This window comes from Diadema setosum, chromosome 7 (assembly GCF_964275005.1).
Source record: "Diadema setosum chromosome 7, eeDiaSeto1, whole genome shotgun sequence".
NCBI lineage: Eukaryota > Metazoa > Echinodermata > Echinoidea > Diadematoida > Diadematidae > Diadema > Diadema setosum.
The window spans coordinates 12,570,503-12,632,307 of NC_092691.1; the positions used below are offsets into that span (position 1 = coordinate 12,570,503).

At 37.1% G+C, this 61,805-nt stretch overlaps 1 protein-coding gene across 1 annotated transcript; it reads left to right on the plus strand.

Moving 5' to 3' along the window:
• The first annotated feature begins 9,787 nt into the window (after positions 1-9,787).
• LOC140230903 (sorting nexin-24-like) lies at positions 9,788-48,836 on the plus strand. Its single transcript, XM_072311046.1, has 6 exons — positions 9,788-9,850; positions 14,294-14,377; positions 14,736-14,840; positions 19,666-19,745; positions 22,837-22,869; positions 47,816-48,836. The coding sequence occupies exons 1-6, from the start codon at positions 9,788-9,790 to the stop codon at positions 47,967-47,969; spliced, it is 519 nt and encodes a 172-aa protein (XP_072167147.1). The 3' UTR covers positions 47,970-48,836.
• Positions 48,837-61,805: the final 12,969 nt, after the last annotated feature.

Here is a 61,805-nt window from a genome sequence, read left to right on the forward strand (position 1 = left end):
CTATATGTGCAAGAATTTTCATTTAAGGCATCATTCTCTTATGTAGTTCTATATATTTTAAAGTACGGTATTTCATTGTAATAAGTATTATAATCAGTTATTGTATTCACTAATGACATTGATTGAATAGAAGTCAATGAAAATAAAGTCTGAAAACAAACCCAATGTAGTATGTCACATTTATTTCTGTCCCCAGTGATTCAGTGATTGTAGACATGAACACTTTTAAAACAATCAATTCACGTTGACATGCCCATTTGAAAACGTGACGTAACTCTGTAGCTCTATATGCATACAAACGTGAGAACGCAAATTTGGTATCGGGAGTGTATCAAAACTGTGAAAAAAAAGGTCAGAAAACGACAGCGGAAACTCATTAATCGATACGAAATAGGCAGTTTATGTCGGGGTAGTCTTTTGGAAGATTAAACGTGTATTTCAACGCTACCATGTTTACCCAAGATTCTCCTCAGATTGACATATTGCATTAATGCTGTTAACAAAACAATGCTGCCATGTAAGCAGAGGCCAATGGCACTGATTCTGTGTTATTATTTTTTATTTATTAATTATCATTTGTTTCTTTTCCTTTCTTTTATTGCCGAGCATTGTTGGTTTCTTGAAACCACGGGCAACACACAAGCGTGTCATTCGACAGACGGTTTTCTGGTCGTTATTTTACGGCAAAAATAGAAGAGACAAATAATTGATTGAAAGTACAATAAGCTCCGATTAATAATGTCTGGATTAGTCTAATAATGTCATATAATGCGGGTCATAGGTCCCACATCTGCATACTATTAAGTCCGGTCAATTGGAATCAGGCACACTAATTTTTATAAGCCTTCAGACTAGAGCTGTTTATCAACAACTAAAACAGAAAGCTAGTAGTTATTTCGAACATTAGATTGTGACGTTATTGTTATAGATCATTATGTTTGAACCGGGTATGATGTAGAAGGTTCTAACATTTGGTAACGGACGACGAGCATGAACATGAAAAAAAAAACACACAAAAAAAAAAACACGGAGAACGTTTTATTTGATTGGCATGAATACAAAATAAATAATAATGTATCACATTAACTCAGTTTTTGGTTTCTGGGGTGGGGTGGCATCATTTTGCACCTCCCAAACCGTTACCTGCATCTCCTGTTCAGTCTCTTGTTTCTTTTTCTCCTGAGCATACTGGTGCTTGTTTCGGCCGTACATGCAGCTTAAAAAATATCTGCCGGTCGTCACAAATGGAACCCCATCGTATGGCACTAATCCGTTGGAGTCTTCCTTAAACCTTATCAGGTACGATGAGAACGCAGTTTCTGAAGCCGTATATGAAATCAAATGGAGAGAATTAAATTTCCAGTCTTCATCTGTATCATAATATTTATCCTTTATTCTAAACGTTAACCTTACAAGAAAATGCGGCCTTGTTTTTGAATAGTGATTGCTAGTAAAATGTCTAAAAAGACGAAAAGCGTGTTGATCGATTCATCACATAAACACAGTTTGTTTGTTTTTTTGTGTTTTTTTTTTTGCATTAATGCTGTTAACAAAACAATGCTGCCATGCAAGCAGAGGTCAACGGCACTGATTCTATGTTATTATTTTTTATCTTTATTCCACTACGTAAATAATGACAACTATCCGATTTGAAGCAGAGAAACCTGATGAGCTTATTTGGGGCATTCAATTCAATTCAATTCAATTCGTTTATTCATCTCATTTTCGGATAAAACAATACAACAGTATCGGATTTTACAATACACAAAAGGATAATCAATCATTTACATATAACAGTGAAAATGAAAAAAGAGAACTTGAGAAAAGCCAAAAGGCCTTGTGAAGTAAGTTCCCTTACGATTATGCACAAAATAATTGATTTTTAAGGTACAAAGTGTAGACATGGACAGAAAACCAACAAATACAACAAAACATAACATAACAAAACATTCAATCTTATTGTCAGATGATAAATTTCATACTCAGTGCGATCAAGTCATGGAAGGTAAACGAATAAATTTCAAATTTTAACTTTAAATTTTAACAATGGGATGATGGGTGAGGATGTGGGAAGAAATGGGCGAAAGTATAAAACAAGGAAAGATGTTTACAACCCAGGAATTAATACATTTATGTTTAATTCTTCTGCTTTGTTCCGTGTGCATGTATTTTTGATTTTTCATTTCAAGACACGATGAATTATAGGGTCCACTCAGTAGTGCATCAAAACAAGACAAAAGACAATTACCTACTTAAACATTCTCCTTTCGATGACACCTCATCACCCATTAAAAAAAAACAAAAAAAAAAACGACAACCCCCAACACACACACACACACACACACACATCACGCATCACATCACACAATGCATCAAAAAGAAAACATGACACAGGATGATCTTATACTTAATCCCTCGAAAAGGAAAGAAGATGTCAATGTAATGATAAATAACAAACAAGAGGTAGGCCCATAGGGTGGTCATTTTATCAGTCAAAATGGAGTCGAAATTGTTTTTCTGGAAGATATCCATCAATCTACCCTATTGTGCATCGTTGTACACTGTCTGATGTGCCCGCACATTGCTGCCATTGTAATGTCATAATACTCGTGAATTTCAAATTTCAGCATGAACAGGAGAGCCTACACGGAGAAATAAGTAATGTTCATCATGGAGCCCAGTCTATTCCACTCTAAGGTAGGAGAAAATATGACACATACGAAGGCCTTCAGTTAACTAATTTCCAGACATCTTTTACAATAAGTCATTTTCTTTGGAACGTAGTTTCTTTCTTTTTTTTTCTCTCTTTTTTTTTTTTTGGGGGGGGGGCCAAATGTGAATGACTGATGATATTTCGTCACCGGCTGTATTCCTCTTGTTGAAATGCCTCCACATATTTTCAAAATGAACGACGCAAATGAGCAATTGACTGGGCCCCGTTTTATCAAAAGATAAAATCGATTTTAAATTTCCTTACCACACAGGCCGCCATAGACTTACAGTTGAAATCAACTATATAATCGATTTTGACTCTTCATAAAACAGGGCCCGGTCGGACTGCTCCGATAGTGAATTCGAATGACTGGATTTCGAATTGGAGTGCTGATTCAGTGCTGCGAGCATTGAATCCGTTATTGAATGCTCGGAATAGGAACGTAAATGACAAGGTTACGAAATTTACCAAGAAAACCTATATTCTGATTAACTGTTGTAACTTAATAAATATGATTCGGTTCTTATGGTTTGGGTTGAATTAACATCTAGAAGTGCACAAAGCTCTTTGTTGGCCTTTTCTCTACAAAGACATTGTGTGCATATACACAAAAGAATATCGAACAGAAGACGGGTGCAAGTTACGAGTTTGAAATCCACGAATGAAACAGCCCATGAGTCACACAGCCTACGAAATGTAGAATCCACCCGTCATATACAGGCACGATTTCGACAATAAGCAAACTATAGGCCATCGACATGCTCGAGACTTACTTTAGCCCCGTGTTATAATTTCGTACTCCTATCTGCCTATGGGCAGTTTTCATCTGTCAGTATCGAACCCATATAAGCTTTAGTGCGCCTGGAGTTTTTTTAAGTAAAGAACTCAGTTGGGAGTATGACTCGTGGATGTCGATCTCTCGGAATGACCCTCGTGAATATAGTACCCAGCTTGACCTGCACTTGTATTAAAAGCAAAAAAAAAAAAAAAACAAAACAAAAAAAAAAAAACAAAAAACGGGGGAAGTGTCCTACACCAGATACAATTATACATGTTTTAGTGTATGGTACGTACAGTTCCACTCATGTACGTGTGTGAGATACACACTGACATTATGAACAATAGAAATTTGAACTGTACTCGAAGAATGACATGATTGTATCGAGTGACCTGTATGTTTAAACCCTATATTTCAAGTAATAATTACCCGACTTTTCATCATTCACATTGCCTGCTGTCACTACAGCTTCAGCAGATGTGTTTTCCAGTTGGCATAGTTGATGGTGTCCAAACCCTTTGGATTTTTGGTCTCCAACAAAAGAAGTGGTCTTGCTGACTTCAAACATTTCTAGAATGCAGTTAGCATCGTCCAGTGTTGATACCCATCCGACATCATGGTTCGTGTTGCTTTGCAGGTGGTGCCACGTTTTCATTTCCTGCCATGGCTGGGCCATGGTGGACTAGTACGTATACTAGTAGTACCTTTCACCGGGACAAGTTGACACTGTGTAAAAGATATAATTATAGTAGTTAAGTTTGTCATCATTAACTATAATTCAAGGCCATTGGAAAGACGTGACCAATGGTGAGTCATAAAGCACGCATACAAAATAGGAAATCATTATTATTATTATCGGGATTGTTTTCGCATTGCCCGTTATGGCTGGATATGGTGTACAATATATACATAGTTTGATAATATATTATATAATGATACTTGTAGTCCGCGTATTGGCAACAGTAAGATGACGAAGTAGAGTCCGATGCATTTCGACAGTCCAACAGTGTTATTTATTTGCACCAAATTTTCGACGATACATTAAATTTTTTTTTTGTCGAAAATTTGGTGCAAATATAGTTATATAAGTTATATATATACATATACATATATATATAAAGGGCGAGAAGATAAGAGCATTCCCGGCCGGAGGTAGCTATAAAAAAGTTCAACCATGGACCTACAGTAGGTCCATGGTTCAACGTTCATGTATAGAGTAAAAGTAATGAAGGAGCTATAGATAGACTGATTCTGTACACGGTCGGGACCCCTTCTCTCTTTCTTTCTCTCTCTCTCTCTCTCTCTGGTATGTTTATATCCGTGCATAATGGGCAATTATGCAGACTGAATGCACATGTATTAGCAGGCATACCAACCTTTTAATACCATTTGCTCACAAAGCTGAAACTGAAAACATGTGTCCCTTCCTGCAATGGACATATATAATTACAATAATAAAATCTGTGTGTGTGTGTGGGGGGGGGGGGGGGGGCTGTAATTGCACCATACCTTGAATGTTTATAACAAACAAGGAAAAATAAGAAGGACAAAATATGTTATACTACCAAAAGAAACAGATGCCGTCTGCATGACATGTATCCTAATCTTACATACAGGACCAGGCAACTGGGAGCAATTTTTTTTTTTTTTTTTCACAGGTGTGCTGAACCCCTGAGCCACCCGTTAGGTTGCCAGACTACATGCAGCAATATACCCTCGGGTGAGAAACTATAATCATAGCAACCTGCTGTGAGATGGCATGTAATGATCATACGTAGTAATTATTCAAGGGGGAGGGGGAGGGGGGGGGGGGGACAGAGGAGGGGACGGGTCATTCAAGTGGGGGGGGGAGGGAGGCTGCCACATGAGGATACTTTTGCAATTTTAGAGAAATTCCACAATATTTTGCAAACTTTTAGTTGAAAAATTGCAATTTCTTGATTCAACACAGTAAAAAAACGTGAATATTCAGGGACAGTGTCAGTGCCAAGGCCGGCGGAACATTAATAGTGAGGGGGCCCACTACCAATATGAATGGGGGATAGGGACGTCAATCCGTTTAAAAAAAAAAAAAAAAAGGAGAAAGGGAGCATGGCCGTATGTGCAGGGCCCTTTTTTTCTAAGGGTGGGCAAGGGAGATTTTGCGTTTTTTAGAAGTGAAATCCAATGATCTAGTCCCCTTTTTGATGATAAGAAAGGAAGTCTTCAAGATAATGTGAATGGTTGATGTTGTAACTGTTACCTCTTTTCCATGCAGTTTGTGTGTTTTCACTATGTGGGCCTATATGGATACTATCACTAGATCAGTCTGTGAAGATTGACCAAAGGGGAGGGTGTATCAGCATCCCACACGAGGAAGATTTTGCAATTTTAGAAGTAAATTCCAGCAACGATCTGGTTCACACGATTTCGTGGAATATTTGGGAGATTGTAAATCAAAAAGTAAGGGGAGTGTTTCCCCCCCCCCCCCTTCAGGTAGGGAACTTTTGAATCTTTTGATTTGAAATATGGTGCAAATCTTAGGTAGCGTATTTGGAATCTTTTAAGCAGGAAAGTATACTCTTAAGAAAAAGATTATTCAAGGAAAAATGAGGGTGGACAATGATAAAAGGAAGGGTGATGTGGAGGAGATATCCACCCCATGCACACACACACACACACACACACACACACACATACATACAAACGAAATCCAGCTGCGATGGATGCATAGCGTATATTTTGTCATATTTGAGGAAAAATCGATAAAAACACATCATTAAGAGAGAAGCAATAAATTTCGCATGCTGTTTGTCACTTCTTTCCCCTGCTATAACCTTAGCACCTTTCAGAACTAAAATCCAGCAATCTCGTGCACTTCCAGTTGCATATTTAGAAACTGTACAACATGAAAAATAATGAAAATGAATATTCTCGGGCAGTAGAGGTGGACCGAAAAGAAGGGCATGAAGGGGGAGGATGTTGAAGGGGTATCGCCCTTCCGACTTGAGAAGAACAATTGCAAATATAGAACTGAAATTCGACAAGCTAGCGGAACTTTAGTTGACATATGTTTTGACCAACTGCTAATCAGTTATTGTTATCGCTAATTTGTTTTTTCCTTTATAGCGTGAGCCCTTCTATTCTTTCATATGTTCTTCTTTAAGGCATGATTTAACCATTTGATGATGAAACATAAACCCAGCATTACTGCTACAAAATAGTTCTAAAATGTGCGTCTGTGATAAAAAAAAAAAAAATCAAAAATTAAAAAGTATAATCTATGTTAAGTAGCCAAATGTGAACAACAGTTATGAAAATGTTTAAGAGTAAGCCGTCTACAGTTAGGGTTTAATGAGAAAAATAATGATATCTCCATAATAGTATTTATTGCAAAACTGATATGGTAGGATGTTTTGAGATAAAAATGACCTACACGTATGCATCAAAAGTGATTTCTTGAACACTTTCAAAATCACTGCTTACCAAAGGTAAACAGGACCTTATTGTGACATTAAATCCACCTTCCGATGTAACATTATATTCTGATATTACTCAGGCCTCACGACGGGGATGGCTGGTCAGTGAAATGCATGTGATGATTCCAGAAAATACTAATAACAAGGTAATAAGGGCTACTTTCGTTTTTATTACCGTCATCAATAGTCTACACATCAGCAGGTCTATAGAATTATAGGACTACCGAGTATACTGTATATACCCTTTATACCTCTAGATACGTTTCCATCTCCATCAACTGACTGAGACCGATGATAAGCCCTTGGTTATAGGCCATATTAGATCATACACAAGAAAAGGATTGCAAAGAAAAATACGACAATCACAAAATTAGTCATATTAGTACAACATCACAGTATAGGTGTATCAGTATGGGACCGAAAGAATGTTGCAATATCAGACAAAGAACCTGTAAATTCACCAAGTAGAAAAAGATAATTTCTTCAACGTTTACACTAAAAAAAAAAAAAAAAAAAAAGATGCCATACATCCCAGATTAGATCGGAAAGAGTTGTTTCAGGGACAATTACCCCGATAATCTCATCAAAGGTCAAAGGGAACTCGCTATCATAGACTAACTATGCTTTTCAAGGGGCCGCCCTCAAACACAAATTACAGGTTATACGATGACGGTCTCCTACATTTTGTATGTATTCATTCCATTGACTTGAACATTTGATTTTCCGTTTGTTTTGCATATTTATAATTCACCTATACAATACGTATTTCACTGTTGGTATATGTCATAAATATCATTTTGTGTTGGATATAAAGTGAATAGTATTGGAAAATTGTTAGGTTGTATGTACCTTGTAAAAATGCAGAAATAAATCAAATCAAATCAAATCATAGCAGTGGGATCACCATAATCATTATAATAGTTACTAATAGTTGGGCACACTAAAAACAATCAAACACACATTAGGGTCAATACAGGGTTCTGGAACATTCATCATACTTTATAGGCCTACTAGTATTTGTTCACAATAACTCTACCATGCGTAGAATCTGCGTACTAAGTTAGAATCTTATATAGTGCCTATATACAGAATAATATTCACCACTGACAACTTACAAGGACATAATCATCGCCGACGGAACGGGGGGGGGGGGGGGGTTGGGGGTGTGCTCTGGGCCGGTCCCCCATTTTTTTCTTTTCTCTCTCTCTCTCTCCCTTTATTTATTTATTTTTTTAAATCCCGTTCACAGGAATACATAGAGTGTCACCACTTTGTGTCCCCTTTTTTATATCCCGAGAGTAGCAGAATAGAAATGGACGAAAATGTAATGAAACCTTTCGAAGCCGGTACGAAATGCCGTGTAGACATTTTTATTACTAATATTATTATAATTATCATTGTTATTATTATTATTATTAGAAGTAGTAGTAGTAGTAGTAGTAGTAAGCTCAAGCAACCCGGAAGTGCCCCCCCCCCCCACTTTTTGCAGACGCGTGCCGCAGGCGGTGATAATCACGTATAGAATCTATACGTATTTTTGTTAAGGCGGGTACAGTACTTTAGGGGTCTTTAGCGGGACAGTCTTGTACGGGAATGGAAAACAGTCGGTTAGTCTACAAAAATATATGTAAAAAGTAAGATTGGTTCTAGTAGTCGGGAATCTTATAGTGTATCGCCTCATTTATGGTTTGAAATGTCGGAAAATTTGTGGCAATGTGTCTTTATTCATGACAAATATTTAAACGAAAGGTGTCCCTATGTAAATCAAGACTACACTCTTTTTTTTTTTTAAACAACAATATCTGAAGGTTTCATAGTTTTACAGTGTTATACTATAGTAGAAAACGTACTCAAAGTGTAGTGTCTATACTGACTATAGGATAAACTCCTAACATTATCTGGCATATTGAAACCCAAGTTTTCAGTTTCCGATCATACTTATCTCGAGAAAGGTCTCAATCACTTAGCACTTGTGCCTATTACGTTACATCTAATTTCTAATTCTGTTAAAATGCACTTCTCCGACGGTTCTATCCCCCTCCGAATCTCCTAACGTTTAGGCCTATAACGTTACTAGTAACACAACAGCTACCGTTGTACTTTGCTAGGACGGACGGGACTCGGCGAGTTGAGGTGGGGAGAGCTCCGGCGGGGACGGGGCAAGCGGGGTAGGCAAGCGATGCGCGTAGCGAGAGAGCGCTCCTTCGAGACCATGATTGACAGTCGAGAGCGCCTAAGCTCCGTGATTGACAGCCGAGAGCGCTTTACTGACACTCCATGATTGACAGCCGAGAGCGCCTGAAAACTCCATGATTGACAGCCAGTAAACTGTATCTTATAACAGCAAATGTGGGTTGTATTTTTAAGCAAAATTTGTAAAAATAAGCAGGTCACTCACGTACGTTTGGCCGGGCTGAATTCGCGTACTGGACGTTATGCGCTCCCGCCCGTAGCATAGCATTAACACACATCTGGTGTACGTGAAAGGCCATGCCTACGGTGTACGTACGTGAAAGGCATATGGCACAGTCATCGCGCATCGTTCATTACGCGTGATCTGTGAGCCCATGCAAACCAGAAATGAATAATTCATAATGACGTCAAATGACGCGGGGTCGCAGCAGCGCCCATACAGTCCTTCCCTCTTCTTTCCTACTGCGGCGCGTTGCAGTTTGCTTCTGCATACACAGTAAAGTGTCCACCCCTTGCCCCAATCTGTGCCGTCTTAAAAAAACAACGCGCGCCGCCCGGCCCCCTCCGTATGTAAACACAATCAGCAGTACCATCACAGTTACCACAGCGCAGTGAAACGACGGGATCGACCACAAGTATACAATCATGATCCATGTGTCAATTCCAACATTCAGACAAATTATCAGTGATGACGAGAGGCCATATACGGTAATCTGACACTGAGTGATCATATTTTATCATGATTTAAGAGGTGGATGGTTCTTGAAGCCTTGTTCGCTCAATGAAGTTCCTGTGATGTGACGTAGTCCCAAAGGTTGCAATCGATGTTTGTTTTGAAGTAGCTTGCAAGTGTAACGTGTTAGGTTGTCGGGGCGGGGCTGGGCACAAAATAAGGAGAATTCTGCTTAGGACATTATAGCAGATGGATGTGTATACATATATATATATATATATATATATATATATATATATATATATATACGAACACGCAGCGGTGGGGACTATATCACGATTATATTTATTGATATCTGCATTTTCACCTTCAGTGGCTTCATGAAATGAATTGCCTGAATCGGGTTTGAACACCGACTTGGCTCGCCTAGACCCCTACCTCCTTTGGGTTTGTCAGCCATGACCATGCATTAAATCGAATTGTAATATCACGTAATGTGAGGACATTTTCCTCCCTCCCCTCTAGGGCATTAGACCATACTAATACTTTTATGGTAGTATAAATAGATAGCTATGTAGTATAGGTTCTACCTGGTCATGGAGAAGGTAAAACTTAAATAAAACACTACTGATACTGTAAAAGTGGGATTTTTTGCGGTGTTGAAATTTTCGCGCATTTCGCGCAACTAGAAACTAGTCTAACTGTTAGTGCGAAAATAAAAGCACACAAATATTTTTGCTTGCCATATATTCCAGTAGTCATGGTAGTTGATGTCTTGATTCTGCGGGGTTAAAAACATGTGAAACTCTTCTTACTGGGCCCAGCGCAAAAAAAAAAAAAAAGAAAAAAAAATTAGTTGCACGAAAATATCCACTTTTAGTATACCAGTTAGTACTAAGTGCCATGCAGGACTTAACCCCCGGGCGCTCCTTCACATGCTTTGCATTTGGGCTGGTCGCAGTTGTGCAGGACCCTGCTTCATGCACATATTGTACAATGTACTGTAAAACATATTCGCGGCATGAATTTTTTGCGAATTGGAGCCGACGGCCTCTTTTGCGGCATGAAATTTTCGCGAATTGCCACTGGCATTCAATGCATATAGCGTAGAACCGAACTTTCGCATGCATTTTAATTTCGCGAATCTCCGCGCTCGCGAAATTCGCAAAATTAAAATACACACGAACATTCCTCATTTTACAGTACCATGACACCATGACCACATCATTTGCTTTGGATTTCGATAAAGAAGCAACTTCATAGATCTAGTAGTGTCTAAGCTAGGTCTAAAAAAAAAAAAAAATTAAATGCCTCAAGTTTTCAGCTCTACTAGTAACTTCTTTTTCAATTAAATTTGAGTTTTGTTTATTTCTTTGTTTTAATTGTTAGTGCACCTGTCTTTATGAAATGTTCTGATCAATTTTAGTTTTGGCAAGCATTTGTGTGGCATATGCTGTGTAGTAGAGTCATACAAGAAAAGACAGACTGACAGGTTGACAAAAAAAAAGTAGCTTAGACACAGAAGAAATAGTTATGCAGCTGTCATCACAAACAAATCAAACAGGAAACAAGAATATTTTGTACAGAAAATTATTAAAAGACCTTTACAGCCTGCAACTTTGAGGACATTAACTGGTTGAACTTGTGTGCTCAAAGCTCAAAGTGAAAGTCAGCACATCCTTGTGATGCGTGTTCAGTTTCATGTTTTTGCTCAACAGATATGTGTGCACATTAGAAATCACACAGCAAGTAATCGATTGACCCAGAAGCATACCTTAACCTGTACCTCCTGCAATTCTCTGAGAGCCTTTAAATGCCCCTAGACGAGATTCTTTTTGCCAGTCGACAGAGAACAGACAGGTTGGTAATCCACCTTTAGGTGCAAAAGCAGTCAAGTGGTACATGCATCCCCTTTCCACGTTCAACTGCATGTGCCATCGAACAATGAAAATATCGATTAGGTGCGCGGTATGAATAGAGCGTGGGCTGATGGGCTCACAGACTCTTTTGTTTTACACAAAATGAACCACCTGAATGGGGTCAGCAAACACAGAAATCTACTGTGCTCAGCCTTGATTGCTGTGTACATGTTCATACGGGTTTTATATAGCAAAACAAGCACAAACTAAATTTGAAAAATGGTAGATAAGACCGTGATAATATGCAGTTTTCCTACAGAAAGAGAACAAATGCTGATAATCTCAACTCTTATCTTTTTATCAAAGTCATTTTCTGGGTAGTTTAACACAAATAAGCATAGATTTAGGCCAAGAATGCAGGTACTCTCGTCTTCATCTTGGGAGCCTGGTATACCCGGTTTCCGTAAGGTATGGGTTAAATGGGCTGGCCATTCATATCAGCGAGGCTAAAAGATTGATCATGTCCCCACATTGTAACTTTACTGAATTTCTTCAAGTGAACCCACTCTTTGACTCCCATTTTATGCCCTACCCATAAGATTTCTCATGGTTTAAAATGATGTTGATTCAGAATTTCGGAATCACCAGTGTAACTGCATACAGTAGTAATCTTTATTCTTTGAAAGCTTTAAATTGTAAGTCATGAGCTACATGTGCACTCCTCATGCGATGTACAGTAGTAACATTGTGTGAATGCTGTACATACAGAACTAAGTCCTCAGATGTTTGTTCTCAGATTTTGAGTAAAGTTCTGTAACATGTTACACTCACATTCTCCATGTTCATTTTCCATTCTGACATCAGATCTTGAAGCGAAATCCTTTTCGATACTATACAGTACATAATGTAGGTCTATGAAACCAGTAAATTACATTTTGATGCAAATTATTTGTAAGCATTTGGGCATGAATTATTGATAAAGCAGATTCTCTAGCTGTATGATATATGTATTTAACTCTTTATGTGCCATGATGGAAACCCCCTGTGTGCCACGTTATTCTGAGACATGAAGGTAGTCATGCTTTGAGAAAGAATTCTGTTTTTCCAATTTGTATAACTTCTACAAATTTCTGTTAGGATGGGCATAATAGTTGGCAAAGTTAAAGAGGAATGCCAAGCTTTGTCTCGATTTAAATTGTATGACGAATCTATTTTCAGTTTTTCTTTTGAATGACCAGTTGCTACATCACTGTAAAGGCATGACTTTTGCACATAAAACCGTGACAGAAACTTAGAATGTACGAGCAAATCTAGTTGGGAACATCGCTTGATAGTCGAACACCACACAGAATGCAAGCCGTATATGAGAGGAACAAAATCACGAGAAACGCTTTCATTGTGCCGCGGGATTAGCAGTAATTAGCGGTTTATAGATCGGTCTTGGCGGCTTTGTTTGTTGAGCAGAATATGCGAAGTTGGCACGCCGTCGACTGAGTCGGACGTGCGAACGTGGCACATTAAGAGTTAAAAGGTTCATAATACACCATCCATTCTACATGTAGATGCTAAAATGCTACATTTGTAATACTGTCTTGTGCATACCATATGATATAAAATTCAGGGAAATAGGTAGAAGTACTGTCAAGGGTTTTTAACCAAAAGTTGTGGCCCAATGTCTGCTCAAGTAGCAATTAAAAAAAAAAAAAAACCCAGACAACTGTGTTACCAGAACAAAAGCTTCAAACATGAAATGTATGGCTCCATGAGTGACACAAGTGATGATGTTCGAGGAAACTTCACTCAAAACAAGAAAAGTTTCAGTTAATGATACTGATGAAATGAGAGCAATGTATGTTGAAAGTTTGAATGGTATCTGACAAGTACTGAGAAAGTCATAATTTGGATATCAGTCATTTGACATTCTTGACTTTCCTAAGATGGGAACCATACAAAATCATTGAGGTCAAATGTTAGTAACATCACTTTCAAAATTCAGCATTTTCTTGTTTTAGACTGAATTGAAGAAAAATGTACATACGTTCATTGTATGTGTATCTTACAATCCTTAAAATGACCCCCCCCCCCAAAAAAAAAAAAAAAAAAAAAATCAGCTCTGCATGATTACTACCTAAAATGGTATTCAAAACATTTGCTCTCATATCAAAAGGGTCTGCAAAGAAAGAGTGATTTGGAAAGAGGATACGGTATTAACCTACAATTTGTACATGATTGCTGGACAATACGAAAATCGATATGAAATGGGATCTCATACATTGTATTATGATCGTATCAATTCGACACAAATTTTATCAAAGAGTTTCGTAAATTGATTATTGCATTAATGTTGATATTGGATGATGTAAGCTTGGGACATGATTCTAAAATCTGTCTTCATTTTGATGTGTAGCAAGAAACTCATGATTGATGGTAATGGCTGCCACAAAAAAAAAAAAAAGCAGCAACAAAATCTGTAATTGAATTTCATCTTTGAATCATATGGGAAATGAATTGTGCATGCCTTTGAATAAACAGTGGTTGAGGAAATTCTTGAGTAGAACTTTCAAACACTGTGATTTTGCTGCCCTTTTTTGCTGCCCCATATCTGTCATTTGTTGCTAGGTCTACCAGATTAATGTCAAGGTAGCTGGTCGGACACATTCTGTGGAAAAGAGGTACAGTGAGTTCCATGCCCTTCACAAACAGGTGAGTATGGATGATGATAATGTGATTTTTATATGAGTACCGGTATATAAAAGCACCGTAATCACCCTGGACTTTGACACATTTAAGTGATGATCAGGGTACATGTATTATGAATCAATTAATAAAGTCAATAGCATAGCATTGCATAGTCCCTTTAAGAATCAGTAGTGTATAGTTAGTATGAAAGTATCTCATAGCCTTTTATCCCTGTGTCATAATCAATAAAATCTAATGTGAGAGCCCCCCCCCCCCCCCCACCCCCACTTTACTATAATAATATGGGTCAGGAACTTTGCTAATGATGCAGAATCTAATTTTACTCCTCATTAAACAATAAGATGGGATTCTTTCCACGTAGGTAAAAAAGAAATTTGAAACGCCCGACTTCCCGCCCAAGAAGGTTCGTCAACTGAATGCCAGGGGAATTGAGCAGAGGAGAAGTGCATTAGAGGCATATATCCAGGTAAGTGTAAAAAGAGAATTTGTGTCTCACTTTTATCTCATTTTCAGCTGTAGTAGCAGAAGGGTGTTATTGCTCTGAAAAAAAAAGGGGAGGGGTACCTATGGATTGGGATCAATGAGGAAGTGATTTGAAACAAAGTCATGGTAAGATAATTCTCAGGTGGATGAAGGTACATGTATATATTTTATTTGTTCTAATAGTGATCTTTTTTTCCCCCTCTCTCAGCTGGTGGAATGACATGCAAATAAGAATGGCTGTGAACACAATCAGCCATGCATTGAATGAGTGAAGTGATTCAACGCAATTAATACTACAGTGTAGTTCAATTAACATAATTTACATGTACATGTACATCCAATCTGAATATGTGTATGGCAAGTCTACACTAGGCGTTTTCACATCAGCCCGATGTTTCGAGATAGCGCACTATCTTCTGACTTGGGAAATTTTCCCGATAGCGAGATAGCGCGCTATTTGATAATGTGAACACAAATTTGCGCGCTAATTGTATCGCTCTGATTGAGAAAATTTCTCGACTCCAACTCAGGAAATTTCTGAAATAGCAGGATAGTAGCGCACTATTGGATAATGTGAAAACGACTCGAGAAATTTGCGCGATGAATTCCATCATTCCTAGCTTGTGTGACCCGATCGACCGAGGCAAACTGCACACAAAGCATGAGGAATTTTTGAGAGGGCACACACATTACTGATGCTGTTTGCACATACTCAGCTGTCGAATTAGCTATTTTAAAATTTTTAACTATTCGGGCTACCCCCTCTTTGGGCTGATGTGAATAAGAAATGAAATAGCGCTCTAATTCGCAATTGCGGAAAATTTTTCGAGCTTGGATGTTTATCGGGCTGATGTGAAAACGCTTAATGAGTTAAGTTTAGAACAAGATACAAATTCTTCAAATTCATGAAATTCTTCCGTCGAGATGTTTTCATTGCAATTGATTGACAAATTGCCCTACATCAACGTAAATAGCACTGAATTGATTAGTGTTTTAGTAGAAGCCATGATAAAAAAATCGTGGGCGTACATACTCGTAAATACATTATTTACGTCCATGTAGGGCAATTTGTCAATCAATTGCAAGATACAAAATCACTGTAGAAGCTTAAACAGTCAAGTGAAGAAACTTGAGTACAAAAGGAAAGGAATGTAACACATACATGTACAGGCCATAAGGTGAAGTTCAGTGAAAAAATACAATAGAGAACTTGTGTGACAGTAGAACATTAAAAAAAAAGCCTGCTAGGTCAGGCAATGATCTTTCATGAGGTGAAGTGGCCCTTGAACAGACACTATTGTATATTGGGCTGACTGTAGTAGCAAAACGAACAAGCCTGTTCGAAATGTATCCTTACAATGCTTTAAACAACTACTATGAGCATAGTCTATACAATAATGTGAATTGTGTAATTCATTCCACCTTTTTGAAGGTAGATTGAAAAGCTCATTTTCACGTACTATGTTGTTCCATACCAGACTTTCTATCATCACAATTTGTGGAGAATGTGTCCCAAGATCTCCAGGAACAGACAACACAATATTTTAGTCTTATGTATTAAATTAAAGTTGCAGAGAATTTCATAATATTTCGTGAAAGATTCCTATCCAGGATTAAACAAGCACAAGCTAATTAAAACAGTGACATGCACAATATGCTATCTGTCAGTCCAAAGGTGCATTGTAGGAGCAGAGGAGGGTTTTTGTTTGTTTGTTTTTTGGTGTGTTTTTTTCTGTCACCAAAATTAGTCTTCCAGTGTAAACAGTCTATGAGATATACACAAGGTGGCATTACCATCCAAAAATAATCCTGCAATGTGCTATGTTGATTGGCAGGTGCCCTGATTATATTGTTTATCTTAGCAAGTAATATGTACAGATAAGTGTACTTTATCCAAACTGAATGAGAGAATTAGTAAAATTGTAAATAAACACTTGAAAAAAGACAAGAATAGAATGAATAGAATGAAAAAAAGACAAGAATAGAATGAAAAAAAAGACAGGAATAGAATGGAAAAAACAAACAAACAATGTTGTATGTGGAGTTGGAGCAAGTGTTTTCCTTCACATTTTTGTTAATTTGTTTGTACAGATGTTGGTACAAACTCAATATTTGATGCATGTGAGGTAAGCCGTAGACAAGTAGAAATCCACAACATTGATGATCAAAGATTACCATCAATTGATACAAAAACTCAAAATAAAGTAAAATTGTGAACATACATTTAAGATTTCTTTTTGTAAGGTATTTATAAATACATGTATAATATACATATCAATAAAAAAAAATGTGCATATTCCAGCTTCTGTTGTCCAATGGAAAATACTCTTCTTATTACCATTGTTAATGTGTGTGTTGGCTAATTTTGTTCTTTTTTTTTTAATTGAGAGAAAACCATGTTCTCATACACTTTACTTACAATGTAATTGGTATCACCTGCCAAGGACTTTGTTTTTGCTTCAGTTGCCTTTTACACAGAAAATGATAGCAAGACATAACCCATTTAAAACTGTTTTAAAATACAAAAAGTGATTTTCTGACATTCATTATGTTATGCACTAAAAATGTACTTTGCTTTGTACAGAAAGTTTGCTGTTGTGAACTTGAGTTTTGTACCTTTCATCACACTGGGCATGTCTTTATCAGACAGAAGTTTCAAAATAATACACTAGTTTGCAGGTAGGAAATTAGCTCGATGTCAAAATAACATGCTATTTGTGCAAAACAGCACGCTATTTGATCGCGAAAGTTTCCTAAAAAATCTTGGTCTAGTTTGTGCAATAGCGCACTAAATTCGTGAATTAGTGCACTATTTGGAATGTGTCTTCATCAGCCCCAAATTTTCTCAATCCTGTGTTTCTGATCCAACCGCGCTCAAGCCCACACAGCTCGGGCGCTGCTGTCTGACTGAACAGAAATCTCTGTAGAGTTCTGTGGCTGAGCGAGTGAGCGGAGTAGTGATGTAAAGTATGCACGTGTCAACTTCAGATTTATTTCCCAAATGGACTGGTTTCGAGCTAATGAAGAAGCGCATTCATAATACGATGCTGTAAAAATATAACCCACTAAGGAAAATATCCTGCAAGTTTGAACTCCAATCTAATATAGACACACCTACTGAATTGTAAATCTGTTTAAAAAAACAGTTCAGAGCATTTCTTACTTAAAATTCTTATTTATTTATTTATCTATTTATTTATTTATTTATTTATTCATTCATTCATTCATTCATTCATTCATTCATTCATTCATTCATTTATTTGGTCATAACAGGTCATATTTTCTTCTCTATTTTATTTTATGTCATTTTCAAATGTCACCATCTTTTGTAAGTTTGTTCTCCTGGCTATCAGGCATATAGATGATGATTTTTAAAAAAAAAAAAATCTTGTGTCCCTTTTTTAACATTTTTTTTTTAATGATAAATGTCTCTGAAATATCTCATAAATGAATCATGATAATTAACTTGGACTGGCCCTTATATGTGTATGTGTGAGTTCATTTATAATTTCTAAGCTGTGGTGTGTGATATTTTGACAATAGATTCTGCAACATTACCAGAGAAATCTAAAGATATAAATGAGAAGAGCAGGAAACAGAGAGAGGGAGGGGAAAAAAGATGTCAGTTTTAATGTTGGATAAAAGTAATTCCCCATTTAATCTGTTCTGACACTGCACAGATATTAAAAGTCTGATGGAGCAGGGGGAGGGGCAGTATTTTTTCATGTGCAGGGTAGTTGCAATAGCTCATTCATTACCAAAGGTAACTGCATTGTATGTGATGAAATTGGTATTTTAAAAAGGGCGATCCCTAGAGGGTTAACATGAAAGTTCAGCGAGACCTTGTGCCAAGTTATTTCCCACTCATCTTCATTTGACAGCGAGTTCTGGAGACGGAAACTCTCCTCTGTCGATGCTGACGTTTCTGCAGGATTCTCGGAAGAGGTTCATTATGGTCGTGGAGCTAACCATGCTTCAAAATTGTGAAATGCCCCGGTGTGGCTTATTGGAAGAAAAATCAGTGTTCATGCTCTCAGCTTGGCTGCTAATAATACCCTTTGAAAAGCCATGGAGGGACATCATTTGACTGTAAATCTGAACACACACTACAATCCCCTCTTATTGCCAAAACCACATCCTTTCTTCATCACAGAATAGGTGAATGCTTGCACACATATTCTTTTTTGTTCTTATTGTAATTTATTTCAGTACATGGCATACACTGTCTTTCTCTTGTCATGTAAAGCTGTATGCCCAAATTCGATTTTTGCTTGAGGCTTTACAAGCCTGTACACATAGAAGTAAAGACATGATTTGTTTTCAGTTACTGTGGCTTTCATATTTTCTGTGACTTCCAAGAGTACACTCATACAGTTTTTAAAGTGACAACTCACAAAAATATTGCCACTAGTAACAAAAATACAATGTATAACATCTCTAAAGAGGGATTTTGCCAGGTAATTTTTCCTGAGAAGAGATTATTCCTCATAACTGTCGTGGTTCTCATCGGCAAATTTGAGCAACTTGTGAAAATGTCCTAAAAAAGTCTAGATTCGTGAAATGTATGGCCTATGCAACATTATGTGTATTGCAAAGGGACTGAATCAGGAGGAAAAAGAGTGAAACAGAGGTTCAGACAAGCAGGGCACATAATTTTAGGCACGCTAAATATCCTAGTCACCCGGCCTGGTTGGATAGAGGGCAATTTTCAGACAGCGCTGGGTACGTGCTTATATTGTTTACAGTGCATGAAATGGAGGTTCAGACAGACTAGATGATGTGTGATTTCCCACCCAACCCCATTACAGGGAGTGCTGGAAAAGGAAGCCATCCCCAAATCACTGCTGACATTTCTACGAGTGAAGAACTTCAAGACAGTCAGCTATGAGTGAGTTCTTAAAAGAAAGAAAAAAAGAATTGATGCTGCTCCTCTCTGCTTTTCTCTGCCATTCTCCCCCTTCCCTCCTCCTTCTTTAATGTCTCTGTGTCCCTCACTCCCTCTTCCTCTCCTTCTCTCTCTCCCCCTTCCTCGCTCTCCCCACTCGCTCCCACCCCCCCCCCCCCCTCTCACACATGCATTCTATGATCTCTCCCTCTCTCGTTCATATTTCTCTCACCTGCCTGATTCTAGCCTCACCTATCTCATCTTTGCACTATCCTTGTCTCAATCCTGCAAGGGATCGCTCCATGATTATGTTTGACTTCAGAAGAAGTCGTGCACCGAACATACAGTTGAACCTCTATTATCCGGCCTCCCTTTATCCGGATCTCTCTATTATACGGACGCAATCTCGCCGTGATTTTTTATTTTTTTTTTATTAATTACGCGAGGAAAGGGGGATCCCAACTCCTTGAGAACTCCTACACAAACACACATGAATTACATATTACTTCCAACATTAACATACACCTCTATTTTTGGGTCTGTTACTGAGTGTAACAATGAAAAGGTTGCAGTATACACATTACTACATGTGGTACTACAATGGGCTACATCAGTACATGTGTATGTATATGTACATGTATAAAGCATTGAGTCTCCTGTATCCGGCCAAATCCCTTATCCGGATGAGCCCCAGTCCCGACTTGTCCGGATACGAGAGGTTCAACTGTATGTCTAAACTTTTCATTCATCTCTTTGCCTATCTTCTCCTTACATTCTGTTGTTTCTTTCCTTCTTCTGTCACTCCAGTATTTTACTTAAATTCCATCTTTGTTTTGGTCACCATCATCCTTTTGCACCTTTTTCTTGTTCATCTTCAATCCTAAACTGGTATCCTTAATTACTTTCTCTTCATTTCTATATTTCATTTTCTCTTTCTCTCTTTTGTCTATTTTTTCTCTCTATGTAGTAGAGATAACTGTTTGCTTCTTGCCCTCTATATATGTTTGACCATTTTTTCTCTCTCTGTTATTTTTCCTTTCTTTCATTAGCCACATTTTTCTTCTTTTTACAATGTGTATGTGAGCTGAATCTCTTTTTCTCCTACAAGTTAATCTGTATTTTCCCCATGCAATTTGTTGTTCTTGTTGTTAGGTTTTCTTAAAGGAGTGAATAAGATATGATGCAATGACTACAGAGAGTCCTATCAGTATAAATGTGATTTCATGGATTATACTGATGCTTGTTGTAAGTGAAGATGAAAAGTGAACAAATGCCTCGTTCGAAGAGTCTGAAATTTTAGGATGGTCTTCCAAGTGTGATGAATGCATGTACTATTCAAGTTTCATAGTTTCTAAAGAGACATTTATTCCACCCATCAGATAACAAACTTATGGAAACAGGTGTACAGTTGTCAATAACCCCCCCCCCCCAAAAAAAAAAAAGGGGGGGGGATACCTTTAGTGATAATACCAAACATGGAGTGTGGATGCAATTTGCACCATCTCATGCATCAAAAAATGTCTTTTGGATGTGATTTTAGAAAATGTGTAGTTGAATTCCATTCAGCATGGACTGCTCTTTGCATGGACAAGCATTTCACTGATAAAAAGAGACATTGCTATCACATATTTGCACTGCTTGTCAACTTTAAATAGAGCATTGGCAGTTTGAGTAGCAACTAAAGTGTGTGCTTGAATTGATTATGACACATACTTTTCTGCAGAATTTTTTATTCCATGCATGTACATGATTTTTTTTTGTAAGTTTCTCCCAGGAAATTCATGGTAGCAGACGTAATATGTGCATGGATGCAACTTTAATTGTTTGAAGCCTCAAACGAATGCACGGTAGAGCACCTTCATTCTAAATGTTCTTCGTCCAAAAGCTGGAGCTTTTTCATGTAGCGACTGTCATGTTGGCCTGTAGGTTACTGCCAGGCATTCTCTAATATCATTCCCACCACATGGCACGTACGATTTAATTCACCACTTTTGCTGAAAACCACTCACGCAAGTTACATGAGTGAGGAACAGTGTTGTAATTTCAGCATTGGAATTCTCTGTGAAGACTCGCTGCGCATGAATGCATAAATATGTATGAGGATTTTTCACTGAACGTTGTGGCATATCCATGTTAAAATTTGCAAGATGATATTCAGAGCCTGTTGCTCAGCAGAAGAAGTGGGAAAAGAAACGAATAAAGCCACATTCTGTGGCGGCTCGCCGTGGGAGTACTTGATTTACAATCGTTCTGTGGCAACTTGTAGAATATCAAATAAACTGGGGCTTCAATTTCAGCCACTCGGTGGGGGTGTAGCGACCACGGGTCGATGATCTTGTGCAGGCGGAGTTGCCACTCCGTGCCACTAGGGAAATTTGAAATTGCCTGCCTGCCAACTGGTCCCCAAACTAGTTTAAATTCCTTGTTCCATCTTTTGTCAGAGGTAACATGGTCAGCAGATGAAACGCCGATTTGATTTGATAGAGCCCCTGGGGTACTAATGAGTCTGAACTAGCAGGCGAGCAAGGAACTCCTACCAGGTCCATTACAGTTGTTCAATGCCACCTGCAGAGGAACAAACTGTGAACAAAACAAAAAAGTTTGGAAATGAGAAGAAAGGGAAGAAGAAAGATAAAGGGACATATTTGAGGGACAGAAGTGAAGGTAGAAGGTAGAAGAAGACCCTGTGATTGTTCCGCTTCATTCTACATACAATATCTCTTTGATGGTGGAGTTTTGCATTAAAAGTGATTGTTTAGAAATTCACCCAAAGGTCTGAAGTCACAAAAATTAAAATATCATCCCCGACTCTTACATTGCATTTTCCTAATAAATTTTTCTCCATGGACAATGTGTGAAGCATAGAATTGTATGCTGGATTTTTCCTCAATGCTCATTTGTATAGATGGAAAAAAGAAAAAGATAGAGGTTTTCTTCATATATCTCCCACAGGAGAATGTTCAGTTGTTGTTGTTTTTTTACCCTTGAATTGTCTTCCCGTAACGAAGTTATTAGAGAAATGCAGCAGGCATATACAACACTGCTGTACATGTACTGTAGTAGTGTTACCTCTCTATGCTTCTTTCTCGTACAGTTCACTGGATGAGTTAGATAACGACACACCGACGTGAGTGGAAACATTGAAAATTCTCGAATTGTCGTTTTGCTTTTAGATTGTGTGAATAACCATCCTTCAACCATTTTGCTTCATCCCAACCAGAAATTCACTAACATCAATTCAGAAACAGAAGGATTCTGCTTGTGTGTACAAACAAACAAACAAACAAACAAAGTCTCCAGCAGTCATTATCCTCATAACTGCAAGGCATCAGAGGCAGATGCAATAAATATATATTCCAAACAAATCAAAATGAAAGATCCTAAAAGGAAGAATTTCAAAACATTATCTTTTCTAATCATTCCATGCCACATTTATCTGTCACGCATGTTTACTTACGATAAACAAAGAAATTCTCATGTTATATTTTCAATTTGTGAATTTCTCAAGAACCAAGATTCAGGAAATTACAGTGCACTTGAAATTTCTAGTCTACACTGTATGAATTAAATGGCGATGGCAATTTGCAAAAATTTCATGCCTAAAATATTTTTGGTTTTACAGAAATAACAAGTGAGGGTAAAGGTAAAGGACAGTAAACTGAAAGAAGAAAAACAATGTTTCTCCAGTTTTTTGTAGTCTTTTTTTTGTCATTGTCAAACAGTTTCAAAAAAAGATGTAACACCTTTTACAATGGCACTGAATATTAATGTTGCTTTTTAAAATTATGATGGTTAGAAAGGCATGTGAAAGCCAATCCTCGGCATGTGTGCCGATGGGTAAAAGAATCCATGTAGAGCAACAGTGCTAATTTCTTTTCAAAACTCTTCAATCTCCTAGAAAAGTTAGTAATAACTTGCAGACTGTTGTCAGCAGTAGAAGAGCTTTGGCCACATTTTGAATCTTGTAGTCAGCTTGGAATGACTTTGAAAGAAATGAGAACATGCTTTTCAATTTTCAATTTCCTTTGGAGCTTTTGGCACTTTGCTATCGTCCCAAGCAAAGAAAATAATGGAAAATGTTTTCTGTTCTGAGATTGTGGCCATGAAACCAATTTTGTATGCCATGTGCAAGCTGATGTGATGGATCATTTTGATTTAGTATGAGTCAATACCTACAGTGTATTTGAGGTCACTGTTATCTCTACCCATGATGCTTTGCAAATGAGGGTTGAGACAGCCGTCTTGTTGCTAAGATACCACTTGGTGCAGTTTATTTCCTTCTGGTTCTTAACAACAATGGCATTCTCATTTCACAAGTTCTTGCTTCATTCTCTTCTCAATTAATCCAGTGTCTTTTTGAATAGGGAGTGACATCAGAAAATACCATGCAGTTGTACATGTACTTTGTATTATTAAAAGCAAAGTGGTAACATCTTTTCCATGGATTTACTGTAGTTAGTGTAGAGATTCAGAGATATTTAGGTCATACTGTATTGAAAGTTCATTAGAAAAATATCAGACACTTTGGACTTGATATGGAAAAATGCACTGACGAAACCCCACAGTAATTTTTTATTTTTATTTTTTTGCATATCAAAAGGAAAAAGATGATGATTTTTTATTGTTGTATTTGTGATAGCCCCCTCTACCATCTTAGTGAAGTCAACCTTTGCCGATAGAAGTCTGGAAAAAAAAAAATGATTAAGAAAAGCTGCAATGTACACTGAACTGTAATCAGAGATTAGATCACATTGAACAACTTTTTATTGGAAGGTACTTGACAAATTTTGGATGCATGCATACATGCCATTCTAAACCATGCATCAAATACCATACATTTGTTATGCTACATTTCACATATTTTATCACAACATTTAGTCACATAAAAGACACTAAGGCCTAATTACCCACAGTGCTTTATATCTATAGTGGGCAAACTAATATTTTGAATAATCCATGCTCATTCTCAATGGACTACACTCTTCAGTCATTTCTGCACACCGTCGACCATTTTGATGTGCCTTACATAATATCACAGGCGTAACTTCTGCAAACCTAACTAGCTTTGCTGTGTGCTTTCTCACCATTTCATCATGATAATAACTCCGTAATGCATCCGTTCATCTGTGGTGATTGACCGCCACCTAAGTGTATTTGTCAAACGAGTCGCCGCAGGCCGTAATATGTTGTACTGTCAGCCCCTACATCTGAACTGATGATATAATTTCCTGATTGGCCTGACATAGTTACGAATGCAAGGTAAAGATGAAACGCCAGTAAGAAGTTTAATGCCTCGGCCCAGAAGGCTGCTGGAGGCATCATGTTCTTGGGTTGTCTGTCTGTCTGTCTGTCTGTCTGTTCTCTTCTATCTCATTATGGCAATTTAAGGAAAGCCCCGAAGTGGATTTTCTTGATACATTGCCGAGGTGCAGGCGTTGATTTGGTAGCAGGGATAGAAGAAAAACAGACAACAACTGTCTGGATAAATGGCGTGAAATGTTAAGGTCAAAGGTCATCGTACATCCATCCGCAAAGTCACTTTCCAGCAATGAATTCTGTGTAGAATGTCTGATGATAATGCACAAATTGTAGATGGCCTTTTTTACGATCAGTGGTGTAACTTTTGTACTCAGAGGGTCAAAATTTCAAACAAAATATTTTTTCATTATTCTGTTTGATTCCTGTTGGAAAGTATTCAAATTTTTGAAAAAATAACATTTCAGACCTTAAAGCTGAAGAGTTATTAGTGTAATTTAAGGAAAACTCTGGCACCTGGAGTAAATTTAAGCAAAATTTTGTTTTCATGAATTGCACCATAATGACAAAACTCTGTAGTCAAACTTCACCATGCAAAGTTTATATGGTTAACAACAATATATAGTTTGTGAATCAAAACTATTTGGGGGTTGAATATAAAGTGAATTAAAAAAAAATACATGAGATTTATAAATTTTTGGTAAAAATACCAAATTGACATGCAATTTTTAAGATTTTAACTATTTAATGAAGGGCAAGCCAGGTCAAACTCTATACTATAACAAGTCTTTAAGAAGGGCTACCTTCCTATGTAGGTTAAATGAAATTCCAATCATTTCTTTAAATCTTGGATTTTTCACACATGGATGTTTCGGAGGTGACAGTTAACATAATAGAATGTTTCGGAGGTGACATTAATATTAACACTCAGTTTTTTTGAGAATAAGTGACAATAACACAAAACTTCTTCTTTTTATCAATGTTTTTAATAATTATAACTCGAGAACAAGAAATTAACTCCTGTTTCAAGCAGATAAACCACACAGAACAAGCGTTTTTTTACACTTCATTAATTAGCATGGGCACCGGTAGTTTGCCTTCCATTTGGACGAAGGTTGTAAGCTAAATATTGTAATCTGAAGAAACGTGGCATTCCATTTTCTACCTTAAATTGAGATGAGGGTGTGAGATCATTTTAGTAATGTTTCTTTGCTCTCAGAACATTTTATTCCACAACACCAGGGAAGAATCACTTCGTTTCGGAGGTGACATTCAATGTTAACATTGTGTTGAAATATTCATTTACAGTAAGAATATGACTGACATATTTAAAGCTAGATACTGTAATCTGAAGAAACATGGCATTCCATTTTCTACCTTAAATTGAAATGAGTGTGTAAGATCATTTTAGTAATGTTTCTTTGCTCTCAGGACATTTTTTTCCACAACACCAGGGAAGAATATCTTTGTTTCGGAGGTGACATTCAATGTTAGCATTGTGTTCAAGTATTCATATAGTATGTCCCCCCCCCCCCCCCCCAAAAAAAAAAAAAAAAAAAAAAAAATTACAATTAGACTTTTGCATTGATAGCACCCAATATGATTAAATCAGCTAAAATCTACTTTGGGGTCTTAAATTATAACATCTTAGCTCTATTTTGCAGAAAGCCCCAGTCAATTTGGTTAAGTGGTCTCAAAGAAATGTGGATTGTTATAAAGGATGTCAGGAGTCTGATTCTTCCAAGTTTAGCACTTGGATGCTCTTGGAACTGCATATTAATGTGTAAACACAATATACAGAACTTGGAGGGAAGGGATTCCTGACATGCTCTACAAAAATCCTCATTTGTCTTTGACCTCTGAAGCAAATTGAATTGGGTTTTCTGTAAGGTGTGGGCAATGAGTTATATAGTTTCAATCCCTCAAATTGTATTTTAGATTGATTCACTATCTTTAAAGTTATCGTTGCGGAGGGTACCATTGTATTTTTTTGGTGGGGACATAGGTTATGAATGCCAAAAGCAAAAATTCTTATTTGACTTGTATTATGTTTTTGTTTGCACATAGTATTGTAAATAGATTAATTCAAGGATGTTCATGAATTCTTCATCATTCTTGATAGCCACCATACAAATGTTATAATACTGGTGAAAGGTGTTTGGTTCATCTGGGATAAATTTTCTATATACCAGATTCATTTAAACTGTTGACATTACTAAAATATATTTTATGTATCTTTCTGAATTGCTTGAAAATTACCAGCAAATCATATATATTAGTCACTTTTGAGAGTAAAAAGTATAAGATAAGAAAAAATCATTTTATTGTTTTGGAGGTGACACAACACAGAGACAACCCAACTTCTCAGGTGTTAACTAATAAAATTGTGAACATTCATGTCTTTCCTCATGGCTTTAATTTTCAAATATAAGCTCTTTCTTTCAGTTCTTACTTGTTATTTTGTTTAGTTATTCTCTTTCATGATAGTGGATACCAGCTCATATTTTGTTTTGGATTGTAATTCATACTAATCTTTAGCAAGTTTTTACAGTTTGGTTAAGACAACAGTTTGTGTTTCCCAGCTGAAGAGAGCGGCATAATGCTTTTGTGTGAACTTATGGGGAAATTTTTTTTTTTTAGTTCAGTAATTTTACCCATCAACTTCACAGAAGGTCCCGGACACAAACTGGTCTCAAATAACCCTATAAGGGACCAAAAAAGGACAAGTTCACCTCAATAGACACGAGGGTTGAGTAAATACAGCAATATTAGTAAAACACATCAGTGAGAGTTTAAGGAAAATAAGGCAATCCATTCCAGAGTTATGAATTTTTGAAGTTTCTGCTCAGTCAAAGCTGAATGAGAAGACTTCTATAGCTTGTGGTGTCACACATGTACAAGGATAGAGAGAAAGTATCAAGAAAATTCAACATATTTTCACTTTTCTTGCATAACAAAAGAACACTTGACTTCTCTCTTTTGGAAGGCAGGGTGAATAATATTGCCCTAACATACACCAGTAGCAAGTTGAAGAAATGTGCACTTTTTTCAAAAAGTAAAGTTTTGTGAAATTCACTTATATTTTCTTTATATCGTTGTATGCATGTGACATCATACATTGTCGTAGTCGTCTTGCATCCAGCAGTGATTGCACAGATATTAAAAAAAAAAACATAACTTTTGAATGGATTGTCCAATTTCCCAAACTTTCAATGATGTGTTCTACTAATGTTGTTGCATTCACTCAATCCACATGTATATATGAAGGTGGACTTGTCCTTCAAGAAACCATTTTCTTTTCCTTGAAATTCCAGTACTTAAAGCCAAATTCTAAGATAAAACATTATAACAAAACAAGTTAAACATGTCATCAAAATTATATTGAGATAAAACTACAAATCATGTTTTTGGATCTTTCCCTTTCCAGTCCTGGGGACTTGTTCCTCTGTTCACTTTAGTTGTCAGATAACTTCAATAATCTTAAAAAATACAATGTCATAAACAGTTGGTTCAACTTGGAAAATGTAATAATTATTGTCATATAAAAAAAAAAAAATCACATAATTTTGTTTATGATTACCACGTTGTACATGGAAAAACAACAACTAAGAATTCAAGAACAAGTTGTGCACCAGCTATAGGCATGTGGACTTTTTGTGGAGTTTGATTATTTTATGATTTTTTTAAGATTGTGGACTAGGGCATGCATGAACTGCCACATGTATCACTTTGGTATCAAGGGAATTCTGGTGAGCTAGGTATACAAAGTCACTTCTATTGTGATGATTTTGTAGATATTAAATGTATTTGAAAATGTTAATAGATAGTGAAAAGGAACTGAAGTCTTGCCTTTCACTATCACATAACAATATGGTGTTAACAAACAATGTCACCTCCGAAACACAAGAAAAAGCAACCTACATGGAAAGCTGTGATTGGTAAATCTTCACAACTAAATTGCTTAAATTGGAAATCAAGCTTCTAAGATGAAAGCATCTATATGTTTACTTAATTAAAGCAGGAGAATTGATCTTGATTACAATATTATATATACAACAGATGGGTGTATTTTGTGCATTCTCTTTGTTAAAAAAGTGAAAAAATGTAAATTTGCCCTAAAACATACAGTATAGTAATAAAAATAAGAGTGAGAGTGTGTTAGTTGATTTCTCCACTTTGAGACTTATGTTACTAAAATAAATGAAACCATTGGTGTACATGATATGGTTTCTCTTCAATAGAAATGAGCAAAAACTCTTGTTAACAGTGTTTTGTCACCTCCGAAACAGTAATTCTTAGTTTTTATTAGATCTTTTATTAATCTCTAGAAAATTCTCACTTCCTGTTGCCATATTACTATTTTCATCCAAAAGAGATTCCTGTCAATTGGACAGAATCAAACAAAATTGCTTTGTCTTCGAGAAATTATCAAATATAATTCTCTTGTTGTTTCGGAGGTGACGATTGTTTCGGAGGTGACAAGTGTTAACGGAAAATTGTAAATTGCTCCGAAATGAAAACAACAGGCTATATTTCTACTACCTTCCTTCAGAGATAATGTGAGGGGATATGTTACATTTTTGTAAATGTAATGTATAACTGATGTCAAGAATAAAAAAATCAAATACATAAATCTGTTGTCTCGGAGGTGACAGAAAAGTTAACGGAAAAGTTGCATAAATTTATAAACACTCACCAAAAAATGATAAGCTATTTGAATCAAATAATCTTTGGATCGAAGTTAAGTCAGATTGATTACTATTCTGTTTTGGTGGAAATTAGCAAAGTTGAATTTTATAATTGTGAGCAAGAGCTAACTCAAACGAGGGGTTAATTGTTAACGGAAAATGTCACCTCCGAAACATAAAGTTTGGACAATTTCAGTCTTTAAAGAAGACAAAGCAGAACCTGGTAAACATAATAGTTCTTAAGTTTGGATACCTGTCTATCACCACAACAACAAAAATAATGAAAAGGAATAAACAATTTAATATGCTAGGTCTGACAAAAAAACCATGTCAGAGTGCATACACCAAAAGTGTTGGATTTCAAGCATGTAAGTGCATGCCACATCTGAAAGAAAAAGAGAGGAAAGTTCATTAAGGTACCCAAGGTAGACACTGTGGGTGGTAAGTTTATGAGAAAAAATAATGCATATCTGTCAGTGTATAAGAAAGTTATACACCAATTAGTGCCAAAACTGTGTTTTACACCACTGATTGTAAAAATGGCCAGATACAATATAGGAAGGATAGAAACATGTAAACAGGTATTCATTATGTGATGATAGGGGGAAGGGTTGAGGGTCAAACACTTGATGTCTTACAGTGTAGCTCAGAATGTCATTCTAGAGCCGTCTTTAGCTAGGAATATCCATTGTGAATATAACTCAATCAGGTATAGATTGCAGTGGAAATATTTCCTGCTTGCAGAAATGGAAATATTTCCTGCTTGCAGAAATGGAAATCAAGGGTCACTCCTCTAGACCGAAGGTACAGGTATCCTATTGTTGAATGGAAAGTCCATGTAACTGTAAGCATGCATGTGGAGGCATTCCTGTTGACTGTAACTTGCAGCAGTAATTTTCTCTATGGGGATCCCCATATAGTGAGTTCAGATACAGCGATAATTCACTTTTCTTTTATGAGGTAAATTATTTGGCCCTGACAATCGTTACTTGTTAACCTGTGGGAATTTGGAGTGTCTTGTTGTAAGATGAATTTCTGGCCAAAAATAATAAAAAACAAAGAATTTGTGCAGATGTAACAAAGATATTATTTGATCATGTTTATGTAGTGTGTACATTTGTAGATCTGTACAAAGTGCTCAGATACAACATGGATCCAGATATGTACAGACAATAAGCCAATCCTGACGACCTTGTTACAAAGGAATTCTCCTGTAGTCCTGTTTGTATCCTTTCAGCAGCAACAGAGAGAATGTTTTTTTTTTTTTAAATGATTCATTTACTAGTTATTGTTAAAGTCTTGAAAACCCGAAGTTTAGAATTGTTCTTCTGCCATTGTATGAATATTGATGTATTACAAGCAGTATTTTGCTAAGGAGTCATGGTTTTTGCAGCAAATGGTTTAATATTCACTCAGAACACAGACCATACAAACAATGTGTGGCTGTTTGCATATTTTGTGGTTTCTGAACAATGAACAGTTTTCCTTAGAACACTAAACTTGGTCAGAGTATCTGGAGGGGAAAGAAACTGTATGAGCTAGAGGTATACTGTAGCTCACTGAAACATTTCATCATTCCATGCATCTTCCACTCAGAAAGCTTTTTCTTTATATGACACCAGAGATTACACATTAAGGATGAAATGATCTTTCATTCACATCAAATTTAGATTCAGTTTACTATTAGTTGACTAGTAAGCTCTTAACCTTTGCAGATGAGTGTTGATTTGCTTCTTCTGGTGGATTAGAATAAGATAAAAGAGTTACTTATACTCTAATGGAACATAAATTTTCTAATTGTAGTTAAGTCTGTTAGATTTTTTTTTTTTTTTTGAGACCCAGTTTCCTTTGAATATTTCATCAGCCTCATGTTTTGTCTTTGGTGGCAAGGCAGCCAGCCACACATATACTATTGGCTTACCATGTAATCAAACTTAATCGCCTATCCCCAGACCAATTCATTCATTAGATTTGGATTAAGTACACTTTCCTCAGGCCCAGAAACAGAGTTTGAAATTCTGTGCATTGACTCAGCCATCACAGAATATCATGAAAATGAAAATGAGTATTTTCTATGTTTCTTTCTGTTTTGTTATTGCTTTGTGTGTTTGTACCTTGATATTGTTCTGCCCTCGTAGTCAGTTGTCCTTGTACATTTGTAAAACCCACTGAGGACGGTTTGATTTTGCTACAACACACATTTCCCATAGACACCTGCCCGAGTAAACTCTGGACTCGTCCTGAACAGGTTAACTTTGTATTTGATGGCTGGGGGTGGGATACCAATGATACACTTGTTACTTTTCATGGAGCAATTTAGACATTCCCAGACTTGACAGAGAAATAGGAGGTGAGTTAGACATTCTGATGAATGTCTTGGGAGACACAAGGATGTATGAACTCTATACTAGTTTGTTTGTTTTTTCCTCCCCGTTCAATGTTTGCAGTCACTCCCCACTGCTCTGTCATCTAGGAGATCCCCCTGGGCAAACATCTTATGTAGCTAAGGAGAGGGAAAACAACAGAAACTATGGGAGCTTTTGTCTCTCATTATCAAAGATGCACCCACTATCTCCTGTGTCCATGGCAATATCTCGTCTCATCATCATTTTGTAATCATGATGTTTTTCCCTCTCTCTCACAAGCCCTCCCTTTCCCATTTTATGGAATCAAAAAAAAAAAAAAAAAGGTGCAACTGGGATGAAGAGCTGTGAGAAAATAATGGAGGGTTTAGTCAAGGTAGACAAGCATTTCAAGAAAGTACACTGAAGTCTTAGCTTTCGTTGAAGACATCAACTACTGTTTTTATGGAAAAATGTTTACATTGGCATCCTGAATTGTAAATAAGCTATTCATTAGCTTGGAGAGGGGAAAGGGGTGATGAATCATGAGAAAACAACAGCGAGAAAGGGAAGAAATTCAAATCTAAAGTAGATATGAACAAGGGCAACCTGAACATTTTGGCACAGTTGTGTCAGAGGCAGTTACAACAATCTTTCTCATGTCCATTCCTTTACTTTTCAAGTTTGGCATTCAGTGTTTTTCACTAGATAATATTTTGTACAAGTTGTGCAATTTGTATGCATACTGTTGTGTCATAAGCAGTATTCTGTGATTCAAAAGGTACAAAGAAACTATTTATTTCACTCTGGACAGCATAGTAAATGCACTCATGTAATGTATCTCTTTCTGAATCTTTATACTGTTCTCAAACTACACAAGTGTAGAAATGTGACCGTGCTCCACAAAACGAACAAAAAGTCGCACCCCTTGATTTTAAGTGAGGACTCAAAAAAGGTGAAACAGGTCAACCAAGTCAATACCAAGTTTTTCATATTTTCTGAATGAGCTACACTTCTTCTACATTATTAAGTATGGGATCATAAAACGAATGGGAAAGTGCATTTTCAGCAGTTTTTGTACAACCCTTTTTTGTAAAGTAGTGAGATCAGGTATGTCTTTGAGGCCCCTTTTCATTTCTTGATAATCCTTTGCACACTCTTGACTTTCAAGTCTGATAACTTTTGAAGGGATAATGCTACTGCTTTGAAAGTTGGCATTAATCATGGATAGAATGTGTTAGGGCATGCTCACTTTCATTCATTGTTGTTGCTCCTGTGTCAGTTTACGTCCTGTTTTTTGTCTCAGTCATCACACATCTAGCACGGTTTGGTATTATAAGCGCTTGAATAGACAGATAGACCCTGTACTTCAGAGCCTCTTTTCTCGGTTCACCCTTTTCCTGAGTGTGTGCTTTCTTTCCAATATTTAGATAGGTTAGGAGAGTCCATTTCAATTGAGCCATACATCATTGTAAAGCTTAGAGTCTGCTCTTTCAGAATCTGCCCATAACTAAAAATCCATGTCTGGCGACTTTTTGTTAGTTTTGTGATGCAGGGTCACAAATAGACATCTGTTGGAAGGAAAAGTGTGTAGCTATCAAATATAATACAAGTGTGATATTAGAATTTTCTCTCTACAGCCACAACAAATGATGGAAATAACCACATTGTAGTTTCTTGTAAAGACAAAGAATTAGAATAATTATGGTTTCAAATGGATCAACCAGAATACCCCTGAGGGAAAACAGAAAAAAAAAATTAAGGTATAGAAGGATAATGATGATGATATCTATACCAACAGTTATCATATTTCATCGTAATGTATACTTATCATTCATCATCATTCTTATCAATGTTTTTCAGTAGAAGAAGAAGAAGTAGTAGTTAGTAGTCGTAGTAGTAGTAGTAGTAGTAGTAGTAGTAGTAGTAGTAGAATGTAGTAGTAGTAGCAGCAGCAGCAGCAGTAGTAGTACCAGTTTTAATGTTAGTATCATAGTTTATCTTTATTATTGATGCTGATGTTATTATCATTGTTTATATGTTCATAATTTTGGTTAATATCACTAGCAAAGTAAAATTTAAGTATAGAGTAAGATTATCTTCCTAATGTCACATAATTTTATATCACACCTACTGTTATGGGCAATGAGCTCAAAATGACAATTTTTTTCCACTAACTACCTCTTGGTATAACAATAATTGATTATAACTCATTTCTTGGGTTTCCACCAAAACTGTTTCCCATTAAGCCCAATCATTTTTTGAAGTGTATATGAAGACAGATATTCAATTACTGTTTGAAAATTTGCGCTCTACAATTTGGTTGTATCAATATATTTTTCCTATCAAGTCATAGAAAAAAGTTTGTCATGTAGACTACAGTGAGTGTAAACTGTATCACTTTTTAGACCCTCACAAAAAACATTAGAGAAAAAAAAAATATCCTGTACATTGTGCATCCCCAGAACTGTGGGTTTCTGTTACAATGCAAGCAATCTCAGTCGACAGTGTTTTAAAGATGACATTTCTTCAACACTCCAAATGAACTTCTACTGGGGCGTCTCAAGTTCGGCCTTAATGCCAGATTACATGTGATAAGATGCTGACATTTTGTAAATCTTGCGCTTAGAGGTAATTTGCATCCCAAGTCAGTAGTTCTTTGGTGCAGTGAGTAATCTGCATTATTCTTCTTTAGTTGTGAGACAGTGTTGTGTTATTGGTACTGTTGTCATTGCCATTTCTTCCTTTATTATCCTATATGTGACCCACTCCAACAAAAGGATCCGAAAGTCAAAGAAGGTTGATATTCTGAAAATGATGTGACATTATTCCCTTACTCTTCTTCTTTAATTTCATATGTAACATGTTACGACCAAAATCACTCTGAGAATGATCGCACAAAAGAAACAATCAACTGATGTTCAGGCGGTTTATTAACAGTGATATTGTGGGTACAGACTGGTAATCGGTTTTCACATCAGTACAATAATGATCAATAGAAACAATTATAAATCGGTAATGGAGTCACTTACATATTTTGTTATCAAGTAATCCTTTGAAAATGTTCAGATACGATGTTTGATGCACCGATGAATGATCCTTGACGCACAGATGAATGATTCCTCCGCCGTAACTCCAAAGGCGCAGGTTACGATAGTCCACGGTATAGATCCGGGGTAAACTCCACGATATATGTCCACAGCGAAACGCGCAGAATCCAAATGTTATGATGACCACGTCCAGTCGAGGCGTTGAATGATGATTCACTTTTTATTGTCCAGCAAGGAATCCGGCCCGTCACAGCTTCACCGTAATAATGTCCGTTGACACTAAAATATGGAGTCTATCTCCAATGTAGGCAAATTAATTCTCTGCAGGCAAAATGTCTCCCAGGCCTTATCTCCACAAACACAGTTTGTATAGCAGGTCAGCAGGTAACACAGGACTGACTATAACAAGTCGTTTCAGAGCCAGAAGTGACGTAACTCTCAGAGCAGAGGTGTTGGGTACTCTGCCTACTGCAGTATTTCTCCAGCTTATATACTATCCATTCACCCCTTTCTAGTACATTCTGTAATTTTCTCCAACCTGGGGCCACATACCTGAACATACTAGCAAGTCCAAATTCCAGGAATCCTGGATGTCTCACTGCCTAACTATGTGCATAACATCATTGCCAAAATTAACTACCAATCACATTGGGTTACAGGGACAGTGCCTCACTCAGCCAGCACTTCCTAGAATATTCTGGAATGGGATAAATCATTCTAGATTGAGTGAGCTATAATGTATTTCCTGTCACATGCATACATGTACTGTAGCTACATTGTATACCACATAGAAAATTCTCCACTGATCTGGTCAGCCTGTATGTACTATATCTATATCATATAGAATGTTCTCCATTAATCTGGTCACCCTGTGTACATACAATGTACACATTAAAACAACCATGCATACAGCCTTGATACATGTACATAACTACTTGTGTGTACATTTGTGACAAACACGACTCATAAATGTTCTTGGTTGCAGAGATATTGATGATTTTATGAGACCATGTTGAGTGGTCCAGGAAATCAGCATTTTGAGAAAACTGCCTTCAAAGTTTTCTTTACGATGCAATCGTGATCAAGGGGAGATAAGACAGTTTTCACCTCTTGACAGTAGAAGGTCCGCTCATAGCAACCTCTGTGATGTTCATTCAAGTTTAGCGCCAGAGGTCTACATACGACCAATCAGTAACCAGGATGCCATGCACTGACTAATGAGATAATTCCCTCATTACTAGGGGCGGAGTCTATCTGCAGCGCTATACCCAAATCTTCGGGCTCGTTTCCTTTCCGTTGAATGTTGGAAAATCATGGCCCAGAAAAACGCTACTTTTTTAAAGAAAAAGATAAGATCATTTAGCTCTGAAGTTTTGGCAGATGATAGACGAAACGATAGACTACAACATTATGCCAACAACAGAAATTTGATGGTTGTAACCGATTTTGATGATCTGACTTTGATCTTGATTTTCTCGGCTCAGCCGTCAGCGACTTTTGGATCTTTTTGTTGTGGCGGGTTACATATCATTGTCAGTACCATTAGTGTTATCATAATCATTATTATAACTATTATTATCACGGCTATCATGACATTTTCAAAAGGGGGGGGGGAGGGCCCAGTTTATCATTTCGGGTGCCACTTTTGTGTTTTATCAGCTAACAAGCGTTAAAGAAAAAAAAAGTCCTTGAACACGCACTTCTACCACGTCCAGGTTTCATCAGCTGACAAAAAAAAAAATCCCTCTGGTACGCTTCCAGTCGACATCAACTACCGTAACAAGCAAAACAAAAAAGCTTGACCACTTCCAGGGTTTAACAAGTGGGGTGGGGAGGTGGGGGCAGGTTTTCAGACCCTATGTATTTCTATTTCTTATTTTTTTTTTTTTTTTTAAAGTGGGAGGCCCGAGTGCCCCCCCCCCCCCATTACCCTGATTATTGTTATTACTGTTCTTATTGTCTGTTCATTTGTCTGCTGATTAATGCCGCTCATAGTGTGCTGTCTTTTTAACCTGTTGAGGATGGACTGATTTTGCTATAACATGCATTTCTCATAGACCCTTGCCCAAGTATACTCAGGACTCATCCTCAACGGGATCATATAGTTTTGGTTTAGACCTAATTTTAGGTTTCTAACAGGTTTTGGTGAGATAATGAGAAACCTCTTATGAAATATGAAAGAGCATGTAATTTTATGAGGAATTCAACGTTTATTTGATGAAAATTGGTGTTGAAATGGCTGAGATATCCAAAAAAGAGTGATTCTAATAAAGTGTGGGACCCACACTTTATTACGATCACTTTGTTTTGCTTTGTTTTTGGATGTTTCAGTCATTCCAAACACGATTTTCATCAAATAAACTTTTAATTCCTCTTAAAATGGTATGCTCTGTACTATATCATAAGAGTTTTCTTGGTATCTCGCAAAAAGGTAAAAGTCCAATTCTCATCTCCACCAATACTGTACCATCCCTTTAAAGGGTCAAAGGTCATATTTTGCAGTGGATATGACAAGTGGGTTTCATGATACATCGTGTTGAAATTTTTGTACTTGGGCTTATGGTGGTCAAATCTAGACTTGAATGCTTGGTGATGCTGCCCTCACTGTTCCACCTTATTAGGGTCAGAAGTCATATTTAGGTTGCTGACTTATATTCATTCTACAGGGGGATACACTTCTGTTCCATGGCAACTGATATTTTCTGGTTAATAGAAGGAATATCATGTATTTCTTTGTAGCCCCAAGACCTTTCTTTAGTGAAATTTGCTGCACAGGGAAAAATGTGAAAGCATACATTGTGATTACATTCTGTATTTTTTTTTCCCTGTCAAATCTGACTTTAATGAACGTCTATCACTCTGTCTGTCTGATTAACTTTATAATATTTTAAAAGCCAGCTTGAACACAGTGTGGAATTGTCCTTCAGGGTAGACTTGAAGTTCAAGGTTCATCAGAGATAGGCATATCGTATGCAATTAAAACCAGGAGCACTAGAAAAGTCTTAATGTAAATGCATGTTTGTATTATTACAGAAACAATCAAAACATTAAAACATACATGCAGTTGAATGATTTCTCAAGTGATGGGAGTGCAAATGCAAATGTCAAATGTAAAGGTAGTTAAGCTGCATTTAGGAATACTATTGCTGCATTTGAATCTTCTTTGGAGGTGTAATTAAAGTCAAATCTGGGAGGAGGGTGCTGATGACAAACCTTGAGATTAGAAATTACAGTTATGCCCAAATATCAAGGCCAGGGTGATATTTACAGCCCCTATGCTAATCAGGTGAGAAGGGAGATTCATTCCAGTAAACTGTCTGTAGGAGATAAATTGCTTTGGTTTGATTAATTTCTCTGCATGCTAACAGCCTCGCCACGGGTACTTAATCTGTAGCCGCTTTTGGATGTGCCCTTTTTAGTAAATCTTTTTAGTCAAAATTTATTTGTTTTCTCTGCACAGTGTTAAGATTAAGTCTCTTTGTCCTTTATTATCTCTCTTCCATGACTACATTTTGCAAACTTTATTGGCAATAAATCACTCCTGGTCGATGAGAATCCTGCCCCCCCCCCCCCCAATAACCACAAACTCTTTCAGATTGGCTCAAAACTTGTTTGTAAACATGGTTAAAAATATGTCTCCTGCTAGTTGATAAATTCTGAATTGTTGAGGATTCAGGCACTTGTGATAATGGAAGTGTTTTCCAGGTGAGTTTTTGCAATTTGGTTTGCAGTCTGTATATGATTGTAATTTGAGGAAGCGGAGCTTACATGTACCTTGACCATGTATTCACTTTTGTCGCAATGCTTGCTCGTATAGGTACTTATCTTACATGTCTGATTGACAGATCAGTGAATATGTTACACAGCTGTTGCATAGAGTGATGCTGGCAGTTGTTAACAAGGCTCATTAAGGGTCCGAATGTCTTGTAATTCTACATGTGTCAGAAAGCATAATTGGGCAATTCCGCGGTTAGTAACGTTACATTTTAGGGACATTCTCATGATTTAGATTATACTCATTTCTCTATCTGCGGATGTGAAGTCTCATTAATGTCACCAGAGATCATTCTAGTGTAGACCTAGAACAGAGCAAAGAATGAAATCATTTCATGAATTATTTTAGAAGAAAGGTCTGCTTTTAATGCCGGTTAGTAACGTTACAAAAAAAGGACATAAAAAATTGATGAGCATCTTTGAACAAAAAGTTTGCTAAAACTGGTATAGCTTGAAATATATCAACACTTATTTTTCATTTCTAGCTTTAAGGGCAATATCTACCCCAAATATCCTTTCTCATTATAACTTTGTTTGAAAATTAAGTACAAAAATCATGGTTAGTAACGTTACGGTTAGTAACGTTACGGTTTGTCCAGTGATTACAGAATTGTGTGTTAAGTCAAATCATTACATGTTTCCCCATGAGAATGCAAAGTTAAAGCTAAGAAACATCAGATAAGACATGAAACTCTTATTTCAATCATCAAACTCATGCAGTATAGTACCATTGTACTTGTACATGTTAAAAAAGACTAGAAAAAAAAGTTTGCATAAATTACAAACTGAAAAAAGTACCACTTTTAAAGACTAGGTCAAGTGATATCCACAGTTTCATAACTTTGCCAATCACTGTTCATCATGACTCACAGTAATTCACAAAAGCAGCCTGTTTTATTGAGCAAAACAGTTGATGTGTTCCTTATCAAGAGTACCTTTAATAAAGGGGAAAGAAATCAAAGAGCAAAACTAATGTTACCAGTACGTACAGTGTATGGCCAATTGTGGTGTGCGTAGTCATTGCACTATAGGAATCCAGCATAATGCAATGTTTTATGTTATTGTGAAAGTAGTTTAAGTCATATGACGTTAACTCAAATAATACAGTGTATTAGTTGAATTCGTGTTTATTCAAGTCTAGAGACATGTATTTTTTTTTCTTTTAGACCAGTTTGAATGTCTAATCTCTGCATTGTTCTGAAAACAAAAGTCTGTTCGCTGTACCTGAAGCGTAATTAACCGTGACAAACCATTGTATAATAATTTCAAATTGGGACAGAAAATTTGAAGTGATGGCCTCAATTGTTTTTAACACTACTTTCCACACAAAATGCTGTGCTGGCCCACAGATTCCATCAATTGCCCCTTCACGTGGGAAGTGGTTAAAAAAAAAAAAAAAAAATTGGTCAATGTGCACCTTGTGAGCCTTCTGTAGTGATGCGAATGCTGTAGACCAACCCCCCTCAACATTTCCCGCCACGATTCCGCAATGCGCAAAGATTTTGCCGCATCGTCTCATGACTTTTTTCATTGAAGTCTCTCGCATATTTTGAGACCAAATTTGCGACGTCCCGGTACACCGTTCTGCAGTTATGTAATGTTTTGCATAAATGCACGTCGACCTGAAAACAGCTCAAATTCATGATATCGTGTGCAAATCCAATGCAAATTGTGTTTTTTCATTAATTTATATTAATTAGATTGTTTCAACCTTTGACCAGTGAAATTAATCAATTGTAATGTAAATAAGCTCGAAAAAGTGCCTGCAACAAATTTTGGCAAAAAATAAACAATAGAAAACAAAAGGTTAAAAAACATTACAATACATAAGAAATTAACAAAACAGTAAAAAACAAAAGAAACTGATTTTGATTTTGCCATTTTTTTGCAAGAAAATTGTTTGATGTGTCTTGAGGAACTCTTACACAAAAATTTAGCAATCCCTCAGTCTTTTTTATGGAGTTATAGGTGAAAATATGATTTCATGCGTAAATTTGCATAATTAATTTACTAAAAAAAAAAGCTAATATCTTTTTACTGTATGACCACATAATCATGTAGTTGACATCTGGCTCTATCATCAGGCAAAATTTTGCCAGACCAGGACCTGTCCATTGGAGTCTTATTCACTTCTTTCATGGTTAGTGACGTTACAATACACACAGGCTGTGGTTAGTAACGTTACATGGTTAGTAACGTTACACATTTTGACTGCTGTTATTTCTAACTTCTATAATGATTACTAATACTTATTTCTATATTTCAGTTAGTCATTAGACACAGCAGGAAAAATTGAAATATTATCATTCATAGACACTTTATACTCTCTGGAGGTAAATGATTTCACTTTTTGGTTAGTAACGTTACATGACTGTCCGATGGGTGGGGAATTGCACACATGTTTGCATTTCAAAGACATGTAAGTTGATTTTACTTAATCTATCCATGAAAGCACAGCATTGCCTCTATGAATTCAATATTTGTGGCTAGAAAATAGCATTTAACTTGAATAGCTATCTTCTTTGCCATTATGGAGATTTTGCTGATGAAATTCAATCTGAAAGATTACTTGTTCAAAATTGGTGAATTCAATACCTAAAACTATCAAGATACCCTGAAAAATAGTTTTTCCTGACTTATCAATGTGTTCTTTCTGAAGTCAAACACAAAAATCAAGGAAAAAACCAAATTGAAATTTTATGGTCATGTCCCTCTAACTGCGGAATTGCCCATTTCAAATCCTAAATCCCTTTTAGCTACCAGCTTAAGCATTTGAGAATGTTCGTGCCAGTGTATGGAAGGAAGTCTTGAAAACTGACTGATCTACAGGTGGATCTGCCCTTTTGCAGCAAAAATCAAACCAAATGATATACTGTAAAAGTCGAATTTTTTGCGCATTTCGTGCAATGAGAAAATACTTATAGCGTGAAAATAAAAGCATGCCGAGCACAAAAAATTACCTGTGCAAAAATATCCACTTTTACAGTATTTTCATTACTTGCCAGAGCAAGGGTAGCAATGAACATAAGTTTCAGACAGCCAACACTATCGAGTTGTGAGCCATTCACATTATAATTTTCTTTTAATTCACCAATGCTTTCTCTATAGGACTCAATAATATTGAAATGCATTTTTTTTTTTCTTTAGAGAAGGAGAAGGTGGTCTTGCTTTTTCTTTTTTTTCCCCTTTCCCAAATTATGGCATGTGGATTAGGGTCATGAAAACAGTTTATATGAATGTCACAGAAGAAATATACCACATAATGATTGATTACCCCGAAGTTTGACATGTGACATTGTGAGACAAGCTATCGTCATCTACTCAGTAGCCCGAGATCCATTATTTTCCACACCCGTTGTATGATTAACAATTGTCTTTACAGAGCCCCTTGATTAAAAACAATAAATCTTATCGAGGGAGCTGACACAAAATAGTTTTGATGTAAATTACAAACACTGCGGCTGCGAGTGTGAGAAAGAAGTTTGTTGGGTATGCCTCATTGACAGTGTTGTGATTTATTCAAACATATCACTCTGGGTAAATTTGGGTAGAGGGTGGATCATACAACAATCATTGAGAGAGCTATTAAATGCCTTACTGCCACTGTTTGCAAGGAAACAATTACAAATGTTGGAAAAAATATGACAAATGCTTGCTCTGCTTTATTGATTGGTGTTTCTGTGTAGTGTCCTGGGTGTGCCAAAAAGGCAATTTCATCAGCTAGGGACTCTGCCCAGAATCGTAAACTATGAATATACAGAGCTACAACAGATCAAGTCATTAAATCAAGTGTTCTGGTGAACTCACATGTGACTTTGTTCCAGTGTGACTTTTCTGCATTCTGAGATAGTTGCGAGTTTCAGCAGTTGAACAACCTTGTTTGTTTCCATTCCAAGGCCAGTACACATACAATATCCGGTATTGGTTCTGTATGTTACTCAGGAGTGAAATTGAAAGGTGGACAGGACCCTGCACCAGACCACCCCCCCCCCCCCCCTTAAAATTGAAATAACGAGGAAAACTCCAGAGAAAAATGGCTAGCTATGGTTTGTTCTGTGAAGCATTAGTTTTATGCCTGAAGCAAGTGTAGCATATCTGGAAAGATATATTATATGTTCCACGTGGTTGGTATTACTTAGCATGATTAAGTTGCACTGCGCAAACAAGTTTTTCATAAATCCACAAAGGAGACTGCTGCTGAAGGTCTCCAAATCCGTTTCTAGGAACATCATCTCCAGAGAGAGAAGTCTGTGTCGTCCAGAGAGGCGTTTAGGAAGGATGTGAGACTACAACTATATCTGCATGTAAAGGTTTATAGGCTGCAGCTGGGGATTTACAAAGGACAATGCTGTGATAGTAAATGTTGATGGTGATGGAATTCCACCTTTCAATGGGAAATTTACATGATGTACTAGTAATACGTATATTGTACCTTTGGATTCAGTTAACCCATTTGTTACAGGAACCCAGTATACCAGGTTTCTGTGGCATCAACTCAGATATACATAGAAACCTGGGCACCATTTCATGAAAATTGTCAACCCTGACAAGTTGTCAATCTCTGACAGTTACCATAGTATTAAATAGTCAGGGACCAGAGCTTCTCAGCCAATGAAAATCAAGGATTTTACTGAACTTGTCAGGACCTGACGACTTCACTTGTCATGGCTGCCAACTTTCATGAAACGGTGCCTGGTATACTAGGTTCTGTATGTCAACAAAAGTACCAGCGATCATGACCTTAATTCATGTTTACTAGTGTTAAATGCTCACTATTACTTTGATCAACAGATTAGATTTACAGGACTAGCTGATTTTGGTATATGACACATGTTTCCCATAGACACCTACTATGTTTCATTTCTTGTTCTTTTGCAATGGTAAGCATGAGATTCAGTGAAGTGTAGATTTTTTTTCTCTTTATACAGCCATGTTTTTTGATATTATGAGTCAGAGGAGTTCAGATTAATGTAGTCATCTTTGGTGTGTGAGTACATCACCTCTGGAGCAGAAGATTGGAAAAATGAATGTTTGGTATATATGAGAAAGGTAACAAATTGAGAAATCAGAAATGGTCTGATTCTTGGACAGGATAAGATTTCTATTTTTCTTTTTACTGATTAATTCACCTCTTAAAAGGAGTATGCAGTGTGAATACATTGTATATGCAGTGTGTAGATCTCTATCTGTATTGATGCAAATAACCCTGATCATCATTTATGTGGTCAAAAGAATATCTGAATATTTGCCATTAACATTTTTTTCTTCTATTTTTCTTCAGACTACTTGGATAAGCCCCCCCCCCCCCTGAAAAAACAAAAACAAAAACAAAAATACACAAAACAAAACAAAACAAAACAAAACTTCCAAACCAAGATTTTAGTCAATCATTGCTCAAGTGCTAATCTGATTAACAAGACATCCAAATGCACCTTTCCCTTGCATGTTGTCCTGCAATGTCATATGTTAATTCATATTAGTCACATGGAAAAATGAAAAGTTCTGCAAATTGTGTGCTGTGTTGTTTTGCCAAATTAGACATCCCTCAATCCCTCTTATACAAATGTACATGTATGTAATCTTGTTGTACTTGTCTTAATGAATTATTTTTTCTTTCTTCTGAAATCTTGATTTAATGTCAAGCCATAGTTGGATTGTCTTTAGGTCTTGAATCAGGAGAAGATTACATCATTGAGAGGCAAATAAAAATTGATTTTCTCTTCCCCTTCCCTCCTCCCCCCCCCCCCCCCCCCAGAAAAAAAAAAAAAAAAGCTGAGAAAACTAGAAAAGCACTCTGAGAGCGCAGACCTCCACCAAGCAGCTACTTTCCACCGATGATCTTGCTCTTCCATAGAGATCAGTGATTTCCACCCATCCATGCATGCTGAAAAATCGTCCAATTTCCCAATATGGAAGCCTTTGTTACGTCATAAACCCTCAGCTGTGTGGTGCGCCTCACCCTAGTAGAAACTAGAGCACATACTTACAACGTAAGTGCCCGTATGAAAACCTGAAAGATGCGCAGCTTGAACTCCCACGTTCATTGACCCTACCTGGCAAAATATTTTAAATCCTTCATAAAATCCATAAAAATTTCCAGATCACTACCAAAATTTAAGCATCTGTTCCTTTTGTAACTCTAAACCTTTCATGCAAGTTTCATTCAAATCCATGCACAATTTTTTGAGTTATTTTGCACACAGACAAACAAGCAAACAAACAAACAAACAAACAAGCGGTAATGAATTTACATAACCTCCTCCCTTAGCGGAGGTAAAAATGGTCATATAATATGCATTGTACATGCATGCAGAAGTATGCTCTACAAAATTTCTGCAGTTTTACCTGGGACTGAATATAACTAGATGACATTGACAGATGTACTCAGCAAGGGCCACATGAACTTCTGTACATATGATCATATTGTGTTTTCAATTTTTAATAGTACGCTGTAGTAGTACAAGTTCGTAGTGAAGTGCATTGTAGTAGTAGTAGTAGTAGTAGTAGTAGTAGTAGTAGTAGTAGTAGTAGTAGTAGTAGTAGTAGTAGTAGTAGTAGTAGTCTGTAGCAGTAGTCTGTAGTAGTAGTAGTAGTAGTAGTAGTAGTAGTAGTAGTAGTAGTAGTTGTAGGAGGAGTAGCAGGCCGAAAACCAACAAGCAGTTTGTATCTAAGCAATATAAGTAGTGGTAGTACATACTGGATAAAAGAAGTAATGACTATAGGTAGCAGTTGTAAGTAACTAGTAGTTCAACCAAGTGGTAATAGTACTAGTGCAGTGTAACATCTGACAGTATTAAAAAAGTACAGGTGCAGGATTAGATTTAGTAGCAGCAGTTGTGTTGTTGTTTGTATTATTCCCATCATCCTCATGATCATCACATTGTTGGTACACTGTATTGCCATCAGTGCCGTACACCCCTGCACAGATTTCTTCAGCCTTGCCTCTCACGCACAACACTGAGATGTTTCCATCTTCATGTCTTACCGTTTGTCATGATTGGATGTTGCCTTTGTCACTCAGGTGTTCAAGGAATGAAATTCACAGATGTTGGGGGAAAGGTTTACATGCTTCCCAAAACACTATGTGCTCCCCATCCATCCGTGCAGAGCTTTACAGAGTTCAATGTTATTCATCTTATGTTTGAAACACCACACAGTAGCAGGGAGAATTGGAGTGTGGATTGTCTACAGGGTGTATCAAAACTTCTTTTGCTTTCATGCTAAGGCACATTATTCTTAAATTCATAACTTTGATGTTTTAAGTAATGTCTTTTAGTCATCTATCTGTTATGTGTCAGCCCGCCCTGGTTAAACAAGATTTGCTTGTATGTTGGCATGCTGTGTTACAGGCTGAAATGATTGATGACGTGTTTACTATGTGTTCAGTGTTGCTTTTGAAAATGTACTAACAGCATTTCAATGACTAAGTCATTAATGAAATTTATACAGGTGAGCCCCATGATAACAAACATGACACATACCATGAAATTTTACCATTGTAAGATTTTCCCACCCCAGATTTTATTTATATTTGACACAAGCTTACACGAAAAAGGCAATTCTCACCTGCAAGTGGGACTTACTGTGTGTTGACTGTTTGTGGTCCTACACGTGTGTATTTATGTGGCAACCTATGGACAGCTGTTTAACAAGATTTCCTTAGAATATGAGAAAACGCTTGTTCTGACTATCTCGTTTTAATGGTGTTCACCTGTATTATCTTAAATGTGAATGTCATACCTGCTGTATTAACCAAATGAATACTGTATAAGCTGCTATTTTCACGAGGCTTTAATTTTCACGAATCTCAGTTGGACCGCGAATCTAACAACACGCGAAAATGTCACCATACGCCAAGGTGGTAGTAGTGCGCTTATGTAGGCCTCTGTGTCAATTCGCGAAAACAACATCTCGTGAAAATATCTGTGACCTTCTCATTCGTGAAAATATCTGTATGTGAAAATAACAGCGTATGCAGTAGCAGTTAAGTGTAATCTAAACTTTTCTGATCTCAGCTTGCAGCCTAGTTTGTTTTTGTCTTCCTTCTTTCACACTTTTTTAATGCCAGTTTAAGCATTTGAATTGGCCATGAGATATTTTAAATAGTGTATTCTACTGTAGATGCTTGACATTCAACTTATGTGATATAAAAAAAAAACAAGATTTTCAGTGTGCTTGTATTAGGCATTCTGCTGCCAAGTTGCAGTATTTTAATTTACATGAGAACAAGTTTTCTCTTTGTAGTACTCATATGTAAACTGAGCATAGTCAACTTTTTGGCTGTAGCACAAGAAAGGAAACCATAGTATGCCTTACAAATTTTTATGTGTGATATTGTGCATGCTGTAGTCGATAGAAATTAGCTCTTGTGACACATCATTCCCCAATGATTATGGAGAAATCCAACAAAAAACCAATGAAACCATGTATTTTGGTGTTTGGTATTCAACTTTGCTTCCCTCCCCCTTAAAACTTGAAAATAGATGATTATAGAACAAAATTCAGAACAAAACCTCAGGGATGACCATGGGATAAAAAGGCCAAGTGACCAGTGATCAGGAGGATTGTAATTATTGTACATACATGTATGTACAACTGTATGTTGCAGTATTTGCAGATGCCAGGACAGTGACTTTGATGCTCTTTGCTCATTGGTCGTATCCGAGGTAACATTGTGGTATTTAAACTGGAGTATGAAGTTGCTAGTCTCATAACACATGCTTCTAGATGTAGCAGTGGCAAAGATCTCACCAAAAGTGACTGATCTATACTACTTTGAAAAATAAGAAGTTTGAAGGCTGGCATTTTGATGTACCAGTAGATGCACTGAATTACAAAATTAGATTTCTGAAAGTAAGGTGAGAGGGAAAGGGAGAGAGAGAGAGAGAGAGAGAAAGTGTGCTGTAGATCTTTCCATCATCAGCTAGAAATTAAGATGTAATCCATATTTTTTTTCTTGGCAGTCATCAGCCCGTGATGGTGTTCGAGTCAGACCCTTTCCTTTTGCCATCCCCCACGGATGCCGGCCTCCCAGATATTCTCAGTGACGGGGTGCGGCAGGGGCTCTACGACGACCCCCTGACAGATCCTGATAGCTCCACCAGCTCCTCCTCTTGAGAAGCAGCAGGGAGGGAGTGAGACCAGAGAAAGGGAGGGCAATCCAGTAAGCTGCCGTCATGATATGCCATGGATACCGTTGCCACGATGCTGTATCTTGCCCTCGAGCTCTTGAACGTATTTTCAAACTGTGAGATCATATCAGTCAGTGCTTAATGAAAGGGGCCAGCACAGACTCTTTCCATTAAAATGCTAGCTACACTGTATGTTTTCTCTTACCAGGAAACATCCATATAGAGATGGTAACCATGGATACGGTTTATTTGTCAGTAATTCAGGGAACTGTATAACTTGGCCCCTTCTGCAAGACTGTCTTTGACGTGGCATTAGATTACTTCCAGTTGATACCGCTTACCAAACAGTGACACCAGAGTACAATACATGGTGCATTATGGAAGTTTAGAAGCATCACATGACACTGTTATGTGAGAGAAACATAGAAATCTGCCATTGCATGGGCAATTCCATGACTGCCCCATGTCCCATTGCATATTCCATGAAAGTGCAGTGAAGTTCTGCTGTAAAGTTCACTCCTCTTGCTATAATGCAGAGCTGTTGTATAATCGAATGTTCACCCAGTCATCTCCCTGTCATGCTACAGTGAGAGTCTCCTTGTCAGCTACCCTGTGTATCCAGTCATGATACAACATTGTTACTTACAACATGGTTATGTTAAACATGGTTATGTTTAATAGGTCATGTGAGTTGATTGTTTTGTGGGTAAAGCACCATTACAGGCGTGGCGATACGGTGCAATTAACTCACCAAAAGCATATGACCTTGAAGCCTCATTCGCATAAAGTAGACAGCTTGCATGCAAAACCGCTGGGGAAGTGTTGCAAGACAATCGCAATATCTCACCTCAGAAGCCATCAAATGATTAAATCTATACAGCAAATTGAAGAAGAAACTACAGTATTCTCTAATTCACAATGTTAGTTATTTTGGGTTTTATTGAGGATAAACCTGTGAAAATAATGTTGAAACTTAGCTTCCAAAACAGAAAATTTGGTCTCAAAACAAGTGTTATTTTTTCACATTTTCCTTCATTGCTCCAAAATGAAACTTTGGTATATGACTTATGGTAGTATATCCATACTGTGTTCCAAATATCTTTTCTGTATCATTTGGCGCACGGATATGTCCAGAAAAAAATCGAGATCACTGTCACTTGTGACCCACGGAAAACCCATAGCGTAAGCAGTACGCAGTCCGATGTATCGGTTTTCGTGCTGCCGAAACAGTTGAATCACATTGCAGGGTTCCTCTCTTGCCCACTCACCACCCTGTGAACCAAAAACCAAACCCTGCCGCATTGCGCCGAACCTGACGCCGCTGATTGGCTAAGCGCGCACTGACCAGTAGAGAACGCATGTGCAGGAGGATGATCTAGTTGTGCATGTCCAGTATTTTCTCTTAAATTGGGTTGTCTTTTTGCTCTTATTTTCAACTAACTACTAATTGCTCCAACACGAAACTTCGCAGGTAGTGAGTCTGGTGTATACAGACTACACATGTAGCAATATGTTAATCAAATGCATATTCATGCAGGCGCAGACTTATGTCCAGAAAAAAAATTGTAACCCTTTCCCACGGTCAACTCAAACAGAAAAACACACATATCTCAAAAGATACATTGACAGCATTTTTGCCCAAAAATCATATGAAGGATGATATATCCATACTATGTGTAAAGTTTCAAGGGATTTTGTGTTAAAATAAGGGAGATATGAGGAGGTGAACTTTTGAGATTTTGTATGTCTTTCCCTCCGCACAGTGCTCGATGACCGTTACGAATTCAAAAAGCTTATCAGTGAGTTAATTGCACTATATCGCCGAGGCAGATTAATGGCACCCAATGTAGCAAAATCGTAGAGTTGTTATGTGTAATGCGGAAATCAAGAGAAATTTAGATATGCATTTTCCCTTTATTTTTGTATGTAAAAAATATATGCAGATATCATATCGATTTTTAGAGTCCTAATTTCATAATTCCTAAGAATTTTCTTCCATGATGAAGAAACAAAAGTAGAATCACTGCACCTGGACTTACTGTTGAATTCCAAGAATAGTTTATTACTGGACACTTCATCAGCTCATCAGCAATTGCTAGAATCAGTAAAATATCAGATAAAGCACAGACACTTTTCTGTTATGACCTTGTTTTGTGATAAACATGACAAAAATAAGAATGTTTTTCATCCTTGACATATACTGGTACTGACGCTACATACGGCGAGTGGCATGTATCTTTTTTTTTAAAGACTATTCTTCTTGGTGGTTGATATTTTAACAAGGTTTAACCTTAACTAGGCCGGGCTATTTAGGTAGATCATAGAGCTGGGGGGGGGGGGGGGGGGGGGCCTCCCAGGCCCCCCCCTCCAGATCTAGGCCGTCGACTGCACGATCGCGAAGAAAATTGGCACACACATTGCCTATGATGTAATCTAAAGTACCACAAAGTTGAATTTAAAAAAAAAATGTCATTTATGCTAAATTATGCTAATTTATGCGTAATGATGCATGAAATCAAACAATTTGGTATATATCACTAAATAAAGCTCAAAATGGGCACATTTTTTGTGTTAATATTCTTTTTAGTGTCCTGAGCAAATGTAAGAGAAAAAAATTGTGCCATCAGAAAAAAATTCTTAAGTATTTTATTGTTTTTTTGAATTTCTTATGTATTTCTTTGTTTTTTTCGACTGTATGTTTTCCATTGTTTTTTCGATGAAACTTGTCCATGACATAGTTCCAAACAAGAAAGTATGTTATTAATTGATTTTAATCAATAAAACCCCAAAATAATCATGCTTTTATGAAATTTGCCAGTAAGCACAGTTTGCATTGAAATTGTACACGAATTCACGTTTTTGAACAATTTTTGGTCTGACATGCACGTACATATTTATGCGCAACTTCGGAACCGCGCGCCCAGGCATCGCAAATTTAGTGTCAAAAGATGCGGGAGACTTGAAAGAAAAAAGTCATGAAATGTCGTGGCAATAGCTTTTTGCGTTAGCGATACATTGCGCGGAACGTCGAGGGGGGGCCTCGGAGGCCCCCCGCCCTAGTTAGGGTTAAGTTTCTTTTTTTGTAAAACCATACAAGTCTTGGCCTTCCGTGAATTTATGAAAAGGAGAGAGGGTGAACAAATAAAATCTAAAGGTTTCAGTGAGCATTTGCATAAGGTTTGAGACGTATTGTCCATCTATACAGTGTAGGTTAAGAAGGAAAGGAATCAGAAAAAGAATCATTTTTTCACATTTTCCTTCATTGCTCCAAAATGAAACTTTGGTATAGACTTATGGTAGTATATCCATACTGTGTTCCAAATATCTTTTCTGTATCATTTGGTGCACGGATATGTCCAGAAAAAAATCGAGATCACTGTCACTTGTGACCCACGGAAAACCCATAGCGTAAGCAGTACGCAGTCCGATGTATCGGTTTTCGTGCTGCTTGAAACAGTTGAATCACATTGCAGGGTTCCTCTCTTGCCCACTCACCACCCTGTGAACCAAAAACCAAACCCTGCCGCATTGCACCGAACCTGACGCCGCTGATTGGCTAAGCGCGCACTGACCAGTAGAGAACGCATGTGCAGGAGGATGATCTAGTTGTGCATGTCCAGTATTTTCTCTTAAATTGGGTTGTCTTTTTGCTCTTATTTCAACTAACTACTAATTGCTCCAACACGAAACTTCGCAGGTAGTGAGTCTGGTGTATACAGACTACACATGTAGCAATATGTTAATCAAATGCATATTCATGCAGGCGCAGACTTATGTCCAGAAAAAAAAAAATTGTAACCCTTTCCCACGGTCGACTCAAACAGAAAAACACACATATCTCAAAAGATACATTGACAGCATTTTTGCCCAAAAATCATATGAAGGATGATATATCCATATGTGTAAAGTTTCAAGGGATTTTGTGTTAAAATAAGGGAGATATGAGGAGGTGACCTTTAGAGATTTTTTATGTCTTTCCCTCCGCACAGTGCTCGATGACCGTTACGAATTCAAAAAGCTTATCAGTGAGTTAATTGCACTATATCGCCTAGGCAGATTAATGGCACCCAATGTTGGAAAATCGTAGAGTTGTTATGTGTAATGCGGAAATCAAGAGAAATTTAGATATGCATTTTCCCTTTATTTTTGTATGTAAAAAATATATGCAGATATCATATCGATTTTCGGAGTCCTAATTTCATAATTCCTAAGAATTTTCTTCCATGAAGAAGAAACAAAAGTAGAATCACTACACCTGGACTTACTGTTGAATTCCAAGAATAGTTTATTACTGGACACTTCATCAGCTCATCAGCAATTGCTAGAATCAGTGAAATATCAGATAAAGCACAGACACTTTTCTGTTATGACCTTGTTTTGTGATAAACATGACTAAAATAAGAATGTTTTTCATCCTTGACATATACTGGTACTGATGCTACATACGGTGAGTGGCATGTATCTTTTTTTTTAAGACTATTCTTCTTGGTGGTTGATATTTTAACAAGGTTTAAGTTTCTCTGTTTGTAAAACCATACAAGTCTTGGCCTTCCTTGAATTTGTGAAAACGAGAGAGGGTGAACAAATAAAATCTAAAGGTTTCAGTGAGCGTTTGCATAAGGTTTGAGACGCATTGAAGAAGAAAAGGAATCAGATTTCATAAGTCATGGCTACAAGTTGCCAAAAGAAGTCCTTTCATTCTTCTTTTGATCTTCTCATTTACCCATACTTGGGTAGATTACAAGGATACCTTCAATATAAAATAGCAATCTGCAGAAAAAGTGTCAGGAAGGTTTGCAGTGATCGTACTCTCTCATATGATATGAAAGTATAGAGTATTCTTCTCTATTTCGAAACTTTGTGAATGTGACTTCTTTTTTCTTTTTTTTTTCTTTTTTTTTTTGGGGGGGGGGGGAGGATTTCAGTCATTTTGAAACACTAAAACCTGTGCATCGTAGTCACAGTTACATTGAGTACAGTTTCCAGGGCAATAAGTCAGGTATGGGCAAAGACAGAACATAGACGAAATGCTATCGGTGTTTGGTCACAAAGCGCTCACGAAAGAATGTTTGTTGCTCTTGTACCATGTATGCTAGAACCAGCATGGCATTTGTAGTAACAGCACCTGCTTATTATTATGAAAGACTCCATGTCATTGCTGGATATGAGAGTGGATTTCTCTTAATGATAACATTGGGTATATTTTTAGTTCCATGAAAAAGGACATTAAAAAGATAAGAGGATGTGGGGAATGCTAGGCTTTCTGTGAAGAAGCCCATAATTGTGACTGTGTACTTTCTTGGGTGATCAGGGGTTTGTTCACAAGTGAAAGTTAACTATCACTGGTACCATGTGTGCTGATCATATTAACTCATTGGGGATGAGTCCAAAGTATACTCAGGCAGGTGTCTATTGGAGATGCATGCTGTAGCAAAATCAGCCTGTCCTCAATGCTTCTCCATCCTAGACACCACCCTTGGTTTCTGACAGACATCAGACAAAATCCATTGCGTATTTGTGTTATCTCTGTGTCATCAGTGGACATTAGAGTGGGTTTCTTCTCTTTGATTGGTCATATTTTGTTATTCCATAAGAAGGACTCAATTAAAGAACAAGTGATTAGACATGGTGTGGGAGAGGTCAGGCTTTCCACGAAGGAGCCTGTATTTATGACCGTGTACTTTCTGGGGTAATCTGTAAGACCGTGTGGACAAACACGCGTCAGGATATTCATAGAAAATGAATTCTCTTTTCGTTGTACAGTATGACGGACTCCTCATTGTGAGGTGGATTTGGTACAGTTTTGATGACTTCAGTGTCATTTCTCAACCCATTAAAATAGAAGGTTTCCATAAACTAATGGAAAGCACAGAGTGACAGAGAAGAGAAAGAGATAGAGAATGAAAGAGAAAAGGAGTGAGAGATATATAGAGAAAGGAGAGAGAAAGGAGGAACAAGTAGAGGAAAAAAGAGAAAAAAGAGGGGGAGTGAGGGAGAGAGAGAACGAAGAGAGAGAGAGAGAGAGAGAGAGAGAGCATACAAACTTCCAGCAAGGATTTCAAGTAAATATAAACCACTCTGGATTTAGGGGAATATCACTTCAACGCCGTTTAATTTCTTGTCTCTTGAGGGGGAAAACTAATAGCCCCACGCAGGTGATTGGTTAGCGGGGCGGCCTGGCCAGCAGGCAGCTCGACTCAGGGGAACCCTTAAATCCCCCTGTCAATCGGCGAGGGGATCACTCCCACCGCATCTCGTCTCCCGTCTGTTTACAAGTCGGGATACGTGATATCAATGTGTGAGTTTGCCTTATACTCCATTGACCATTACAATAATTGCATATTTGTGTGTCCAGATTTATGTTGGGGATCAATGACTCTGTGATATTAATTTTTATTCTTTTTTTTTGTGGATCTTTTGTCTACTTGCCTGTTCCTCTCCTTTCATTTATCCTGGTTTGGTTGTTGTTGTTGTTTTTTTTTCCTTCGAACAGAATGAGATGAAGGACACTAATATTGTGCAGTTTAATGTGCAGCCTGCATCAGTTCTCACACTGATAAAATGGAGCCTCCCATCAAAATTACGTTTTTGATTCTCTTAATAACATTGTAGTATGTATCGAAGTACTATGTATCTATGAGTCTAGCAAATGTGGATTACTGTATTCGCCGGCGATAAGGCCACACTATTTTTAGCAAAAATAAAGCAGTACAGTCGGGGCGAGGCCTATACACCAGCACAAGCAAATTACTGTAGTATTGTCTTTCCAACTCAGAGAATCACCTTCCTAACCTACACACATAATCATGTATGGGACCATGCAATGTGCCGATTGGTATTGTTATATTAGGAAGCAGGTGGAATCATGCCATGTAGAAACAACAAAGTTTCTTATAAAAATTAACATAGAAAAGTAAAGAAGATTTGATAAGAACAGAATCCTCTATCTTTTTTTGGTTTTGTTTTCCATCACCAAAGTCAGGATGCGGCTTATTTGGCATTGCAGCCTTATCGCCGGCGAATATGGAACCCATTCTCTCTTTCTTTGCAGTATACACACAGGTACAATACTACAACATGTACGACAGCATGATATTAAATTATACACTGTATTTACCATTAATGATGGAAAGGGATATGTAAAAATCATATTTCAAGACAAACCCAGACTTACAGTAAAAGTTTAAGGAACTGGTTACCATTGGGAACAGTGATTTAAAAAATGTTTGAGTTATCACATTTGATGCATATGTGGAGGTCAATTGTATCACAAAACATCCTATCATATAAAAATTTTACAATAAAGCCTAAAATATAAGAAGATATCACTATTATTCTCACTAAACCATAACTGTAACAGTTAAGTCTAGAAACTATTTTATTATAGCTATTGTTCACATTTTGAATATCTAACAATACTTAACTTTGATAAATACTGATTAACTTTTTTACTCTGGTTGTTTCTATTCGTAAGAACTACTACTTGAAGCACTAAAGCTGGGTTTTTGTTTCATCTGCAAATGGCAATGTGCAACTGTGAATGAGATTAATATAAAAACACCTTTAAACAGGATGACTTGTGTAAGTGTGTTAATTTTTAGCACACCTGAGCCAAATAGCTCATGTGAGCTAAAGTGAAAATTTTGCTTTGTCTGTTAGAGTGAAGGTGTGGCCCAACGTATCAAGGAGGGTGTTGCCCAAGAGACTGCAGCAATCCCCAAATCTCTGTATACCTGTATGTGTGTGTGTGTGAGAGAGAGAGAGGTGACACCTTTTTCCTTAGCATCCTGATATTGCCATTAAAAGAAATAAGTTGGGATCACATTTGCTGAAATATGAATGTGTGAATACTAGGCCCTGTGTAATTTGTTTCATCCGCTCCACCCTCTATATTCCAGTGCAAAGTGTTTTTCCCTTTCTCATGTAAAAAAAAACAAAAGATAGTAAATGCTTGATATTTCTTCCCAATAAATGTGATATCCTCACTACAATATTATGTACTTCTCAGATGTAATATAGCATTCTCCTTTATCTGTCTCAATGTGTGTGTGTGTTTGGGTGCATCAGTGAACTTGTGGAAGGAAGGTTGAGAAGGGTAGAAATTGATGCATGAGAGTCTGGGGTGGGGGTACTGTAAAACAGGGAATGTTCGCATGCATTTTAATTTCACGAATTTTGCAAGAGCCAATGAAGATTCGCGAAATTGTCTACACAATATGCATTGAATGTTAGAGGCAACTCGCGAATATTTCATGCTGCGAAAAAGGCCGTCGGCTCCAATTCCCAAAAATTTCATGCTGCGAAAATATCGTGTTTTACAGTTTATGGGCCTGTGGATGTCAGCAGTGGCGGATCCAGGGGGTGATCCTGGCAAGCTCCCAGCCCCCCCCCCCCCCCCAATTTTGTTTTCTGTTTTTAGAATGAAAGAAAGAAAAAAAGGGGGGCACACTCTGGATGCATATTGGATGCATGTGCCCCCCCCCCCCCATCTTTATAAATTTCAAAAACCAGAAAATTACGCACAAGCCTTTTTTTTTTTTTTTTTTTGTTTGCTTCTCGGTCGATTAACCCTAGCTGGCAGTGGTATAAGAAAATACCTGTTTAAGGCCTTTTTTTTTTTTTTTTTTTTTTTTGCTTGTCCGCTGTTAAACCTGGAAGTGGCACCAGAAATATGAAATACTTTGTTGGAACAAGTAAGACTCAGAGTTGGGGACATGTGGGTAGGAAAGTTCATGTCTCTTTGCTTTTAGATATAGATTCCACAAGTTATCTGTTTACTTTTTATAATATATGTCATAACCTAGCTAATCAAGATAATTTAGTATTACAATTGTGCAAAAATTATCAGCTATTTTCATCATAACTTACTTCAATTGTACATTAGCAAAAAGTTATTTCAGTTTGTACGATTGCTGTTTTATTTTTTTTCATTCAAGGTGATTGTGTGCATTTCATTCATACGTGCGACATGATCTCAGAAATAAAGATTAATGGAAAAAAAAAAAGATCTCAAATCTGAGACTGAGAATTCTTCCCAGGTCAGTGTAAATCTATTACTTCAGGTTGCTATAAGAAAGAAGGGAAATCCCGGGACGCCGTTGAGGTGGAACTGTGCTTACGCGGCTTGTCAATTTTGCCAGTGGCGCATGAAAGTTATACAGAAAGGAGACAAGCAAATAGTGGAAGCGGACATAGTTTTTTTAGGCAAGTATAGGAAAAAGAAAATACTGTCAGATTATTGAAAGTAGATGACGGTGTGGTCATATCAGCAGCGGTCTCTTATCCTGGTAATATTTTCCATAAGCCTCTTGTCATATCTTCTTCTGCTACACATATCTGTTTGACATTATATATGTACATGTATCTACATTTCATATCAGTTTGTTTGTTGTTGTTTTTTTCAGCATGGCTTATAGTTTTATACTGTAGGTGTATATGCCAAGGGGGTTGAAAAAAAAAAATAAATAATGCAGTTTTACAGGCAGATAAGATTTGACTGCCGGCCAAATATTACCATGGAAAAAATAGCATGCTCGTTGAACTTCAGGTTTGTTGAAAAAATTCAAGAACTGACTTGCACTTTGTGGTTGAAACAGCTTCCAGAAGCCATGATTACATTCTCACAAAGAGGATACCTTGGTATCATATGACATAATGGATTCAAAGTGTGTTGCACAAGAGCATGGTGATGAATTCACCCGGAATACATTTTCATGTGTGGGTGAAAAAAAAAAAAAAAAGAACAAGTGAAAAAAAAATACATTTTACAAATTACAACATGTATATCAGCATAACTAAAACAAATACATTTTAGAACAGGTGCAGTGGAACCTGGGGGCTGGGGGCTGGGGTGCAGTCCCCCCGTCCCCCCCCCCCCCCCCCCCCCCCCCCCCCCCCGTGTGCCTGTGCATGCACACAAACAGACACACACGCGCACACACACACACACACACCCACACACACACATTTTTGGCTTCTAAGGAAAAAGAAAAGTTTGGAAAACATAACAAGCACAAGAAAACCCATGGCTTTTTTTACTAAAAGAGTCTGATCTGATATTCTTCCTGTTGACCCTTGACCTAACCACAAGCACAACCTCTGACAACCAACCATGAAAAGAAACAAAAAATGCTCTGCAGCCCCAGCCTTTGAAAGATGTACAGGTACATTGTATATCTGTGTGTGTGTGTGCCTGTTATGGTTGATATGTACATTTCAGCATGCTCCCATGCATGCTGAATTTTGCATGGTCAACCCAGACTACACAAACCCTGGTTAGCTCCTCTTAGTGCACTGAAATCAGTAATACTCATACTAATATCATATCCTGACAATCATCATGACTGCTATATTTTTTGGTTGTTATCAGTAGATCAGTAGGCCTATTACTTATCATTGTCACAATTAATACCAGCTACAATGACATATCACTTGATCATGATGACATTTTATTTAAACACGTATGACTCATGTTTTTGATAATACATGACATTATGGAGATACTAAAAAATAACTATATTTTTGCTTCCCTTCAGATATGAAAAAGCTTAAAATTCACTAGTTTTTAGTGATTCACTTTCACTAACAGAGATACCAGACAACCTTTCATTTTTTTTTTTTTTTGTTTTTTTGTTCCACCGGAGCTCTATTACAGAAGAAACACAAAAAAAATGAAATAGAAATGCAAAAATCTCACTCGGCCTTTCAATTGCTTTTCAAGTCCGACGTAAAGAACGTCCTTTGCGAGAGATCATAGCCTTGAGACATATGTATGAAGGAGCTTCCAAGCACATTGTCATGCCTCCCCAGAGAGTGATGTCTACAACTGAGTGTTTGTCGAGATTTTTACTATTTTTCTTTGCTTTTTCTACACTAATGTGAAATTTGTGCTTCTCTACAAGCATGAACAAGGTAGAATTCAGTCTCACTGAATGAATATGAAAAGCACTCTTTTCACATAGAAAGGGTGACTGAGACCACTTCTGTGGGGGATTTTTATTCCAATAGACATCAAACTTTCTATTCTATTTCATCACCACACAGCAACATTCATTAAAAAAAAACAGCAACAAATCAACCTTGCATTTAGACTTTTGAAAACAATTCAAATATACCGTGGGTCTCAAGTGATTTTGCATTTTTTGAACAAAATTATCCCCTTTCTTTAGATTTTTGTTCGGTTATTCCCATCTCATACTCTAGTAGTCATCGAGTCATCGGCTTTCCTGTCATCGTAATTTCTGATTGCATTGAAGAAATGTAATGTTACGGCATCATCAAAATATTCTAGAGGAAATTGTGGAGGGGAGAAAACGGGGCAGGGGTTGGGAGATGCAATTGAAAAAGACCGTCTAGAACTTGCATAGCCCTGAAGTGCACTGTGACAGTTTAAGTTGTGTATTCCCCACTACCATTTGTGGCAACAGTCTTAATACCTACATTGCATACTTCAAAGCCGCAGATGATAATCTTTTGGCAGTTAACAACCTGCCATACCCGTGAAATAAATACAATACAATGTAATTCAAAATTACATGTACATGTATTTTATTTTCATTTTCAGTGGCATAGTTGGCGAGTAGACCATACAAGCTGATATACTTTCAAATGACATTTCTATATGAAATTCTATCCTCCAAAATGTCGTAGCAAGATTGGAAGGTACAATATGCAAATTAGGGCTTCTACTGTAACTGACAAAATAATCTCCAAACGTTGCCATTCAATATGGTTTATTGTGCAAGTATAAAAAAAAATAAAAAACAATCCAGCAGCTCGAAGGCTGATACGGTTGCTTTACATTAGAATCATAAAAAAAAATGAAATGACATTGATAGGATAAGCATGCGTGAAATATGTAAAAAAAAAAAAAAAAACATAATACACATCAGATCGGGGCATCAGAAAATGGGATAGGTGAGAGTATTGCCCAACAGGTAAAGAGATACAGTATGTACTTGTATAGAGAATAACAAATATGGCAAGATGGAGACGAGCGGGCAAGGAAGTAAAATGTTAAAGTGGGTGAAAAATTTCAATGCACCGAAGCATGAGAACTACAAATAAAGATTGTGATATCGACACAACATCAAACGGAAATACATATTAGTTATCATACAAAATCCGTAAATTAATTATTTAAAGAAAAGAATAGAAAAGGGAAATATATTCAAATAATGGAAAAAAGGAGACGAAATTTTGATATAGAATTAAAAAGGGAAACCTAAACCATACAAGTCATCTTTTGATACACTCGGCTCAGCCTGTCATATGACTTTGAGAACCAGAATTTAGATTTTCTCGCTATGAGGATGAATCGTCTGATATCAAGAGTCCACAACCGAGTTCACACTGCTTGAGTCTTGGCTCAGCACACTTGAGCAACCACTTTATGCAGACTCCAAGTGAGCACCACCACAGTATAGCATGATCCTACATCATTTGTGTTCTCCAGTGACATAAAAATGGTTATCATATCTTGGGCAATCCTCACACAAATGCTAGCATGTAGACAGGGTCTATATTTTGTTCTCCCATTTTGCTATTTCCTTACCCTATTGTCATAAAACCTCAACCTCTCTCTCCCTCTCTTCCTTTAATCTCTTTCTCTCTGTTCACCTGTTTGAGAACTTGTAAGAAAACAAAAATAATTAGTACATGTACAGTGCAAACCCGATATAAAGGGATCTGATAAAACAAAATACCTGATATAACAAACTAACTTCTGACTCCCAATGTATTTATGCCCCCTTTTTTGGGTATCGTTTATTGACTACTGATATAACAAAATATCTGATATGAAGAACAAATTGTCTTGGTCCCAAGCATCTCGATTACTGAGTTTCCACTTCAGTAGTGTAGCTGTGCAAAAACTTTCCAGATTTACTTTGTATGTTGTTGTTTTTTGTAGGCTCATCTAATTTTGTTCATGTGTGTTTGTCTGTTCATTTTTTTTTTGTGTGTATTGATTTGTATTTCCTGCACACACACACACACACACACACACAAACACACACAAATCCACCAATGTGTCATCAAGTGTTGTATAATGCTATTATGTTTATTATCTCCGCCAAGGGAGGAGGTTGTTTTCGTTACCGATGGTTTGTTAGTTTGTCCGTGACTGTGCAAAATAATGCAAAAAGTAGTCAACGGATTTGGATGAAACTTGCAGGAAAGGTTTAGAATGATACAAGTAACAGATGATTAAATTTTGGTAGTGATCCGAGAATTTTTTGGAAATTCATGGAGGATTTTTAATATTTTGGCAGGTAGGGTCAATGAACTTGGGAGTTCAGGCTGCGCGTATTTGAGGTTTGCATGTGCGCACTAAAGTGCGTGCTCTAGTTTCTGCCAAGGTGAGGCGCGCCATGCAGCTGGAAGTTCATGACGTAACAAAAGGTTTCTATATTGGGAAATCGGGTGACTTTCAGCACACAATGCTACAAGTATGTATGGGTGCAAATCACTTATCTCTATGGAAAAAACAAGATCAGTGGTGGAAATGAGCAGCATGTTTGGCGGAGGTCTGCGCTCAGAGTGCTTCTCAAGTTATATTGATAATTATTTATCCATTCAATCAAGTACATTTCTCTCCAACATATAGGGAGGGTTATGGCATGGCAAGCAACAAGTTAAGCAATCTTTCATGCAACAGCACACAGTTGTAAGGATTTCTTACCAACACTGTATATAAAATAATAACAGCAGCAGCAACAACAGCAACAACATGCCTAACAGCAAGAATAATAAACAGCAAACTCACAGAATGTACAAACGTATATACTGTAAATAATGAGTCCAATTTATTGCTGATATTAGG

Excerpts from the sequence above, each read along its gene's own strand:
- LOC140230903 (XM_072311046.1), top strand. The coding sequence starts at position 9,788 with ATGATCCATGTGTCAATTCCAACATTCAGACAAATTATCAGTGATGAC. Across the intron at positions 9,851-14,293 it reads ATGACGAGAGGCCATATACG|GTCTACCAGATTAATGTCAA; the intron begins GTAATCTGACAC and ends ATTTGTTGCTAG. Across the intron at positions 19,746-22,836 it reads TTCAAGACAGTCAGCTATGA|TTCACTGGATGAGTTAGATA; the intron begins GTGAGTTCTTAA and ends TTTCTCGTACAG.